At 42.6% G+C, this 72,089-nt stretch overlaps 1 pseudogene; it reads left to right on the forward strand.

Moving 5' to 3' along the window:
* Positions 13,875-45,905, forward strand: LOC102186344 (annotated as a pseudogene).

Below are 72,089 nucleotides of genomic sequence, written 5' to 3' on the forward strand. Positions count from 1 at the left end.
AGGCAACAGACTGATAAAACATTTCCAAATCACGTATCTATCAACAGATTAGTAGCTAGAAGATATAAGCTCACCAGCCAAAAGAAAATCCAATTAGAGAATTGGCAAACTATATAAGCAGACATGGCAGTGAAGCCTCACCAGCCATCAGAGAGATGCCAATTAAAACCACAATGAAATATCACTATAGAACCACAAAATATCTAAAATTTAAAAATGTGATACCACAAAACACCATTGAGAATGCAGAGAAAATGCTTCACTCATACTTGGCTGGTGGGAATATAAATGGTACAGCCACTTTGAAACACCGCTTAGCAGTTTCTCAGAATACTAGACGTGCAATTTACATATGACCCAGAAATTGAGCTTTTATCTCAGAAAAATGGAAATTAGTGTTCACACAAAAACCTGTCCTCTAATAATTAGAGCAGCTTTATTTACAGCAGCTAAAAACTGGAATCAGCTCAGATGCCCTTCATCAGGTTAAATAAACTGTGGCTGATATAAGTATACCAGGGAATACTACTTGCTAATAAAGAGGAATTGACTATTAGCACATGCAACAATTTGGAAACTCTAGGAAATTATGCTGAATATATAAAAAAAATCCCCATAGGTTATGTACTGTATGGTTACATTTATATAACTTTTAAAACGTGATACATTTTAGAAATGAAGGACCTGTTAGTTGTCGCCAGAATTTAGAGATGAAAGTAGGGTGTGAGGAAATAAGTGGGTTTTAAAAGATCAACAGAAGGCATCTTCGTTGTTTTGTAATTTCTTAGTGTGTTGATGAAGGCAGTGGATAAAGAACATACAGGGGTGATAAAATTCCCCTGAATTTAACACACACTCATACAAATGAGAATAAGTAAGATGGGAAATCTAAATAATGTCAGTGGTTTGCATGAAGGTGAATATCCTAGTCGTGATACTATACTATAATTTTGCAAAATGTTACCATGTTGGAAACTCCTGCAAACATATGAGGGATATCTCTTTATTATTTATTACTACTGCATGTGAATCTATGTTTATCTCAATGAAAACTTCAATAAAAATGATCTAATAAACCTGTCACATTTTTCCCAAAGTGGCTGTATCATTTTTGCATTTTCACCCACAGTGTGTATAAGTTTCAGTTGCTCTCCATCCTTGTCAGCACAAAGTATAGCCATCTTTTTGTCTGTGTGATTTTATAGTCATCCCTCGGTATCCACAGGGGTTTGATTCCAGGACCTCCAAAGATACCACCATCCCTGCGTGCTCTAATCCCTTACAGTTGGTGCTTGATTCTTCATGGGCAGATTCAACCAACCACAGAATGCAAAGCATTTTCCATCTGCTGTATTTTCCATCTTCTTGAATTCTCAGATAGGGAGGGTTGGTTGTGATTTCAATTTCACTAGTGGATAAAGATAGTAAACATCACATCTGTTTATATGTTTACTTGCCACCCTCACATCTTCTTTAGTGAAATATCTCTTCAGAACTTTTGTCAACTAATATTGTTTGTTTTCTTATTGTTGGGTTTTGATAGTTCTTTCTATTCTGAATGCAAGTCTGTTGTCAGAGATGTGATTAGTGAATATTTTTCTCCTACTCTGTGCTTTTATTTTCACTATCTGAGCAGCTTTATTTAATAGAAATATGTGAGTTAAGATATATCTTTTTTGCATATGGACATAAAATTTTTATAAAACCCATGTGTAAGATGTCTATCTTTTCTACATTGAATTGCCCTTTATATTTTTAAGAATCAGGTGACTGTATTTGTCTGGCTTTATTTCTGATATCTTTGTCTACTGTATTTCATATCTTTATCCTATTTATCTATATGTCCATCCTTTTACCAATATCCACTATTTTGAATATTGTAATTTTATAGTAATCCTTGAAATATAGTAGTATGAGTAGTCTATGTTCTCCCCCCTCCAATTGAATTAACTAGTTTCTTTGCCTTCTGTATAAACTTTAGAATAAGCTTGTTAATATCCTTCCCAAAAACTTACTTTAATTTTTGTTTGTAATGTCATTGAATATATGCTTCAAATTTGGAAAATTGACATCTTAAACAATATCATGTTTCCCAACCCATGAATATGGTATGTCTTTCCATTTGTTTAGGTCTTCATTGATTGCTTTCATCAACATTTTGTAGTTTTCAAATGCAGATCTTGCACATATTTTGTTAGATTCATATTAAAATATTCTATTATTGGTGTATTGATTTTTAAATTTCAAATGTCAATCATTCATTGCTCTTATATAGAAACACAACTGACTTTTTAAGGTTGACTTTTTGTACTGTGCACTTGGGAAGCTAATTTATTAGTTTCAGGTGACTTTTCTTGATTCTTTGGGATTTTTCTATGCATATATCCCTATGAAAAGGAATAGCTTTGTTCCTCTCCTCCATCCTTATCCCTTTTTGTTGCTTTATTATATTTGCTAAAACTTTTCATGTTGACTATGTGTGTTCAGTGGTGTCCGATTCTTTGTGACCCCATGATCTACCCAACAGGCTCCTCTGTCCATGAGATTCTCCAGGCAAAAATACTAGAGTGGGTTGCCATTTCCTTCTCCATTCATGTTGACTAGGAATGGTGAAAGAGGCCATCTAAGCATTGTACCCAGTCTAAGGGAAAGGACATTTTTTTCTTTCACTTTTAAATATGATGCTCGCTGTTTTGTTGTTGTTTGTTTGTTTGTCGATGGTGATCTTTATCTGGTTAAAGAAGTATCCTTTTTTTTTATTTTTTAAAATAGATATTTAAGTTTATTGTATATACATATTAGATCCTTTTTATTCTTAGTTAGCTGAGCGTTTTTATGGATGTCATTGTGGATACACTATAGAAAGGAGATAGATCCCAACCAAAATTTGGTTCAGATGATACAAGACATATGTCAAAAGAGTAAGAAAAATTTATTAATTGCATAATGAAGGCTTTCTGGGTAGAGCAGAGCAGGCTTCCAAGCAGGTCTTTAAGTGGCTTGGAATTTTTATTGTGCTTAGGGCATGGGGCTATGGTGGGAATTCACACTTAACTAGCCAGTGCTTGCATTGTTTGGACTTTTTACTGACACCAATGGGAGGAACATACAGGCTTTTATATCAGCTTTCGAAGATGTGAATCAGAAGGAAAAGAGGAAACGATGGAGTCAAAAAGAGTAAATATCAAACACTGTAAATGGAGTCAGACAGTATTACAGATGTTTAATTTGTCAAATGCTGTTACTAAATCTATTGAAAAGATCAAATACTGTTCTTATTTAGTCTGTTAATAAAGTGAAATATTTTCATAGATATTTTTAAATGGTGATGATCTTGCATATTGGGATAAAATCCACTTGGCTGTGAGGTATTATTTTTATATATTGCTAGTCTTTTGGAGAAGGCAATGGCAACCCATTCCAGTACTCTTGCCTGGAAAATCCATGGACGGAGGAGCCTGGTAGGCTGCAGTCCATGGGGTCCCTAGGAGTCGGACACGACTGAGCGACTTCACTTTCACTTTCATGCATTGGAGAAGGAAATGGCAACCCACTCCAGTGTTCTTGCCTGGAGAATCCCAGAGATGGAGGAGCCTGGTGGGCTGCACAGAGCCCACAGAGCCCCCACAGAGCCTGGGGTCGCACAGCGTCAGACATGACTGAAGCGACTTAGCAGCAGCAGCAGCAGTCTTTATTTGCTAGCATTTTCTTGAGGATTTCACATCTATGTTCATTAGGGAAATTGATCAGTTCAGTTCAGTTGCTCAGTCGTGTCCGACTCTTTGCGACCCCATGTATCGCAGCACGCCAGGCCTCCCTGTCCATCACCATCTCCCGGAGTTCACTCAGACTCACATCCATCGAGTCCGTGATGCCATCCAGCCATCTCATCCTCTGTCATCCCCTTCTCCTCCTGCCCCCAATCCCTCCCAGCATCAGAGTCTTTTCCAATGAGTCAACTCTTCGCATGAGGTGGCCAAAGTACTGGAGCTTCAGCTTTAGCATCATTCCTTCCAAAGAAATCCTAGGGCTGATCTCCTTCAGAATGGACTGGTTGGATCAGCAGTGCTTTTTTCTTGTAATGTCTTTGTCTGGTTTTGTTATTAGGATAATGCTGGCATCATTCAGTGTTTGGAAGTAATAATAGTTTTATTCTTGAGAAAATTCTATACAACTCATATCAATTTTTCTTTAAATATTTGGTAAAATTCATCCAAGAGAAATCATCTGGGCCTAGTGTTTCTCTTTGGGAAGATTTTAAACTATGAATTTTATTTTTAAATTAAGCATAGAACTACTTGGGTTGTATAGAACTATGGGAGTTGGTGATGGACAGGGAGGCCTGGCGTGCTGCAGTCCATGGGGTTGCAAAGAGTCAGACACGACTGAGTGACTGTACTAAATTGAACTGATTTGGGTTTCATATTACTGATAATCATTCATTTTATGAAATCTGCTTTTCTTGAAATTAATATAACTACGCTGGCTTTCATTGATTTAGTGTTTTCTCTGGGCAGTGCTGCTTGTATATCTTTCTCCATTCTTTTCGTTTTTATCTATCTATGTAGCTATTTTTAAGGTATGTTTCTAGGAAAACAACATGTACTTAGGTCTTTATTTTATATCTATTCTGACAATCACTATATTATTAATTAGTGGTTTTAGACTTTTCACATTTAGTATCATTCTTTGTGTTTGGGAATTATAATCTATCTTGTTTGCTATTTTCTACTTGATCCATCTGTTCTTTGTTTTTGTTTTTCTCTTTTTCTATCGTCTGTCTTGTTAATTCAGAGCATTATATGATTTCAATTTACCATCTCTATTAATTTATTATTTGCACCTCTTTAAAATCTCAGCATTGCCTTAGGCTGTATGTTTTAGTTAATCAGTCTACCTTAAAGTAACATTATATTGCTCCACAAATAGTATAAGAACCTTACAGCAGTATATCACCAATTCCTTCATGCTATTCATTGCAATATTGTCTTACTTTTTAGTTTGGCATATGTTATAAACTCATCCTGCACTGTTATTCTTTACTTAGACCAGGGGTTGACACACTACAGGCTAAAGGATCGCATTGTGGGTAAAGCTGTATTGTAACATAACCATGCCCACTCATTTATGTATTTTTTATGGATGTAGTATAGCAGCAGAGCTAAGTTTAGCTGAGCCTTGAACAACATGAGGCTCAGGGACACTGACCGTCTATGCAGTTGAAAATCCATCCATTTATAGTCATTCCTCTGTATATGCAGTTCCTCTGCATCCACAGATTCAATCATACATTCAACATATGGATGATGTAAATACTTTAGCATTACTATTTTTTTAAAATCTGCGTATAAGGAAATGCTCACACTTCAAACCTTTGTTGTTCAAGGGTCAAATACAGTTTCAATACACACCGTAGAACTCACAAGCCATCAAAAATGTGACCCTTTATAAAAAGTTTCCCAACCCTGCTTTAGCCACTTATCTCTTATTCAATTAAACTTTTTAAAATATACATATTTTAAATTTACCTTCAATCATTCCATTTACAGAAGTCCTCATTTCTGCATAGATTCCATGTTTAAATATGTGGTCATATTCTTTTGCTTGATCACTTTTTTTCTTTTGTAGTGCAAATATGTTGGTAGTAAATTCTCTCAGCTTTACTTTGAGCATATCTTTATTTTTTCTTCAGTTTTGAAAGGTATTTTCACTTTGTATAGAACTTTGGGTTGACAGTATTTTTCCCAGCTCTTTGAAGATGTCACTCTCTAGCCTCCTAACTTGCTTTGTTGCTGATGAGTCCACTGTTGTTCTTGACTTTGTTCCACTTCTTTATTTTGTTCCTTACGCTTGGTGCTTCTTTTCTGCAGCTCCCTTTTATAATTTATTTTTATTTTGTTCTCAGTAGTTTTGGTGTAATATGAACAGAGACATGTTTGTGTGTGCATGTGCACTGATATTTATCCTTCTTGAGCTTCTCTGAGCTTCTTGTATCTATGTTTTGGTGTCTGTAATTAATTTTGGAAAATTCTTGGTTACTATTAATTAAAACATTTTTTATTTCTCCATTTTCTCTCCCTTCTTCTGGGATTCCAATAGCATGTAGTTTAGAAAGTTCGATTGTCCCAACTTTTTCACTCCCTCCCTTCAGTTTGGAAAATTTCTATTGACCTATCTACAAGTTCTTTAATTCTTTTCTCAGCATGGATGGTTCATTAAAGGCATTCTTTATCCTGTTACTGTTTTCTGTTTTTTTCTACTACTTCCATTAATTTTTTTTAGCTTCAATCTTTCGGCTCCAATAACTCGTCTTATCTTGTATAGTGTCCACCTTCAATATATTAATCATAATTATACTAAATTACTTTTCAGATAGTCTCAACATCTGTGCCATACTCGTCAGGCTCTGGTGATTTTTGTATGTCTTCAAGTATTATTTTTTTGCCTTTTCATTACCTCAACAAATTTTACCAAAAGATGAACATCTTATGTTCAATAGTTTTCATGCCTGGATACAAGTAAATATTTTTTTATTTGATATACTTTTGTGTGGGGATTTGAGTTAGTCTAGATTTGGCTTGGTTTAAGATTTGGGGTTGTTGTGGTTACTCTCAGTGAAACCCAAGCTTCAAATTCCAGTAAAGATTCCTTTTGTATAAGGGAAATCATTTTTTTTTTTTTCCCAGAACAGTGTCTGATTCAGAGTTCAAGTTCTTCCTCTTGAACTTTGATTCACGAAGTGTCTTAACACACATTCTCCTGGAGCGTTTTGCTATCACTTCTCATTTAAACATTGTCATCATAGCAGTGGAAAGGGGATTGAAGTCTCTGTTGTTCTGATTAAGCCTCTGTCGTTGGCTTGCACTGGGACCCTGGGTCTCAGATGTGTGGCTCTCCTGGTTTTCTTGCACCACCACACTCACCCCCTGAATTAAGTGGCACCTGACTCCCTATTCCCTTCCTACCAGTGTTCTAGAAGAAGAAGCATTTGTTGCCCTTCTGCCCACAAATGAAGGATCTTTTCCAGGATGCTGATGGAGGAGGAAGATTCAGGTGGAATTTCTTGCCCCCTCACATGGTTGCTCATCCGCTGGCTCACTGCATAACAATAGGTACCTCAGATCTTCTTCTGATCTTTTCTCTGAGTGCCTGGTAGTCTTTACAGAGAAAGAGCCCACAGACAGACCCTGGGCTCCCAATTTCTGTGGCCTCTTAGATTCCGCACTGTCTCACCAGCCCCTGTTTGGTGGTAACTAATTTGTCAATGATACTAGCTGAAGTTTTCTTATCAGGGCCCAGTTGAATAGACCCCAGGGGAGTGAATACCTGCATCACATCTTCCCTTGCAGGCACTGACCCTCCTTAGATTTGGGGTAGTTAGTTGTTCCGTGACCACAGATTTCCAAAGGGTTCAAAATACGCCGTCAATTTGAAGTCATTCTGCCTGTCTTGTGCTCTGAGTGCTGTAGCAGCACTGTTTTTACCACTCACTTCAGAAGGATTTTACTTGCTTCTGCAGCATCAGCTGGGAGCAATGGGCCTTACAAATAAGAGGTGGCGATATCCTGACTCCGAGATTATCCAAGCAGCTTGACAACTAGATCTGCTATGTGTTCACATTCACACTGCAGGCCTCACAAGGGTGATGTAAAAGTTAAAGTGAAATCGATTCCTGGGAAGCATGTAGGGTGGAACCAGCCACATCCTCATATTTAAGCAAGCAGCTTAGTTGCATGGCCTTGACTCTTGGGCTGAATCTACATAGGATAATTTAACTGCTAATACTTTACTCATGCGTGCACACTTAGTCACTCAGTCATGTCCGATTCTTTGCGACCCCATGGACTGCAGCCCATCAGGCTCCTCTGTCCACAGGGATTCTCCAAGCAAGAATACTAGAGTGGGTTGCCATGCCCTCCTCCAGGGGATCTTCCTAACCTGCAGATCCAACCTAGGTCTCCCGCATTGCAGGCAGATTCTTTACCATCTGAGCCATCAGGAAGCCCAAGAATACTGAAGTGGGTAGCCTATCCCTTCTCCAGGATCTTCCAGACCCACGAATTGAACTGGGGTCTCCTGCATTATAGGTAGATTCTTTACCAGCTGAACTACCAAGGAAGCCCTATAAAAATAAATTAAAAAATTAACTCCTTAAAATTAAAACTTAATAATACCTATTCCTTCCCATGCCAGTTAAAATAATAGTTCTTGGTATTATAGAAGAAAAATGTTTCCTAAGCAAAACAAAAATGAACAAAAAAAACCATGAGTTGTTTAGTTTCGTTTTGTATTAATTCTATCTTTTTTATATTGGAGTATAGTTGATTTACAATATTGTGTTAGTTTCAAGTGTACAGGCAAAGTGATTCAGTTATACGTATACATGTATCTAATTCTTTTTCAGATTCTTTTCCCATTTAGTTTGTTACAAAGTACAGAGTTCCCTGTGCTATTGCTTGGTCCTTGTTGCTTATCTATTTTATATATAGTAGTGTGTATATATTCATCCCAAGCTCCTAATTTATCCCTCCTCACCCTTTTCCCCTTTAGTTACCATAAATTTGTTTTCTATGTTTGTGGGTCTATTTCCATTTTGTATGTAAGTTCATTTGTATCATTTTTTTTTTTAGATTCCACACACAAGTGATAGCATATGGCATGTGAATTTCTTTTTATGCCTTGCCTCACTTAGTATGATAATCTCTAGGTCCATCCATGTTGCTGCAATAGCCAAGATTTTAATCCACATTTCTGATAGTCTTCCTTTTGTCAAATAAAATTAATGCCCAAAGAACAACCAGAAACCATAGCAATTTTTTTGAATTTTAAAAAGAGAAAGATGTTGTGGGGAGGGAGGTGGGAGGGGGGTTCATGTTTGGGAACGCATGTAAGAATTAAAGATTTTAAAATTTAAAAAAATTAAAAAAAAATAAAAAATAAAAAGAGAGAAACTAAAAACTCTGTGCCAGCCAATGTCAGAGATGCTCTAGAGTGTCTATGAGCCTTGGGAGGAATACGTGGAGAAGAGAGAGTGTAAAATTTAGACAATCTGTGGGTCACGGGGAAAGGTAACATTACCAGGTCTCAGAAAATCCACCACTTCCATACAGTTCCTGAGGGGTAAAAAAAAAAAAAAAAAAAAAAACTTTGAAGGTTTATTCCAGCAGAGTGAGAGAAACATGAAAATAGAAAAAGCATGAAAACAAAGAATTAAAATGTCATAGAAGAGTTGGAAGTTGAACACTGAAACAGTTTGAACATATGGATTTGGGTATAAATAAATGTTGTAAGTATGGTAACAAAGCTGCATGCAAAATTCTTTTTTAAAAAATTAACATTTAAATACTAACATGTGAATGTTATTAAATATTAACATTTAAATATTAATCAGTCTTGCAACTTTAAAGCAGGGTTGACAGACTGAAAGTATGTCAAGGGAGCAAAATTCTTCCTTGAATATGAGGGATAAAAGTAATTTTGTTTATGATTTTGCTAGAAAAATCTGATCAGATAAATGATAGGCATAAGCATGTCCTTTCATTTCTTCAAGAAATATATTGAGGGCCTGGGATTTTGAATGAGAAGAAGTGATATCTTCTTTCTTGGACTAACTGATACGCAGGGCAGATAAACTAACAAGCAAAGTAGGAAATTGCCAACTGTGTAGCAGTCAGGGCTTTAAGAGCAAAGAATGCTGTGAGACCAACTGCTGTGTGTCTGTGTGCTTGGTCAGCAAGGCCTTTTCTGAAAGGGTGGCGTGTACACTGCACTGTGAAATCTGAGAAAACCCAGATGCACGAAAAGGGTAACGTGTGTTTCAGGCAGGCCCTGAATTTTGAAGAGAACTGAGGTCAGTGGAGAACTGAGCAGCTGGTACAGGGGAAGCCCATCCCATAGCAGAGTGGAAGAAGAGGGGGAAATCTGATGATGCCTGTGCTGGGGGGTATGGGTCTCCACTGGATGCCAGGAGAGTCACTGCAGGAAGTGAGTGTGTGTGTGTATGTGTGTGTGTCAATAATATGTTCAAGAAGTTTCAAAAATCAAAACACTTTAATACTTAACCCAATGAAGTGTCTCACTTCAACCCTTGTTCTGGTCTACCCCACCAACCTCAACCTCAAGCAAACATAAATTCTTCTTTCTCCTTCTTTCTTATATAAAAGATGACATACTATAAAATATTATTTTTAACTTGCTTTTTTCATGCAACAGGATTTTCTGGAGATATTTTTATAGCAGCATATGGGACCTTCCTCAATCTTTTTTTCTTTTGCTGCTTCAAGGAATTCTGTTGTGGTGATAGACCACAGCTTATGTATCCAGTTTCCTCCTGGTGGGCTTTTGAGTGGTTTTCCATACTTTGCTGTTTCAATGTAGCTGAGGATAAGCTTGTATTTATTATGTATATCACTGCCCATATGTAAAAACCCATGCCGTAGACAAATTCCCAGAAGGTACTGCTGAATCAAAAGCTAAGTTAAGCATTGTATCGTTTTGATATAAATTCACAATTGCCCTGCTTTCTGTAATGTAACATTCTGCACTCCTTATGTCAACAGATAAAGCCTATGCTTCTTTAAGCAAGGAAGTGACATAATTTGGCTTGCAATTACAAGAGCCCAGTCCACCCTCTGAGAATGTTTTGAAAAGTGAATGAGATCACTTGGAAGGCTTTTATAATTGTTCAGAAAAAGAGTTATGGTGAGTGATGAGGAATCAGAGAGATATGAACAAGTGATAGGTAGACATAGAATTTACAGGATTTGTGGATGATTTGGCTGTGACAAGTAAAGAAAAAGCAAACAAGAGGAATGGCCACAAGCAGGGAGGGCCAGGAGAGCAGTGGGGATCCACTGAGTGCGTTAGGCATTTGTTAAGTTTGGGTTCCCTGTGGGACATCCAAGCTGAGCTCTCTAGTCAACTACGTAAGTCTGAACCTCAGAAGAGAGATCTCAGCTGGGGATGCGGGTGGGAAATGGAACTCCGAGCATAGAATGAAGCAGGTCACTGGGACAGATGCAGAGAGAGACAAGGAAACATCCCAGGCCTGAGGCAATCTAACCTCAGAGTGAAGCAGGAGAGGGGCACAGCCAGGGGAGCAGTGCATATGTGTGTCCTGAGAAGTGTCATATGGAGAGAGTCTTGGAAAGACAGGTGGACTGAGCGCCACAGGAGTTCCCTGGGTGGGACAGCATGGAGACCTTCAGTGAGAACCGGCAGGGGACTTCCATCAACCTAAAGGCAACCACTAGGAGCTCAAAGAGAATGTCTCCTTGAACACCACTAAGTATTAGTATTAGTAGCTCACACTAACTCTGAAGAGTTGTGCCCAACTCTTTGTGACCTCATGGATTGTAGCCCGCCAGACTCCTCTGTCTATGGAATTCTCCAGGCAAGAATACTGCAGTGGGTTGCCATTCCCTGCTCCAGCGGATCTTCTTGACCCAGGAATTGAACCCCGGTCTCCTGTATTGCAGGCAGATTCTTTACTGAGAAAAAGAGCACATGATAACATTGCACAGAAAAAAAAAAAAAATAGAGAAACCAAAAGAGACAGTAAGGAAGGCAATGACAGAAAGCATAACAAGATGCTTGTGTATGGGCAGACAGTCAGAAGCGGGACTTGGCATTCACACTTGGCTCGTGGCTGGAGGACTCAGCTCAGCAGGCCTCACCTTGAGCTGGTGCCTCTTCCTGCAGGGCTGATGGAGCAGACAGTGCCATGGGGCCGCGTAGTGATGTTAGGTAGCTGACACTTCTAGGGCAGTTCTTACAATGCAGGTAAGGGGACGGAAGTCTTGCAAGTAAAAATGATTCTGAGACAAGTGAAGAGGAGGGAGACATACCATTCAATACAGCATATGCATATATATTGTATATATGTGTAGACATATGTAAAATAAAATGTCATTGAGGGCATTGAAAAATAAGTAGTATAAAGAGTGTAGTGACCAAAAAGGCAAAGTACAGAACACTCATGGAAAAAGAAAACAAAGATGTTATTATTCATGTTACTCTGCTGAATAATAGACAAGGTTTATCTGTTAACACCTCAACTCAGAAAACCCAAAAAACCAGGCACAATGGCTGATAAAATTTCTGTGACATCTGTAGCTCAATTAATGGTATTGTGTCCATGTTCACGTTCTATTTTTGATAATTGTACCATTATCAACAATTAGGGGAAACTGGGTGAAGTGTTTATAAGAATTTTTGGCACTGCTTTTTCCACATTTCTAATTATAGGATAATTAGAATAAGTCTAATTATTCTAAAAAAAAAGTGAAAAATAACTGAGAGTATCCTTTTTCTCCCTGAACCTGTCACCTCTGCCAAGTGCCCTGTGTCACCAAGAGGTGCCATCCTTCTCCAGTGTCCAAGCTGTGGAGCTCAGCTGTGAACCAAGTCCTCCTTCTCTCAGCTCCACCCCCCAGTCCCGTCCACTCTGCACTAGACAGGTCCATGCTCCTGTCTCTCCCCTCCTCCACAGAGCCAGGCTCGGTCCCATGTCATCCACACAAAGACCCCAGCACCTTTGCAATGACAGCAGCGCTGCCCCGTCCTCCTGCTGCTGCTGCTGCTGTGAAGTCGCTTCAGTCGTGTCTGACTCTGTACACCCCCATAGACGGCAGCCCACCAGGCTCCCCCATCTCTGGGATTCTCCAGGCAAGAACACTGGAGTGGGTTGCCATTTCCTTCTCCAATGCATGAAAGTGGAAAGTGAAAAGTGAAAGTGAAGTCGCTCAGTCGTGTCCGACTCTTAGTGACCCCCATGGACTGCAGCCCACCAGGCTTTTCTGTCCATGGGATTTTCCAGGCTCTTGCCTGGAGTGGGGGGGCCATTGCCTTCTGCTGTCCAAGTCACTGTTCTGAAACAGACCACATCCTTCCTCTTCCTACCTTACACCGCACATCCTTCAAAGCACCGTGCTCTTGGAGACCCACCTGCCAGTCCACCTTTAAGTCCAGCCACCTCCACCAGGCAGGCGGCCTTCCAGGGGCAGGTGCCAAGACCCTGGTTGCCTAAACAAGCCCCAGGATTCATGGCCATCTGCCGCATCTGTCCTGGACCCCGACCTGGTCTGCCTCAAGCTTCACTCAAATTCTGCCTCACCCCTACAGCTTTCCTCCAGTTCATCCCCCTCCTGGAAGTGTCCATGGCTCTCTCTTCTGTGTTCTCACAACACCAGGGGTCTGTTTTGTTTGCACTGAGACTGGAAGATGGCCCAAGCCTAACCCAGCTTTATATCCCAAGAGCACAGCTCTGACCTGGGGCAGAATAGATTTGCAGAGGAGTGTTGTCACAGTGAACATGCGCCAAGGCTTTGTTTGCGTGCGTGCATGCTCAGTCACTCAGTTGTGTCCAACTCTTTGGGACCCCATGGGCTGTAGCCCACCAGGCTCCTCTGTCCATGGAATTCTCAGGCAAGAATACTGGATGGGTTGCCATACCCTCCTCTAGGGGCTCTTTCTGACCCAGGGATCGTACCCGAGTCTCCTGTATCTCCTGCATTGGCAGGCAGATTCTTTACCACTTGAGCCACCTGGAAAGCCCCAAGGCTTTGTTTACACCATGTTTAATCATATTTCAGAAGCCATGGAGCTTTCTATGAGCCAGAAACAAGCCATTTTCCGCCCTAGGAAGCGACTCTATTATTCACTTCCTCCAATCCCTCTACCAGCCAACAGAAAACGGCCAAGAATATAAAATTGTAATCTACTTAAATATTCTTTACTTTGGAAAAGGACTCAATTCAACATAACTTCGAGTTATCTTCTGCTTCCTTAACAAAATTGGAATCAGTTAAGTTCACGTTGGCAGGCTGGGGGATTGTGCACATTGATGGCAGCCCAATCACCCTGCTCAGCGGCCCATGCAGAATTCATCCGGGAAGGAGCAGAGCAGCAGAGGAAATGCCACCGTGCAGAATGCAGAGCGGATGGCGGCCCTGTCGGGATCTGCATCCCCAGGACGTGCAGTGGCAAGAGGTGCTGTGGGTCCAGGGGGCTGGAATGTGAGTCCTGTGACTTTCTCTGGATTCTCAGTGTCCCCTCTGCTCCCCACTTCCTGGGTAAAGTCAGGAGAGTGAGCTTGGAGATCCCTCTTCTGATCCTGTTAATCCTGATGCTCATCATTCATAGTAGATAATCAGAGAAAAAAGGAAGCTTTGTCTCAATCCTGCTTCCGTTCTGTCTCTTCCTCCCTGTGCACACCACCCCTTCCCCCAGGAACCCACACACATATGCACATGTCAGCCATATAACAAGCAGCTTCGCAGTATGCTTCAGCCATTTGATTTGACACAAAATGTGTTTGGTTTACATACCTTTCCAGGGAGGAGTTGTTCTCTGGGGTGATCGACAGGGCTGGCCACACTTGATTTCCTGGGATCTGCTTTGGCCATTCTTGTCCTTTTGTTAACACATGTGGCCACTAGGAGAACAACTGTGGGGGGAAGGACTGACCGAATAGCTTCACAACTGCTGTAGAAACTGCACTGAGGCTGACCTGAGCAGGTGGAGGGCAGGCGCCCCCGACACTCACACAGACAGTGTCTTGCCTGTCTCTTGGACACATCTATCTTTTTTTTTTTTAATTTCATTTTATTTTTAATTGGAGGATGATTACTTTACAATATTGTGATGGTTTATGTTATATATCAACATGAATCAGCCATAATTATACATATATCCCCTCCCTACTGAAGCTCCCTCCCACTCCCTCCCCATCGCACCCCTCTAGGTTGTCGCAGAACACCAGTTTTGGGTTCCCTGCATCACACAGAAAATTCCCAGTGGCTATCTATTTTATGTAAGGTAATGTATATGTTTTAATGCTACTCTCCCACATCATCCCACTTTCTCCTTCTCCCATTTCTTTATGTCTGTATCTCCTTTGCTGAACTGCTAATAGGATCATCAGTACCATCTTTCTAGATTCCATACGTATGCATTAATATATATTTGTCTTTCTCTTTCTGACTTACTTCACTCTGTAATAGGCTCTAGGTGCATCTGCCTCATTAGAACTGACGCACATGCATTCCTTTCTATAGCTGAGTAATATTCCATTGTGTATATGTACCACAACTTCTTTATCTATTCATCTGTCGATGGACATCTAGTTTGCTTCTATGTCCTAGCAACTGTAAATAGTGCTGTAATGAACATTGGGGTACATGTGTCTTTTTGAGTTCTGGTTTTCTCAGAAAATGTGCCCAGTAGTGGTATTGTTGGGTCATATGATAGGTTTACTCCTAGTTTTTAAAGGAATCTCCATACTGTTCTCCACAGCAGTTGCATCAAATTTGCATTCCCACCCATAGTCCAGAAGGGTTCCCTTTTCTCCACATCTTCTCCAGGATTTATTGCTTATAGATGTTTTGATGATGGCCATTCTTACAGGTGTGAGACAGTACCTCATTGAAGTTTTGATTTAATTTCTCTAATAATGAGCAATGCTGAGCATTTTTCATGTGTTTATCAGCCATCTGCATGTCTTCTTTGGAGAAGTGTCTGTTTAGTTCTTCTGTCCACTTTTCGATTGGGTTGTTTTTCTGGCACTGAGCTTCATGAGCTGATTATATATTTTGGAAATTAATCCTTTGTTGTTTCATTTGCTATTCATTTCTCTCATTTTCAGGGTTGTCTTTTAATCTTGTTTATTGTTTCCTTTGCTGTGCAAAAGATTTTCAGTTTAACTAAATTCATTTATTTACTTCTGTTTTTATTTCCATTACTCTAGGAGGTGGGTCAAAGAGGATCTTGCTGTGATGTATGTCAGAGTGTTCTGCCTATGTTTTCCTCTAAAAGTTTTATAGTTTCTGGCCTTACAGTTCAGTCTTTAATCCATTTTGAGTTTATTTTTGTGTATGGTATTAGGAAGTGTTCTAGTTCCATTCTTTTACATGTAACTGTCCAGTTTTCCCAACATCACTTATTGAAGAGGATGTCTTTTCTTCTATTGCCTCCTTTGTCAAAGATAAGGTGCCCATAGGTGTGTGGAGTTATCTTTAGGCTTTCTATCTCATTCCATTGGTTTATATTTCTATTTTTGTGCCAGTATCATACTGTCTTGAGGACTGTAGCTTTGTAGTATAGTCTGAAGTCAGGAAGGTTGATTCTTCCAACTCCCTTTTTCTTTCTCAAGATTTCTTTGGCTATTTGGGGTCTTTTCTGTCTCCATACAAACTGTGAACTTTTTTGTTCTAGTTAGGTGAAAAAGACCATTGGTAGTTTGATAGGGATTGTGTTGCATCTGTAGATTACTTTGGGTAGTATAGTTATTTTCACAGAATTAATTCTTCCAATCCAAGAACATGGTATATCTCTCCCTATGTTTGTGGCTTGGGCACATCTTAAGAAAGAAGAGCTTCTGGTTAAAAGAAAGAAGCCTTGAACATAGAGGAAAGAGCACAGAGCATTTAGCAATAAAGCTGGAGTTAGGATCACTCCAGCCTTTACCGAGAGGCAGCCTCTGCTTTGGGGCAGAGATGTTTAGGAGGCGCCTGGCAGAAGGCCTGGGAAACACAGCATCATGCACTCTGCCCAGATTTTCTGTCATCCTGTGCTCACCTGAAGTCTCATTTGTGGCCACTGTACTGGCAAGGAAGTTTTCTGTTGGCAGATATAAGTAGAGTTCCCTAGACAGAGTGAAGGCTCCCCCTGGGGATGAAGCTAAGCAGCTAGACCAGTGCTTTGCCTGCCCTTCCTGGGCACAGGGACGGAGGCCCAAGGCAGTGTTTATGACTGATTTGCACACCCATGTTTGCAACCCTCTAAGTGAGCTGTTGCATGTTTTCTTCTGCCCACTGTGAATCTGCTGGATCTATGCACCTGGATTCTCAGCTGACCACACACGTGCAGTGGAAAAGGAAAGGTATCCAGGAAGGCTACATGTTTGGCAAGTTAGCGTCCTTCTCACGGGCTGTTTGCAGGGGCTGCTCTCAGGGCCCAATTTCATCTCTGCCACACTAGTGTGCCATCCTTCAAAGACCTTTCTGAGCAGACAGCTAGAAAAATGCCTCTTTGTGCTCTCACACTGACTTCATTCAATTTTCTGCCTTTTCTCAGCTAATCTTCAGCCTGTAATTTCCTAATGACTTTCCCAGGGCTATTCTGTTGATCGCTAAAAGGCATAGCTGGCCAAGATCCACTGTGTGTCTATAGCTGGAATTCTGTCAGCATTTCCTTCCTAATTATGAGCCAGTGTCAGGATGTCCCTGGGCATGCAGCATTCTCTAACAAAGAATAGGGCTTGGTAGGGACCCCAGGGAACAGACTACAGCGAAAACTTGGGGCTCCCAACCCTGAAGAGTCCCCAGGGCCTTTCCGCTCCCTCCACAGCACTCAGAGAAGCAGGCTTGCCTCTGGACCGTCTTTATTCCCTACTCAATCTTAACCTGCACAGAAGAGCTTGGAAGCAATTTGCCAAAGCGAGGCCCATCTAAGTCTTCACTTATATCTGCATACTTGATACCCACTGGCATGTCTTTCCCCTTGACCCTTCCTAAGCGAGACAGCCAGGTCAAAATGCTAAGTAAATGTTTCCTGATTACATTTAGCAATGTCAAGCTATGAAATGTACAAGTGGCTTCACATTGCACTTTGTCCATATGGCAATATTTCCAAGTTAATAATATTACGAGCCTTAGGCTGATATACCATGTCCTAAAGGTAGCCATTAAGGAAAGCTGTTAAAAAAAAACCTTATATTAATATTATTTTCATCTAATTGGGAAAAGGTCCTCTTGCTCCTCACACACAGGTGAAACATGTGACGAAATACATGAATCCAAGATGAACCACGGAACAGAGGAGCTAGCCACACTCTCAAGCTCTGAGTAGCTACTTGATCCTGCATGGGAGCCCAGGAGTCCCGACCCCTCTTCCACTCCCTGACCTTCCAGGAACCAGGTTTCATGGAGCCCTCACATCCCATGTGCTCTCCACCCCTGCTTCACAGCAGCCTCACCTCCCTCTAGGACTGACACATGGTAATGGCTCTACAGTCTTTCCCCACTTGGATTGCTGTGTGTAGGACAAAAAATCAAGCAAGCTACTGAAAGACTTAAACCCTTCTGTGATCTCAGGCCTTCAGGATCTGGCTCCTGTCCACCTTTTCTAATCCAACCTGTGTCATTCCCATCAGCACTAGGAATCCTACACCACCCAGTAAAATCCAGGGCTGGCCCCACCTCCATCCTCAACACATGCGTCTACCATAGCCTGGAAAGAAAACCTTCCTTCTGTGAACGAGGTCCCGTCTGTGAGTCCCCAAGCCCATTCAAGATTCAAATGGATCCCATTTCCTCTATGAACTCCCCAAGAGAAGCAAGATACTTGGCGCCCATGACCCATGAATTCCCTGCTGCCCAATAAACAGACTGGAGAATCATGGTAGGCTTCATGTGTGTCTCTGCCAAAAATCAAACAGAACCACATCAGACATGTCCTAAAATGCCTGGTTGGATACCAGAGTCACAGCCTGGCACTAGTGGGATCACAAAAACTGACGGCTATTACTCAGCTCACTCTCCTTTCTGAGAACGTGGAGAACTGTTTGGAATGAAATAAAGATTAAGAAATGGCCCAGACCGGGACATAAAAAGAGTGTCAAAGAGCAAACAGTCTGAGATGCTCAGACTCACAGGCACGCTCCACAGCCCAACCCTGCCCTCCACAATAGCCTTGGACAAAGACCCCAGCATGGAGGTCCCTGTCCTCACACAAGCTGAGTCTCAGGGCAGATAATCATGGAAGGCTGGTGGCAGTGACCTTGTCATGAACTGGCTGTCACTCTCTTCATCTCTTAGTCGAACACCCTCTATTTGACCACTTTCCGCTCGTTCTGTGTTAAAACACACAATTTCAGAGCCTGACTATATTCAGATATCAAATAACTACTTTTAAATGTAAATTTAAAAATTCAAAAGGCTGTTTTCCAAAACGTCCTTTCCAGAAGATGCAGCAAGGGGGATGGATCATAGAGTGAGTTCCCCCAAGGCAGCAGGGACTCTGGAGGACTTTGGTCATTTAAGCTGAACCAGATAAGATAGGGCATGGACATAATTAGCTGCAAAATGCAATGTGAAATTTAGTTTCTGACACATTTCAGAACAGACACGCAAGTCCCCACCCTCGCTCTCTAGGAGAGGCTCTTTCCTGGACTCCCCAGAGCCAAGGGTGGCACAGGGCTGAGGGGTGTGTGCTCCCTGGGTTCTGGGTCATGAGCATCGCTGGGGGTCCCCCTGGGAGTGTATCCCGGAACAGAGGGCACTGTCCTGGGCCTGACAGGGTGGGTGTTGGTCAGCGATGATCCTAACACACATTTTTGGATCCCATGGGGTTCTTATACCCTTAGAAAGGAGAAGAAAATAGATATATAAGAACACTGACGAGAAGAATAACATCAGCATCTCAGGAATTGCAGGGCACCTGTGAGCCAGGGCAGGACCATAGCACAGCCAGCCAGCAGGAAGGACTGTGGTCTGGATGCTGCAGGATCCAGAGAAGTGAGTTCCAGACAACAGCACCTCCGTCAGGTTTGCTTCACATCTGAACTGTCCTGGAGTTGCAGGAGGGGATGTCTCTGGTTGGCTTCCTTTCAGTCAGAGGGTCCCAGAGAATGCAGCTCCTCAGCCCCTTCCCACACAGACCCTTGTCCTAAAGGAGACAAACAGAGATGGAGCACTGGACACCTCTGCTGGCCAGCAGGGAAACAAGGGCAAGTCCTGATTTAATTTAAAACAACAAGTTAAAATTAAAGCATCTACAGCCCAAGTTAGCTGTTTTGCTCTGTAATCATGTGAAAACACACACACACACACACACGCACACACAAAAGTTTTGTAAATGCTTGTTGTATAGTTGGGTTTGCACTTTTCTGTACATTTTAAAACTCTCCCTGCTTTTTTTGAAGTATAGTTGATTTACAATGTTGTGTTAGTTTTAGGTGTATAGCAAAGGAATATATATATATATATATATGTATATATATATATATATTCAGATTCTTTTTCCTTATAGGTTAGTACAAAATACTGAGTATAGTTCCCTATACAGTAAGTGATTATTGTTTATCAAGTTTTATACATGGTACAAAATATATGCTTTATACATAGTAGTTTGTGTCTGTTAATCCCAAACTCCTAATTTATCCTTCCCCTTTCCCTATTGTTAACCATAGGTTTGTTTCCTATGTCTGTGGGGTCTATTTCTGTTTTATGGATAAGTTTATCTGTATCATTTTTTTAGATTCCACATGTAAGCAAAATCACGCATCTGTTTTTCTCTGTCTGGCTTATCTCACTGAGTATGATAATCTCCCTGTTGTTAATGATGTTCATGCCTTCTGCTTGTCTGGAGATCTAGGTCAATGAGTAACTGGTGTCTACACCTCCATCTCTATTCAGAAGGGATCCAAGATGAGACAGGCTCTTGCAACAGGCAATAGTCCCTATCCAGCAAGGCGATAGCACCGCACTCCAGTCCTCTTGCCTGGAAAATCTCATGGACGGAGAAGCCTGGTGCGCTGCAGTCCATGGGGTCGCTAAGAGTTGGACACGACTGAGCGACTTCACTTTCACTTTTCACTTTCATGCACTGGAGAAGGAAATGGCAACCCACTCCAGTGTTCTTGCCTGGAGAGTCCCAAGGACGGGGGAGCCTGGTGGGCTGCCTTCTATGGGGTCGCACAGAGTCGGACACGACGGAAGCGACTTAGCGGCAGCAGCAGCAGCAGCTGTGGAAGAGGTGACAGAGGGCCTGCTTTCCTGGACAGAGGGAGCTCTGCCACCTGGTGGCTGAATCAGGAGATGCTCTGCTCAGCCAGGAGACCTGGGCACCGAGCTCAGTCAGGCGGGAGGGGAAGCCACAGGGCAGGAGGGGACTGCTGCTACTGCTAAGTCACTTCAGTCATGTCTGACTCTGTGCGACCCCATAGACGGCAGCCCACCAGGCTCCCTGTCCCTGGGATTCTCCAGGCAAGAACACTGGAGTGGGTAAGCTGCTTGCTTTTTTTATTGATGAGATATTTTTGTTACAAATTCACATTTTAAAATAAAAGTTTCATGGATGGGAAACAGGTTGCTAGTAGGCAGATAGTGCTTCTAATCCCTCATCTTAATCATGATCCCTGTCACAGCTGGTGCTTAATAAAATTAATGGCCCTGACTTTCAGACAACTAACCTTTTTACACCGCCCCTCTCATGACTCTCAATGTAGCAACAGCTCATTTTTTTGGCCACCTGATGTGCAGAGCCGACTCCTTAGAAAAGACCCTGGCGCTAGGAAAGATTGAAGGCAGAAGGAGAAGGGAACGACAGAGAATGAGATGGTTGGATGGCATCACTGACTCTGTGGACATGAGTTTGAGCAAGTTCTGGGAGCTGGTAATGGACAGGGAAGCCTGGCGTGCTGCAGGCCATGGGGTGGCAGAGTCAGACATGACTGAGAGACTGAACAACAAAATAGTTGGGAAAAATTAAAAAGAAAAAAATATGATTGAGGTGAAGCATTCAGACTTATTGACTGCACAGGAAGCTACAGAATTTCAAGGCCCGACACCCGACGTGCTGGCACAGTCTGTCCTTAGCCTTGGTCTTGGATTTGCTGCTGTTCCGGGTGGCTGGGCCTGCGGGACTAGACCCCCAGGGAGCTGGTGAACCTACACAGGGTGGACACCCTGCACGCGGGTTTTTGGCAGGACGAACATCACCCTTGGAAACTGGAGGCCCGTCCAAGCCCACATCTGTGTGGGAAGATGGGGTCAGGGAGGAGGCTGGGAGGAGAGCAGGGATCCACCCCCAAGGAGGCCCCGGGAGCTCTGTCTGGGCCCCACAGGGAAAGGGAAGCAGACGAAGGGGCAGTTTTAGTGGAGATCTGTGAGATGTGAGCTGGGAGTCGTGCTGCTTTGGGGACAACATTGAATTGGAGGAACAACTCTCCTCCACATTCAGGCTTGGATGGCAGCGCCCGACAGGGCCTGCCGCCTTCCCAGGATCTCGGCTTTGTCTGAAGCCTCCCCAGGCCCAGGAGACGAGGCCTGCTTGGGGTGCCTTACCCTGCTGGGACTCCCCACATGAAAGGGGTGTCTTTGAGGTGGGGGTTGATCCCTCAGAGAGGCTAAACTCGGGAATCTTCCAGCACAAGTGTGCTAACAGGGCCATGAGCTCATAGAGATGGAGGGGATGCAGGGACCCTTAAGGGGCCAAGACCAGGATGGGGCCTGAATCCCACTCTGCAGAGGGAGGGCACCCCCACACCGGTGCCCCCAGCAGGTGTAAGTCAAGGCTGCTGGGTGCCATGCGCACAATGCCATGTACATGTACCAGGCTGGGCACACAACACCGGGCACGTTTGCCAGTGCCCAGGCTGTGAACACACACTGGGAAACACAAGGTGTACATCACAGGGCGTGCGTCACCAGGACACAGCACTGGGCACACACACTGGGCAGGAAATACTGGCCACACACTTACAGGCCCACACTCCAGGCGCGGGAGAGTGGACATATGTGCCAAGAACACATTGCCAAACAGGCGGCACCAGCAACACAACACTGGCACACAGCTCTTGGCAAACAATTAAGGCCTGGCAAGCTGGGCACACACGCCAGGGACACACACCTGCACACACACCAGGGTCATGCCTGGCACCCCCAGCAGGAACAGAAGCTGATACACACCCCAGGGACACGAAGCGAACGCACAATGCCAGGTATACGTGGCAAGAGCATATGCTAATAACACAAACCAGACATGCCGAAACACAATGCTGTCGGGGGCACAAAACATTGACACACACACAAGTGTGTGTCAGGCACACACTTGGGGCACACAGGCCTGGCACATGCTCAGAGTATGCCAGAAAATCACATAGGGTACATATGCCATGCACACACAGTTAGCGCACTGTCTGGCACTACGCACAAGACTCCAGGGGATAGACACACACATCAGACACCCCCTGGGAGGCACCCCAGACCAGGCCCGATCTCTGGGACCACAACACTGAGCTCATAAGACGGCAGTTCATGCCAGGTGCACACATCTGATGCACACAGCAGGACCCAAATTCTGGGAACACAGAGCTGGGCATCCGATGCTGGGCACACACTCTCAGCTCAAAATGCCAGGTCCAGACTCTGGGAACACAATGCCAGACATGCAACGTCAGGCAATACCATGCTGTATATAAGGCTGGGCACACAAAACTAGACACACAGCGCCAGTCAGAGACTCTGAGAACACAACACCAGGCACACAGCTCATGGCACACAACAGTGAATACACAACCCTGGGCATACACACACACCATCAGCAAAATGCTGAGCACACATGCCAGATATACACTCTGGATATACGACATGTGTCAGATGCATAATGCTGAGCACACAGCTCAGCACACAGAACCACACACACACTGCCAGGCATATGGAGCTGGCCAAACAACAACCAGCATGCAGCGCTGTGACCACAAAGTCAGACACACAGGGCCCAGTGCCAAATGCCAGGTGCATTGTATGGGCACAGCACGTCAGCCGCACAGAATCAGGACGCGCGGTGGGCTCAGCAGGAACACACTGGCCTCAGATGCAGGAGACACAACGGTGGGCGCACTACACTGGCACTCAAAGCTGGCTATGAGGAATGAGGTGTGCGGAGAAGGCTCACTGTTCCCCCAGGGCTCTGGGCAAGCCTTGCTCTCCTTCCCCACTTCCCCAGGGCCCAGCCCCACTCCCGCCTGGGATCTGAGTGTCATTTGTCACCACTGCAGAGCCTGGACAACTGGTTGGAATTCTTTGTGTGGATGTATGTTATCAGGCTCCTGTGATGAGAATGTGAGTCATTCTGAGTCCTTTGCTATGACGAAAAATCACACAGTGCCTAGTATGTCTATGATGGGGATTTAGTCACTAACTCATGTCTGATTCTTGTGACTCCACGGACTGTAGCCTGCCAGGCTCCTCTATCCATGGGATTCTCTGGGCAAGAATACTGGAGTGGGTTGCCATTTCCTTCTTCATAGTATGTCTATATATTATTATCATTTTGCCAGAGAATTTTTGGCTTGGTTCCCTAGAATACCAGGGCAAAGGACAAAAGCACGTGATTCTGGGGCTTCCCTGGTGGCTCAGTGGTAGAGAATCCACCTGCCAGCGCAGGAAACACAGGTTCGATCTCTGATTCTGGAAGATTCCACATGCTGTAGAGCAGCTGAGCCCATGCGCCACAACTGTTGAGCCTGTACTCTGGAGCCCGGGAGCTGCAACTGCTGAGTCCATGTGCTGCAAATACGGAAGCCTGCCTGCCCTAGAGCCCTGCTCAGCAATAGGAGAGGCCACCACAGTGAGAAGCTCACACATGGCAACTAGAGAGTAGCCCCTGCTTGCCACGGCTAGAGAAAAGCCCGTGCAGCAACGAAGACCCAGCGCAGCAAAAATTAAAATAAGTAAAATTATAAAAAGCACACGTGATTTTGCTCGATATTGCCGCTTATCTCCGTTGAGCTATGCCCCTTTGCATTTCCACCAGGAAAGTCAGAACATGCCCAATAAAACGGCCTACAATTGTAGTGACATTCAGAGCTTGTACTCTTCCCAGGTCCCAAATCCCAAATCCCAGAAGCTACCTATCCCTCCCACCTCTCCGCCTCCCCTTCCTCTCCCCATTTCTATCCCTCCCTACCCCTAACTCCCCTGGACCTTGAGATGAGCAGTTTGGACCTTTTGCCATTAGGTGGCGCCCCAAAGTAACTGTTTAAGCAATGTGATGCCTTTGACCTTCCTCTCCAGAGATTTTTTTTCCTCCTGAAGATTCTGAAATTTAGCCCGAAGGAAAACTGTACCTCCAGAATCTGGCAAGTATGGCAACATCTTCAAGCAACTCTAAATGCTTTGTATACAAGTCTTTGCTTTCCCTGATGGGAAATGCAATAACATAGACTCCTCTGCAGATCAACGTTCACCCTTCAGGGCCAGGTGACCTTGTTTCCTCCCAGCACCTGTGTAAAGGAGAACTAGTGGTTGGCGAATGTTTACTAAATCCATGAGCAAAAGGGTAAAACTGTTTAAAACGTCCTTTCCTGAGCAACTCCCCCGGCACGCAGCTGCCTCTTGGCAAAGCAGCCATGGGCCTGCAGGGTTTCAGGGTGGACAGTCCAGGCTCGCTGTGCTCTGGGGCAGGCACTGGGCATCACGGCCTTATCTCTGTGCCCTCCTCAGCTCTGGCAGCACCAACAACATCCTCAGTGAGTCCCTGAGGGACCTCTCTACATGACTTCAGAGAGAGCAGGAAAGCCAGACCCCTGGCAGGCCAAAGCCGGACTGCAGAACTTGAAATTCCCTTCCTTAGGCCCAGGCTGCTCGTTGCTTGATCTGCATGACCTGCTGGAGTTTCCCAGAACAGATGACAGGGGGCAATGCTGAACACCCCCAGCCACACCCTTCTCAGATGTGAGAAGGCTGCCAGGGCCTGAGTACCAGCCCCTAACCGCTCCCCACAGGACAGGGCAGCTCTGGAATTGCTCAGGTATTGATGACAGGGGCCTAAAAAATTCTTAGTGGGGGTGTTGCAGACCTCACACTCTACGGAACTATCTGGTGGTTTTTGGTCTGGCCTTTGTCTTTCAGCCCTGCAAATTGAACAGCACGGGGAGGGAGGCAACGGCCAAGGGCACAGGCCCACTTGAGGGAGCAGGAGCCTTGAACCAGAAAACTGGGCAGCTGGACTTCAGCCCGTGGGCCTCAGCTTCCTCGTGGGTGAAAAGATAAAAGCAATTTCCCAAACAAGGAGAAAGTTCCTGGCTCAGCGCAGGTACGTAAGTAAGGTCCTGCAAGCCCAGCAGAAGGGCACAGGGCAGAGGGTGCCCCCAGAGCTGAGCCTTCCTGCTGAGCCTCTGCTCCCTCCTTCCTTCTTCCCGGTGATGTTGGCATCGTCCTCTCCTCCATCTTGTTGATTGTTCAGGTGCTTGGCCCACAGTGAGTGCAGAGGGCTGTTTCAATCAAGAAGGTGACGACCCCAGCTACACAGCACTTCTCCGTCTGGGGAAAGTGTCTTGACTCCCCACAGCCCTCTCTGCCTTCCCCAACCCCCAGATCTTTTGTAGATGATTCCAAGAAGGGCTCAGGGCACTGAGAGTCCATCATCTCACTTAATCTACTTCCATAAAGCATTTTAAGGGGACGAAATATTGTTCTTTCTGAGCTCCTGCTATGCTCTAGACCATGCAACATTTAAGTTAATTTTGATCCTTTATAATAGTTCTGCTGTGTCAATGGCACCAGCCCTTTTTAAATCTTTCTAAAAACTCTGCACAACCCACTGTGACTTATAAGAAGAAATATATATTTGGTGTCATTGTGAATTATGATAAGAAATATGTATTTGGTCTCCATCTCTGTTTTGGGCACAGAGGTCCTAAAACCTTTGGAATTTCTTAAGTGATAAGAGCTATAGAGATCTCTTGATATTCATAACAAAACCTTTCAACACACATGTGTTTATGTTAATGAAGTGATTTTAGTAAGCCCCTAAAGATGGAGGTGGGGAACCATCCCTGTGATTAGAAGGTTGGGACTTTTAGCTCCACCCACTAGGGAGGGGAGGGAGCCTGGGGGTTGAATCAGTCTCCAATAACCAGTGATTTTTCTCCATAAAAACCCAAAGGGCTGGGTTTGGGGAGCTTCCAGTGTGGTGATTGTGTGGAGATTCTAGGAGTATTGAAGGCTCAAAAAAGGCATTGGACCCTCTGTGCTTTCTCAGCACCTCACCCTGGGCCATCTGACTGTTTCTGAGTTATATCCTTTTATAACAAACTAATAATCTAGTAAGTAACTATTTCTCTGCATTTTCTAAGCCACTCTAGCAAATTAGTTGAATCCAGGGTGGGGAGCCTTCTGGACCTCTGATCTATAGCCAATGGATCAGAAGCACAGCTGATAACTTGGACTTGACTGGCATCTGAAATGTGTGTCTGAGCAGGGGGAGGGCAGACTTGTAGGACTGAGCCCTCTTCCTGTGGGACTGGATGCCTTCTCTAGGTAAAGAGTATCAGAACTGAACTGAATTGTAGGACACCCAGCTGGTACAGAATTGCTTTGTGGTGTGGGGGTAAAACCCACACATAGAAATTGGTGTCAGGATAATAAACTGAATTCATTGCTGGGATGAATAACAAGACAACAGAAGCAGGTAGATACAAAGGCAAAATACCTTTACCCAGGATCCACGGCACATTTTGCATCTGCTCCTAAACAGGTGTGGGTACAAGAGGAACATCATCCCTGGACAGTTTTATATAATCAGTCATCTCCTGTCTGCAGGAAGTTCTGCTTGGTTTTTTAATGCAGGAGGAAGACACTGTTCATCTTTACTGAAAATGTGGCTGTGGGGTCCAGATTTTTGAACCCCAGCCCAGCCCTTCTGGGAGCAGGAGTCACTTTTTGTTGTAGCTCAGTGTCACTGGGACAGAGCATTGATCACCTGTCCAATGAGGGTCCAAGAAGTGTCCAGTGCAGGGCTATTGAGGGCCAGTGGAGACAGTGGGATGGAGACGAAACGAAGAGGGTAGATGGTAAGCTCTCAAGCTCTGTGAATTTTGACGACCAGCAGGCCAATCCCCAGCCTCCCCACCTGCTACAAAAAAACACATCAGGATGTCCCCATCCTCGTTCCTCCCTGGCATCCTCATCACCTGAGGGCTGACGGGGGTGCAGGGCGGGGGGGCGGGGTTGTCTCTGCTCTGGCAGTTTATCCACACAGGTGTCACCGCTGCCAGGACACCATGTAATGTCTGGGTCTGGGATCTCCTGGGGAGTTTGGAGAGACTTTGCAGGTCATCACCAGCCCAGCAGGGCCATCACAACATCAGGCTCTGGAGCCAAACCAGCTAGGTTCCAGTTCCCACCTGGAGCCAAACTCGCTGGGTTCAAGTCTGCACCGTCACTTGGAAGCTGATTAAATGTGGGAAGCTACCTTACTTCTCCTCCCCACAGTATCCGCACCTGTAAAATCTGTGAAGGAAACAGCAGCTCCCGCCTCAGAGGCTGGTAGAAAGGATCAGGTGAGTCATAATGCCTGCCATACTGGGAAATGGACCCAACATGCAGTTCAAGTGGGCCAAGACTTGTTGCCCGGTTACTTGTAAACATTTGATGAACATTAGCTTATTCCAGCTTTTTTTTTAAATTTATTTCCTCAATCAATTTTGGGCACTTAAAATTTATTAATATTTATAAAACCAGTTTTGTATAAATTCACATTTGTTGAAATAACACCTATGTATTGTATACCTCTAATGTATTTCCTTTTATCTATAGGTATATTTCCTTTTCTCCAGTGTGGTCATTGTTGCAGTATTATTATTGTTGTTGTAGTTGTTATTAGTTTGGATCGAGGTTGCCAGGGTCTAGTTTAATTTTGGGGGGAGGGAGGAAGAATCCTTCCAAGAACCAGTTTTTGGTCTTACTGACTACTTTTTTTTTTTTTAATTTCATGTTTCTACTTTAATTTTTAAAAATTTGTATTCTATTATATTGACACAAGCCAAAGACTATATTTAACATTTATGAAGCTACAACAAATGATAATCAAACCAATACTGAACTGTGAACCAACCTGACAACTTAAGAAACAAGGCAGACGAAGTACACTTGGTTCCTCCTTGTCTCCTGCACCCTCTTTCCAAACAGAGAAAAGCACCGTCATTACCATTTTAATCCTTTGTTCCTTGAAAGAGTGCTTACCATAAAGCATGTATCTCTAGCCCATATGCCATTCAGTGTTAGTTCTTTGTTGTTGCTAAGTTGTTGCTAAGTCGCTTCAGTTGTGTCTGACTCTGTGCGACCCCATAGACGGCAGCCCACCAGGCTCCCCCATCCCTGGGATTCTCCAGGCAAGAACACTGGACTGGGTTGCCATTTCCTTCTCCAATGCATGAAAGTGAAAAGTGAAAGGGAAGTCACTCAGTCGTGTCCGACCCCCAGCAACCCCGTGGACTGCAGCCTACCAGGCTCCCCCGTCCATGGGATTTTCCAGGCAAGAGGACTGTAGTGGGGTGCCATCTCCCTCTCCAACTTCGTTGTAGCTTTGCCTAAGTACTCCTCTGTGTGTGCATGCTCAGTTTTGTCCAACTCTTTGCAACCCCATGAACTGTAAGCCCTCTAGGAATTTACATTTAAGAATCCAGGCTTCTCTGGCTGTGGGATTTCCCAGGCAAGAATACTGGAGTGGGTTACCATTTCCGCTTCCAGAGGATCTTCCTGATCCAGGGATTGAATTCCACATCTGCACTGGCAAGCGGAATCTTTACTACTTGAGCCACCTGGAAAGCCTTTAAGTATTCCTCTACTGGAAACTATCTTCTTATTTTCACTTACCATTATGTTTCTGAGATTTGTGTATATTGTTTCGTGTAATTCTAGTACATTAATTTTAACTGCTGTGTAAAATTAATGTGTTGTTGTGGATGTGTCTGGTGATGAAAGTAAAGTCCAGTGCTGTAAGAACGATATTGCATAGGAACCTGGAATGTTAGGTCCATAAATCAAGGTAAATTGGATGACAATATACAGCCTTGATGTACTCCTTTCCCAATTTCGAACCAGTCTGTTGTTCCATGTCTGGTTCTAACTGTTGCTTCTTGACCTGCATACAGATTTCTCAGGAGGCAGGTAATGTTGTCTGGTATTCCCATGTCATTAAGAATATTCCACAGTTTGTTGTGATCTACACAGTCAAAGGCTTTAGCATCGTAAGCAGAAGTAGATCTCTTCCTTTTTCTATGATCTAGTGTATGTTGGATCTGAATGCAGAGTTTCTGAGAATACCAAGGAGAGATAAGGTCTTCTGAAGCGAACAATGCAAAGAAATAGAGGAATACAATAGAATGGGAAAGGCTAGAGATCTTTTAAAGAAAATCGGCTCAACATCACTCATTATTAGAGAAATGCAAATCAAAACCACAATGAGGTACCACTTCACACCAGTCAGAATGGCTGCGATCCAAAAATTTGCAAGCAATAAATGCTGGAGAGGGTGTAGAGAAAAGGGAACCCTCCTACACTGTTGGTGGGAATGCAAACTAGTACAGCCACTATGGAGAACAATGTGGAGATTCCTTAAAAAATTGCAAATAGAACTACCGTATGACCCAGCAATCCCACTGCTGGGCATACACACTGAGGAAACCAGAATTGAAAGAGACACATGTACCCCAATGTTCATCGCAGCACTGTTTATAATAGCCAGGACATGGAAACAACCTAGATGTCCATCAGCAGATGAATGGATAAGAAAGCTGTGGTACATATACACAATGGAGTATTACTCAGCCGTTAAAAAGAATTCATTTGAATCAGTTCTGATGAGATGGATGAAACTGGAGCCGATTATACAGAGTGAAGTAAGCCAGAAAGAAAAACACCAATACAGTATACTAACACATATATATGGAATTTAGAAAGATGGCAATGACGACCCTGTATGCAAGACAGCAAAAAAGACACAGATGTGTATAACGGACTTTTGGACTCAGAGGGAGAGGGAGAGGGTGGGATGATTTGGGAGAATGGCATTCTAACATGTATACTATCATGTAAGAATTGAATCGCCAGTCTATGTCTGACGCAGGATACAGCATGCTTGGGGCTGGTGCATGGGGATGACCCACAGAGATGTTATGGGGAGGGAGGTGGGAGGGGGGTTCATGTTTGGGAACGCATGTAAGAATTAAAGATTTTAAAATTAAAAAAATAAAAAACTAAAAAAAAAATTAAGAAAATCGGACATACTAAGGGAATATTTCATGAAAAATAGTCATAGTAAAGGACAAAAACAGCAATGACCTAACAGAAGCAGAAGAAATTAAGAAAAGGTGGTAAGAACACAGGGAAGAACTGTACAAAAAAAGATCTTAATGACTCAGAGATCTTAAAGAGATGGGATCACCTTAGCTGCCTCCTGAGAAACCTGTATGCAGGTCAAGAAGCAACAGTTAGAACCAGACTTAGAACAACGGATTCATTCCAAGTCGAGAAAGGAATACATCAAGGCTGTATATTGTCATCCTGCTTATTTAACTCATATGCAGAGTACATCATGTGAAATGCCAGACTGGATAAAGCACAAGCTGGAATCAGGATTTCAGGGAGAAATATCAATAACCTCAGATATGCAGATAACACTACCCTAATGGCAGAAAGTGAAGAGGAACTAAAGAGCCTCTTGATGAAAGTGAAAGAAGAGTGTTAAATCTGGCTTAAAACTCAACATTCAAAAAACAAACGTCATGGCATCCATTCCTATCACTTCAAGACAAATAGATGGGCAAAATGAGGAAACAGTGTCAGATTTCAATTTCTATGGGTTCCAAAATCCATGTAGACTCAGACTGAAGCTACAAAATTAAAAGACACTTGCTCCTTAGAAGAATAGCTATGAGGAAACTAGGCAGTGTATTAAAAAACAGAGAAATCACTTTACCAACAAAGGTCCATATGATCAAAGGTATGGTTTTTCTAGTAGTCATGTAAGGATGTGAGAGTTGAACTATAAAGAAGGCTGAGCGTCAAAGAACTGATGCTTTTGATGGTGCCGAGAAGACTCTTGAGAATCCCTTGGACAGCAAGGAGATCAAACCAGTCAATCCTAAAGAAAATCAACCCTGAATATTCATTGGAAGGACTGATGCTGAAGCTGAAGCTCCAATATGTTGGCCACCTGATCGGAAGAACAGACCCATTGGAAAAGACCCTGATGCTGGGAAAGATTAAGGGCAAGAGGAGAAGAGGGCAACAGAGGATGAAATGTTGGATGGCATCACTGACTCAACTGACATGAATTTGAGCAAACTCTGTGAGACAGTGAAGGACAGGGAAGCCTGGCATTCTGCAGTTTATGGGGTCACAGAGTCTTGGTAACTGAACAAAAACAGCAAAATTCTATTGTGTGAAAGTTGTAATACATCTTCTGTTGCTTTGTTCATAAACATTTGGATTGTGTGCACATAATCACAACCCATGCTGCAATGCACATCTTTGTGTACACTTTCTAGAACAAAGTCTTAAAGACACGACCTAGGAGTGGCGTCTGGTGGTCGTGAGTCAGTGTGTGCAAAGCAGAGTCAACAGAGAAATAGTCTTGTTCTATAGATACTAGAACAAGAAGACCTGCATTTGGATGCTGGCTCTGCCACTTATTTGATATATCTCGGGCAAAATAGTTAATGCTTCTGTTCCTCAATGTCTTCAACTGTGAAGTAGCACTGTAAGCAGCATGTACTTCAGAGGATTGGAGGAATTAAATGAGTCAGATTCTGGAAAGCGCTTAGAACAGTGAATAGCACAAAATAGTGCTTTATTCATGTGGTTAGATCAATTTAAATATAATTTAGGCATGTAAAAGGCAATGCCAGCTATTCTCTAAATTGTTTGAACCAGTGTGAGCTGCAATAGAAGTTCTATCTACTATGTTCTTCACCATTCTTAGCATTGTCACACTTTTTAAAGATTTACATTATAAATACAATAGTACAATGTATTGAATTCACAAAAAGTCAAAATATGTGCAGCAAGAAACAGAAGTTTTTCTTCAAATTCAGTTAGATGTATAAATTACATGTCTGGCATATTTGTGTACGGTGTTAGTAACTTTGTAATTTTTTTAGTTTTCAGTATAAGTCCTGCCTGTGCTTTGTACTTCTTTTTTTTTTCAGTGACCATAACTGGTATTTGATTTTCAATTTCAGTTTCCACATGTTCATTGCTAGTATATAGAAACACAATCTTTTTGCTGTGTATTAACTTTCTTTCCTGCAAACTTGCTAAACTCTCTTATTCTAGAAGGGTCTTGGGGTATTTTTTTTTTTTTTTTGGCAAATCCCTTAGAATTTTCTACCTCATCCATCATGTCATCTGAATTATAGACACAGGTTTCTTTCTTTATGGTGTACATGCCTTTTATTTCCTCCATGTGCCTGACTATATCAGCTGGCGCTTCCAGGACTACTGGGTAACAATGGTGAGAGAAGATCTTCCTTCTCCTCAGTCTAAGGGGGAAGCATTCACTCCTCTATCCTTAAATGTGCTATTGACTGGAGGGGTTTTGTATATATTCTTTATCATGTTGAGGAACTTCCTTCTTTCCCTAGATTGCTGAGAGTTTTATCATAGAGTGTTGAACTTTTTCACTTGCTTTTTTCTGCATGATTTAATATGATCATGTAATTCTTTTTATTTTTTAGCCCGTGAAAATGGCATTAATTGATTTTTTTTAGTATTAATTGATTTTGATTATGGAACCAGCCTTGCAACTCTAATCTAGATTCCCCGTGGTTATGCTGTATAATTTGTTTTATACATTGATTCTATTTCTAATGTTTTTTAAGGACACTTGTGTTCATATTCATGATTGATATTGGTCTGTAGTTTTCTCTTTTTTTTGTACTGCCATGGTCTAGATGATATCAGGGTAATACTGATCTGGTAAAATTAGTTGGAAAATCTAATTCTTCCCAAATTTTAGATAAAATTCTCCCAGTGAAACAACCTGGACCGAAAGATTTTGGGAGGGAAAGCTTCAAATTACAAAATAAACTGCCCTAATATTTATGGGACTATTTAAATATGTTTCATTTTGGGTAGATTGTAGTAATTTGTGCTTTTCAAGGAGTTTGTCCATTTTATCTAAGGTCAAGTTTATGGATGTAGAACTGTTTATAATATTTCCTTATTATCTTTAAGACACTTCTTTGGTCCATATTGATATCCCTCATTTCATTCCTGATGTTGGTAATTCTTTTTTCAATCAAGGTGTTTTTATGATGGCTGCTTTAAAATCCTTATTAGAAAATTCTAACGTCTTTGTCATCTCTGTGTTGATGTCTACTGATCATTTTTATTCTTTCAAGTTGAGACTTTCTTAGCCCTTGGTATGATGGATGAATAAACCCGAATATTTGAAATATTATATTGTGAAATTGGATCTTATCTAAATCTTTTGTTTAGAGGTTTCTTCTGACATCACTTCTATGGATGGAGAGGGTTCAGCATCATTAGTGCCAAGTAGGGGTTGAAGTTCAGGTTCCTACCTGGCCAATCTTCACTCCTGGAAGGGAGGATTCTTCATTACTGCTGAGCAGTGGTGGGAGGCTCAGCTTCTCATGATGCCCGCTGATATCACCATGGCAGAGAGGCAAGGTGCCTTGTTATGAACACATGTGATCTCCACTGGCACCTCAAGGGGACCGGACCTAATTAGCACTGGTCAGGGACTGAAGTCCTGACCTCTCACTTGGCCTTCTCCAATACAACCCAGGTGTAGGGGAGCAGGTGTGTCATCTTGTTGCAGCTGGGCAAGCATGGAAGGCTAGGCCCAGAACCTGGCCCTTGCCTTCAAGGGTTACCTGGACCTTCAAGTCTTTCTGTAAAGTTGTGCTGAAGTAGGGTGGTTATTGTCTAGACCTTTCCGTCTTGCTAGACTGACGCTTTCCTTGTGAATACTCACTGGAAGGAATGATGCTAGCGCTGAAGCTCCAATACTTTGGCCACCTGATGCAAAGAGCTGACTCATTAGAAAAGACCCTGATGCTGGGAAAGATTGAAGGCGGGAGGAGAAGCGGATGACAGAGGATGAGATGGTTGGATGGCATCACTGACTCGATGGACATGAGTCTGAGCAAGCTCCGTGTATTGGTGAAGGACAGGAAAGCCTGGAGTGCTGCAGTCCATGGTGTCACAAAGAGTCGGACATGATTGAGCAACTGAACAACTGGATACAGAAAGCAAGTGTTTTTTAGTTGGTGTTTGTCTTTTATCTCTGATTTCCTGTTGGCAGGTTTCTGGCTTCTATAGCACTAGCTGTGGGATATAGAGGGCTTTCCTGGTGGCTCAGATGGTGAAAAATGGGCCTGCAATGCAGGAGACTTGGGTTCAATCCCTGGGTCGGGAAGATCCCCTGGAGAAGGGAATAGCTACTCACTTCAGTATTCTTGCCTGGAGAATTTCATGGAATAGGTGAGGCTGAAAGAAAAATCCAGGGAACTCATCACTGTGTCATTTCTCCAGATCCAAGATCCCTTACTGATCTGTTTTATTCTTTCCACCTTTCAGAGTCATTTTTATGTTAGTTTTATGTATAATGTTTAAGGGTTTTAGTTGAACTTAGTGGGAGGAATAAGGAAAAGTACATTTATTCTACCTTTCTAGAAGTCGCTATCCCAGAACTTAACTATATATTGTATTTTCATTCAGTTCAGTGTACTTTTTTAACTACCTTTGAGACTTCCTCTTTGAGGCACGGACTAGAAGAATGTTGTGTAGTTTCTAAAAGCATGGAGATGTTTCTGTTATTTTTCTGTTATCAGTGCCTAGTTTGAGTCCACCGTGGTCATAGAACAAATTCCAAGTGATTTCAATTACTTTATATCTGTTGAAATTCACCTAATGGCTCATGAGATGTTTGATTTTGGTAAATATTCCATGGGCGTTTGAAATGAATGTGTATTCCACTGCTGTTGGGTGGAGTGCCCTCTGAAGGTTGATTATATCCTGCGGGTTGATGCTGGGCTCTATCAGTTATAGAGAGAGGAAGGGGTATTGTAGTCTCCAACAATAATTGTGCTGATTTTGCCTTTTATCAGTTTCTCTTCACATATTTTGCAACCATGTTGATTGGTGCAGATGTATTTAGAGTTGCTCTCTGTTTTATCATTATGAAATATCCCTTTTGGTCCTTGGTAATTTCCTTTACCTTAAAGTCTGTTCTATGTGATAATATGTCCACTTCAACTTTCTTTTGATTAATGTTTAATATTGTCCCATCATTTTTCAACCTAACTATATCATTATATTTGAAGTGAGTTTCTTGTAGCTGTCATATAGTTCAGTTCAGTTCAGTTCAGTTCAGTCGCTCAGTCGTGTCCGACTCTTTGCGACCCCATGAATTGCAGCACGCCAGGCCTCCCTGTCCATCACTATCTCCCAGAGTTCACTCAGACTCACGTCCATCAAGTCCATGATGCCATCCAGCCATCTCATCCTCTGTCGTCCCCTTCTCCTCCTGCCCCCAATCCCTCCCAGCCAGTTTTGACTGGCATTATTTAGACATTTATATTTAATATAATTTCTGCTGTATTAGGAATGAAGTCTGTCTACTTATATTTTGTTTTCTATTTGTTTTCTCTGGTTCTTTTTTCTGTTTTCTTTATTTTGCCTTCTGGGTCTCTTGAACATTACTTAGGAATTTCATTTTATCTGCAATTTTAATGTATCTCTTTGTATAGATTCTTTATTGGTTGCTCCTAGGTATTACATTCCAGTGTAGATGTTTATATAACAGAGGGATTTCTGATGTGTGTGTGCATTCTACATTAGTCATTACAATGAAGAAGCTGGCATTCTAATATTCATTTATGCTACCTTTACTGTTATCTTGAATGGTGGGATTGAAATGAATGAAAATACTGAGACTAAGGTTTTCTATGTAATCAACATACTGGAGTAAATACACCTTGTAAGTCTTTGGTAAGTAGTCAACCTGGCCACTTCCCAGCCTCACTGGATTCTTTATTTCATATGTGAATGTGGTGTCTTCCCCCATGGTACCCTCTATTCAAAGTGCAAGCAGCAGAAACATGAAGTTTGACTTCCATGTTTAAATTGTCAAAATAATAGGGGCCGTATGGTTCCAGAGGAAATTGTCCCCCTTAGTTCTCATGGACCTTGAAAAAAGTGTGAGGAAGTTATAATGCCACAGCAAGCACCAAATCATATCATGAACCATATCTGAAAACCAGCAAACAAATTTTGTTGAAATACTGAGTGTACACACAGCTGTGCTTTGAAATCACCTTAATAATGAAGAGAAGAAAAAAACTTGCCAAAATATTGGTTTTCTTATCAGAGAGTAGGAAAAAAAAAATGCAGTATTTTCTGACCTCAAGCAAATTCTGGATAAATGGCAAAGAATTCAGATTTTGTGGACTCAGAAAGCTTTTTTCAGGGAGTATTGTGCTAATTTTTCTAAAACATGCAAAAGGTGATGTAGCATGATGGCAATTAAATTCAAAGAGTTCTAAAAAGAGAGATTAAACTTTAAAGAATGCCATGACTCATCCTGTTGATTTTGTTAAAAATCAAACTAAGTGTTTTTCTTGATATGTGGAAAAAAGAGTCAGCATCTGTCACTAGTAAAAAGCATCAGAAAAATAGAATGGGGAGGATTGATGGATCAATATGGTAAGCCTGAAAGTTTAGAAACACTCAGATATTATGTCTGTTCTATAAATCATGTACCACAAAACAAACCACAGGATGTTTGAGGAAAAACCAACAGCATCAAATGCAGTAAACAGATACTTCAGTAGTATTTATTGTATGTTGCAAGATTATTAGAAGTCAGGGGGAAAACAACCTGAAATCTAACGGAAATGTTTATACATAGTGGGGTGGTTTCATAATGAGTAAATTAAGATGTCTAGATATTCTGATTCCTTGCATTCTGGTTATCTATTGATTTGCAGCAAACCTCCACAAGACCAAGTGGTTTAAAACAATGAGAATTACTCATTTTGCTCATGAATGAGCAGTTTGAATGGGGCATGGCAAAAACAGCCATTCTCTGCCCTGGGCAACATCAGCTGGTCCAGCTCTTCTGAGGCTGGAAGAGGAAACACTTTGTAGACTCACTCTCACTCATAAGACTGAGGAGTTGGTTCTGGCTCTCGGTGGATGCTTAGCCAGCATATGCCTGGGATCTTCTCCATGGGGTCTCTGAATGGAGCTGTTTGGCCTTCCTCACAGCATAGTTCCCAGGTTCCAAGGGACAAAGATGAAAGCTTTAAATAACATGGCTTCTGTCTCCATCTGTTGATTAGGCAAGTAAGTCACCAAGTCCAGCCCAAAGTTAAGGAGAGGGACTTTAGATTCTACCACTCAGTGGAAGGATTAGCAAAGAATCGGTGGCATTCTTTAATCTGCCACATTGTAAAATATGTTTTTTAAAAATAAATTAATTTTATGTGCACAAACCCATGATTAAATAGGTTGACATGTAAGTAGCTGATTTAATCCCATTTGTATAAAAAATGGCATAGAGAGGACCATACATGTATATTTATTTTTGCCTATTTGACAATAAAGAAAAGTACAGAAGAATGGGTGATCACACATAGGAGTGAGACGGAAGGAGAATTATTAGCTTTTCTTTTTAAACTTCTGTGCTTTATCTTAAAAATCCAATGTAGTAAAAAACTATTGATTAGAATTTTTACCAACTCAAGATCTAGATAGTTTTTAAAATACTTAATTAAAATAGCAACAAAAGATAAATATTCCTAGTATCTATCTTAAACTCAACAACAGTGAAGCTTATTTAGAGTGCTTTGCATTTAGCAGCAGTTTTGAGGTTCTTAAATCCTGGAAATTTCTTACCACCTTGATACGAGCTTGGTTATTCCTATGGTGGGGCTGGGGGTGATGAAGAGGGCTTATAATATGTAATTCATGAAATCATTATACTTAAAAAAAGCAATATACCTAAACTATGACACAAGTCAACATATTTACAAAACAGAAACAGATGTAGAAAACAAACTTACGGTTACCAAAAGGGGAAGGGGTTGGGGAGGGATAGAAGAGTTTGGGATTAACACACACACACTACTGTATATAAAATAGATAGTCAACAAGATCCCACTGTATAGCATGGGGTACTACATTCAATATCCTGTAATAAATTGTAATGAAAATTAATAATTCAATCACTTGGTTGTACATCAGAAACTAACAAAACATTGTAAATCAACTAGAATAAAAAAAAATTTTAAGTCAATGTATTTTAGATAAGCTTTTTATTGCAGTATAACATATGTACAGAAAAGCAGGCAAATCCATTTTAGAGTTCAGAAGACTTTCACAAATTGAACATGTCCAGGTAATCGACACACATTTGAAGAAATAAAACATTATCCACACACCAGAGCTCTCTGGTATCCAATCCTTCTGCCCACCCTACAAAGGTATCCATCACTAATCTACCAGCAAAAAATTAGTCTTACCAATTTTGAACTTAATATAAATGGAGTCAAATAGTATCTATTCTCTGTGTCTGGATTCTTTCATTCAGCACTACATTTGGGAACCTCATCTTTGTAATTATATATAGCAGTTTATTACTTTTTATGGATTCAAAGTATTCTACCATATAACTTTACCAGAATGTGTTTCCTTCCTTGGATATTTGGATTTATCCCAGTGTTTAGTTTTTATGAATAATTTTGCTATTCAGTTCAGTCACTCAGTCGTGTCCAATGTGACCCCATGAATCGCAGCACGCCAGGCCTCCCTGTCCATTAACATTTGCATAAACTCCTTTTGGTGTACCCATATGGGGTATATATATACCTACACATGTGATTACTTGTTTTCAGGTCTAGCAAATGCTGCCAGAGAGTAACATTCCTAAAGGGGTGTGTGAGAGTTTCCATCAGCACCTCCTAAATACTCAGCCATTTTGGCGGTAGGGGGAATAGAGACTTTTCACCGTGGCTTTAATTTGCATTTCCCTGATGATTAATATAACTGATCACCTTTTCACATGTTTTTGAGCATCTGGATAGACTTTTTCATGAAGGGCATATTCCAGTCTATTGCCCACTTCTCTAAAATTAGGCTTTCTGTCTTTTACTAACGAACCTATAGAGGTTCTTTAGAAATTTTAGAGTGTTAGATATATATTGCAAAAATCTTACATTCTGACATTTCTACTACATATGTTTTTGCTTTTCTTTTATAGATTTTCAATTCTTGAATTTAGTATATTAAAATTGTCTTAATTTTCTTTGTGGTATCTTTTTAAAGAAATCTTTGCTTTCCTTAATTAAGGTCATGAATAAATCTTCCATGCTATTCTGAGAAGTTTTATGCTTTTGCTTTCACATTTAGATCTAACATCAATTTAGGATTGTGTGTGTGTGTGTGTATGTTTATGAGACACAAGGGTCAAGATTAATTTTTTCCATGTGTGCTGTGTATGGTTATACAATCATCCAAATTTACCGTTATGGTTCTGTTATCTTCTGATCTATTTGCATATCTGCATTCCTTTATCTGTTACAGAATTCTGGCCACCATCCTCTCTAGCCTGTTTCTCCACAATAGCCTTCTCACTGGGCATCTGACCTTCAGCCTCAGATGCTCAGCTGGCCTCGGAGGGATCTTTATAAAAACATAAATCTCATTATTTCACTCTCTTACCAATATTCAGTTGTCTGCTTCCTTTGAGTCTCATAATATAGAAAATATTTTCTGTGGTTCACATGCCATTTGTGGTTTTCCCCTCCTGACCCCCATCTCTATCTCACTGATTCCCCTGCACATTTTATACACAAACATTTCAGAAACACTTTCTGTGTTAGTTTCCTAGGGCTCTGTAACAAACTGCCACAAGTGATGGAGTTTAAGAAACACCAGAAATTTATTGCCTCAAGTCAGGAGGCAAAGTCTGAGATCAAGGGGTTAGCAGGGTTGATTCTTTCTGGAGACTCCAAGGCCGAATCTGGTTCTCCTGTGCATGGTGGTTGCTGGCAGTCCGACTTTCCTGGGCTTGTAGCTGTGCCACTCCAGTCTCTCCTCCATCTCCACATGCCTCCTCCCTGCTGTATGAGTCTGTGGGTCTCCACATCTCCTTGTCTATTTAAGAATATTAGCCATTGGGTTTGCTGGATGACCTCATTTTAACTAGTTACATCTGTAAAGACCTCTATTCAATATAGTCACCTTTTGAGTTTCTGGGTGAACGTGAATTTTGGTGAATACTATTCAAATGGCTACACCTCCTTTTCACCTCCTGGATTATGTTCACTCAACCCTCAAGTTATTCGCATTACTGGCTCCCTCTCCACTCCTGTTGACCTTCAGCTTTTCTTAATCTGCTCATCCTTGAGACTCCTCTTGTTTTACAGTGACTTTACCTGCTTGGATGGATAATCTGTGTCAACTTCACGAAGTCATGAATTATTCAGGTATCTGTCAAACAACATTCTGAGTGTGTCTGTGAGGGTGTTCCTGGGTGAGATTAACATTTGATTTGGTATTCATATACTTGTTCTCTACATGTGTCTTCTTTCTCCTTTGCAAATAATATTATCTTAAACATTTTTCTAGGTAACACATATATTATTATACAGGATATTTTCCTCTTTCTGACTTACTGCATTCTGTATGATGGCCTCTTGGTCCTACCAAGGAGGAAAGGGGCGAGGGGTTGGATGAATTCGGAGATTGGGGTTGATGTATATACACTACTATGTATAAAGCAGATAAGTAATGAGAACCTACTGCATAACACAGGGAACTCTATTTGGTGCTAAATGGGAAGGAAATCCATAAAAGAGGGTATATAGGTATATATATATGGGCTTCCCAGGTGGTGCTAGTGCCAAAACACCGGCCTGCCAATGCAGGAGACATAAGAGATGCAGCTTCGACCCCTGGGTCAGGGAGACCCCCTGGAGGAGGGAATGGCAACCCACTCCAGTATTCTTGCCTGGAGAATCCCATGGGCAGAGGAGCCTGGCAGGCTACAGTCTACGGGGTCGAAAGAGTTGGACACAACTGAAGCGACTGAGCTCACACGCACGTATGTGTATGGCTAGTTTACTTTGCTATGCAGTAGAAACTGACACCACAGTTCAAAGCAACTACACTTCAATTTTTAAAAATTACTATTTTCCCTGATTAATATATTTTCTTGCACAATATAAGTACATAGAAAGCAAATTAAATAATCAAATCATTCACAATCCTAAAAAAAAATTTTTTAATTTGACTTGGTAGATTAAGTAAAGCAGATTGCCCGCCCCAGTGTGGGTTCAGTTCAGTTCAGTTGCTCAGTCGTGTCTGACTCTTTGTGACCCCATGAATCACAGCACGCCAGGCCTCCCTGTCCATCACCAACTCCCAGAGTTCACTCAAACTCACGTCCATCAAGTCAGTGATGCCATCCAGCCATCTCATCCTCTGTCATCTCCTTCTCCTCCTGCCCCCAATCCCTCCCAGCATCAGAGTCTTTTCCAATGAGTCAACTCTTCGCATGAGATGGCCAAAGTACTGGAGTTTCAGCTTTAGCATCATTCCCTCCAAAGAAATCCCAGGGCTGATCTCCTTCAGAATGGACTGGTTGGATCTCCTTGCAGTCCAAGGGACTCTCAAGAGTCTTCTCCAACACCACAGTTCAAAAGCATCAATTCTTCGGCGCTCAGCCTTCTTCACGGTCCAACTCTCACATCCATACATGACCACTGGGAAAGCCATAGCCTTGACTAGACGGACCTTTGTTGGCAAAGTAATGTCTCTGCTTTTGAATATACTATCTAGGTTGGTCATAACTTTTCTTCCAAGGAGTAAGCATCTTTTAATTTCATGAGTAGGCCTCATCTAATCAGTGAAAACCTGAACAGAACAAAAAAGCTGACTCTTCCTCTAGTGAGAGGAAGCTTCTCCTACCTGCTGCTGCCAAGTCGCTTCAGTTGTGTCCAATTCTGTGCGACCCCATAGACGGCAGCCCACCAGGCTCCCCCGTCCCTGGGATTCTCCAGGCAAGAACACTGGAGTGGGTTGCCATTTCCTTCTGCAGTGCATGAAAATGAAAAGTGAAAGTGAAGTCGCTCAGTCGTGTCCGACTCTTAGTAACCCCATGGACTGAGGCCCACCAGGCTCCTCCGTCCATGGGATTTTCCAAGCAAGAGTACTGGAGTGGGGTGCCATTGCCTTCTCTGTTCTCCCACCTGACTGCCATGAAATGGGAAATCAGTCTTTTTCCTGCCTTCCGATTTAACAAACATCAGCTCTTAGAACCACACCATTGACCCTCCTGGGGCTCCAGCTTGTCAGTTCTGGACTTCAGACTTCTCAGCCTCCATAATTGTGTGAGCCAGTGTTTTATAATTTAGATAGATAGACTAGATAGATATTTCATTGAAGAAATCTGACTAATACACTTAAAAAAACCTCCCTTACTCTCAAGAGTTGCCTGGGTGTTGTTTCTGAGTGCAAAGCTGCTCAGGGAGAAGTTAACATCCTATACTGTCCTTCTGATTGTGGTCAGTAACCATCACCTAGACTGTAAGTCCCTAGCTGTAGTAATTTTTTCAGAGTCATATTATAATATTTTATATATAATATATATTATATTATATGCTGAATAAGGCTTCCTTTTCAAGATGACTCGCTGAATAGACACTACAGTCCCTCTCCCATCCTACATTTCTAAAAATGAAGAAAAGATAAAAAGTGTTTTATAAAAGTGTGTAAAAACAGTCATGGTTGCAAGTGCTATTGGTAATAAGGAACAAGGTAATTTTCTGACTAATACTTCTGCTGGAGAAAATTATGAAACCTGAATAAAATATTTTCCTTTAAATCTGCTTGAGACTTCTACCTCTGTGAATGTAATAGGGCAGAACAAATCTCAGTCTATAATAAACTTGTTTCTTTTACTTTAACCTTTGTATTGTATTCCATTTGCTTTAAGAATATTGGCTATAACCTGAAATATACAGGACAGTCCAAGACTCCGACCTTAAAGGGTGTGACACTTTTCCATTCATATAGAGATTAAAAAATGTTGCAGAACAGAGAATAACATTGGTCTTGTTGGAGGTTTATAGGAACATCCATGACCTGACTTATGTGGCCGGCTGCAACAATAAAAGATTCCTGCAGTAAGCAGTTGTAACAACCAACCAGCCCCTCCTCCCCTCCTTGCCTTTTAAAATGCTTTGCTGAAACCCTTCTGGGAGTTAGGGATTTTTTAAGAGTATAAACCACACAGCTACTTGCATTGCCCTATAATAAACATTTCTATGCTCCAAAATTTGATCACATGGACCACAGCCTTGTCTAACTCATTGAAACTACAAGCCATGTCGTGTACGGCCACCCAAGACAGATGAGTCATGGTGGAGAGTTCTGACAAAATGTGGTCCACTGGAAAGGGAATGGCAAACCACTTCAGTATTCTTGCCTTGAGAACCCAATGAACAATATGAAAAGGCAAAAAGATATGACACTGAAAGATGAACTCCTCAGGTCTGTAGGTGCCCAATATGCTACTGGAAAACAGCAAAGAACTAGCTCCAGAAAGAATGAAGAGGCTGAGCCAAAGCAGAAACAATGCTCAGTCATGGCTGTGTCTGGTGGTGAACGTTAAGTCCCATGCTGTAAAGAAAAATATTGCATAAGAACCTGGAATGCTAGATCCAAGAATCAAGGTAAATTGGAAGTGGTCAAACAGGAGCTAGCAAGAGTGACCATCAACATTTTAGGACTAAGTGAAGTAAAGTGGAGCAGAATGGGTGAATTTAATTCAGACGATCATTACATCTACTACTGTGGGTAGTAGAATCCCTTAGAACAAATGGAGTAGCCCCCTCAGAGTCAACAGAAGACTCGAAATGGAGTACTTGGGTGCAATCTCTAAAACAACAGAATGATCTCTGTTCCTTTCCAAGTCAAATCATTCAATATCACCGGAATCCAAGTCTATGCCCAATCACTAACGCCAAAGAAGCTGAAGCTGAACGGTTCTATAAAGATCTACAAGACTCCCAGAATTATCACCAAAAAAAAAAAAAAATGTCAGCAGCGGGCGCCTGAGGCAGGGCGGCCGAGGTGGTGGCGGCCCCGCGGTTTCGCTGGAGCGCGGGGCGGCGGGCCTGGCGGCGGAAGATGGCGAGCTCCGCAAGAAGTACTGCGTGTACTGCCTGGCGGAGGTGAGCCCGCTGCGCTTCCGCTGCGCCGAGTGCCAGGACATCGAGCTGTGCCCCTGCCCCGGGTGCTTCTCCGCCGGCGCCGAGATCCGCCACCACCACCGCCGCTACCACGGCTACCAGCTGATGGACGGCGGGCGCTTCACGCTCTGGGGGCCGGAGGCAACGGGGGCTGGACCAGCCGCGAGGAGCAGCTGCTGCTGGATGCCATGGAGCAGTTCAGCTTCGGGAACTGGGAGGACATGGCAACTCACGTCGGCGCTTCCCGGACCCCCCAGGAAGTGATGGAGCATTACACATCTCGGTGGCCGAGCAGCAGCAGCTGGACTACATGCCTCTGCCGGACGACTACGAGATCGAGTACGACCAGAACGTCAAGACGCTCCTCAGCAGGCCCTCCGTCAAGGAGGCAACGACGTGGAGATCGAGCTGAAGCGCGCGCACCTGGACCTGTCCCTGTGCAAGTTCCGTGAGCGGCAGCGGTGCAAGAACATCGCGCGCGGCTACAACCTGGTGCCCGCCTTCCTGGGCAAGGAGAAGGAGCGGGCGGCGCGGTGCAAGGTCACCAAGGTGAAGGAGCTGCGGCTGAAGCTGCGGCCTGTCTACCAGTTCATGTCCTGCAAGGAGTTCGACGACCTGTTCGAGTACATGCACAAGGAGAAGATGCTGCGGGCCAAGATCCGCAAGCTGCAGCGCTACGGGCGCAAGGCATCACCAAGATGGAGGAGTTGGCAGAGTAGAGGCAGCCCGGCACAAGCGGGAAAAGCGCAAGAACAAGGCGGCGGCGGCGGGGGCGCCAAGCGCGGCAAGGAGGACGGCCGGGACGGCGAGTTCGCGGACATAGAGCACCTGCCGGGCTTCGAGCTCCTGTCAGACCGCGAGAAGGTGCTGTGCAGCTCGCTGAACCTGAGCCCCAAGCACTTCGTGACCGTGAAGACCATCATCATCAAGGACCACCTGCCGAAGCGCCAGGGCATCCCCTCCAAGAGCCGCCTGCCCAGCTACCTGGATAAAGTCCTCAAGAAGTGGATCCTGAACTTCCTCACCGACAGCAGGTGGATATCCAGGGACGCCTTCTGAAGCCCGCCGCTTGGAACTGACGGAGGCACGGATGGCTGGAGGGTGGCCGCGAGAGCCGCACCGACAGCGAAGAGGGGGAAAAAAAAAAAAACCAAACAACTTTGTGAGCCAAAAGGAAACGGGGTGGGCGGGAGTGGGAGAGGGCACGCGTTTCCGGCTCCACCCCCACCCCGCATTGTTGCTCTTTTTTTTTTTTTAAAACAAATCGAGTTCTTTTTTTTAGGGTATCAGTTCTTTTTCTTGTCCTCAGAAGAAGCAATAGCAACAGTCGGATCAAGAAGACAAAACCCGTGTATATTTTAACTGAATCCCTAAACGTAGTACTTTAAGATGATGATTTGCCTTTAAGTGTTCAGTGTGGGGCATATGATGATGAGATTGGGCAATTTCCTTTTTGTGTTGTTGCTTCCCAGTGGTACAGGACTGTGAGATGGGTGGAGAGGAGCCCTTTCCTGCTGGCCACCAGCTCACCCCGGTGACCTGAGCTCTGCGCGGCTGCCCTCAGTGTTGGGCAGGTGGCACTTTAGGCCGAGGGTGCAGGGCCGGACAGAAGAGGCCAGGGGAGGGCGGGATGGGCATCCGTAGGGACTCGCCGGGAGGAATCTGGTGTTGAATGGTTTGGCCAAACTGAGCTTCCTCACGACGACATACAGTGGCACTTTGAGGGAGCTCACCGCGATGTCCTGGGGGGACGCAGGGCCCAGCGCAGGCTGGCAGAACGCGGAGCCACCTCCCCTGGGGCTGCTGCTTGCTGCGCTTGGAACTTGGCCATGCGTTTTACTTGGAAGAACTCATTTTAAATGAAGTTCACCGAGAGTTGAGAGTTCTGGGTTTTGGGTCAGCCCCTTGTAGGGTTCTCCCCCCAGTGGCAAGCCCCTCTGTCTCTGAGATTGGCCATGTGTCTTGTCTTGTGTGGTGTCAGGCGCTGGGCTAGACGAGAGGGACCCCTGTGGCCTGGAGGCCCGGGCACTGCTTCTCTGGGCTGCCTCCTTGAGCCAGACTCTGGTGTGGCTCTGCCCAGCCCGGTTCAGAGAGGCTATCAGGGGCGCCCCTTCGTGACGGGCACGGTGCCTTCACGTGGGAACCTAAGGATTCGTGTGTCTTCCAGCTGCCTGGGGCTCTCGTGTCCAAGGCCCAGCTGTAGGGTCACTGGAGTGGCCAGACCCCAGTGTTCCAACGGTCGTACTGGGGCACATCCTGCCTCTCATCCCTCGTAGCTACCAGACTGTTTACCTCCCAGAATGCTTGGGCTTGAAGTTACTTTAAATTGAAGGTATTTGAGAGGGAAAAAAAAACACCTCATTTCCAAGGACGGCTCAGTTATGGTGCCTTTTCCTTTCACACCCTCTGTCTGTCCCTTAGGGTGAATTTCCAGCATTAAATACACACGTCAAGTATATTGGGGGCTTCTCTGGTGACTCAGATGGTAAAGAACCCAGCTACAATGCAGGAGACCTGGGTTCAGTCCCTGGGTCGGGAAGATCTCCTGGAGAAGGGAATGGCAACCCATTCCAGTATTCTTGCCTTGGAGAACCCCCACAGACAGAGGAGCCTCGGCGGGCCACCGTTCACGGAGTCACAAAGAGTCGGACACGACTGAGTGCCTGACGCTCAAACACGTGGTCCGTGGCTTTAGTTGTAAACCGCATAGCGTGCTGGCAGAGCAGCACTCCCTGACCGCAAGCCCGGGCCGCCCTCTCTGACCATAAAGCAGCGGCGGTGGTGTCACTCCCGAGCACAGCCTCCCGCCTTCGCCTGCAGGGTAACCACCGCTGAGGAGAGCATGGGCACGGCCTTCGGTCTTCGCTGAGCAGAGGCGGAGACAGTGCTCGTCCTTCCAGGGGTTCTCAGTCAGGGTTCCTGGAGCAGCAGCGCAGCGTCCCCAGGGGAACAGGCTGGGCCTTCAGGAACTGGGCCCCCCACTAGGCCTCAGACACGCGGGGTGGGGTCTCGCAGGTCACTGGGACTCCGGCTGAAGTTTGAGAACTATGGGCTTTAGCCGCTCTGGTGTCACCGATTTTCTACATCAGATTCCTAGTTTGGTGAGGTTTTTAATTTAAGTCTTATTTTTATACAAAATGATCGCCAGACTTTCACTAAGCTTGAGAAGCAAAAGCTCCCTGTAAAATGTGCGTGGCCCTGGCCAAGAGCTCTCAAGGGAGATGTTCTGTGCTTAAGCAGGTTGTCAGTGTGTGTATATTTCTTCTCGATGGTATGAAGAATTTATTTAGGCTTGACTGTTTTTAAACACCGTAATGAATGTATTAAGTGAAGTGAAGAAGTGAAGTCGCTCAGTCATATCTGACTCTTTGCGACCCCATGGACTATAGCCTACCAGGCTCCTCTGTCCATGGGATTTTCCAGGCAAGAGTACTGGAGTGGGTTGCCATTTCCTTCTCCAGGGGATCTTCCCAACCCAGGGATCGAACCTGGGTCTCCTGCATTGCAAGCAGACGCTTTAGCATCTGAGCCACCAGGTTTGTTTATATAATGAATGTATAATTTATGTTAAAAGTGTGAACCCTTTGTTACAAGAGAAAAGAAATTTTATGATCGGTTGCCTCTTGCCCCATCAACTCCAGCTATTACTGTCGCATTAGTCCCACCCCTGCTGTTTGCTCGGAGCATTTAAATTTCTGTATTTAATTCTTAATGATTAATGAGTCACCATAATCCCATGAAATTCAGTTCAGTTCAGTTCAGTCGCTCAGTCGTGTCTGATTCTTTGCGACCCCATGAATCGCAGCACGCCAGAGCTTCCTGTCCATCACCAACTCCCGGAGTTCACTCAGACTCACGTCTATTGAGTCAGTGATGCCATCCAGCCATCTCATCCTCAGTCGTCCTCCTTTCCTCCTGCCCCCAATCCCTCCCAGCATTAGAGTCTTTTCCAATGAGTCAACTCTTAGCATGAGGTGGCCAAAGTACTGGAGTTGCAGCTTTAGCATCATTCCTTCCAAAGAAATCCCAGGGCTGATCTCCTTCAGAATGGACTGGTTGGATCTTCTTGCAGTCCATGGAGTTAGGTCTTTTCAAAACTGAAACTCTCTCCAGTCACAGAAGATAATCAGCTGTTCAGAATGATGCTTTGGATGGCCAGCATTCTGAGAATGTATTCAGACCAAAAGTCTGCTTACCGCCTTTTTCCCCCCTTTACACATTAAACAGGTTGAGAACCAAAAAAAAAAAAAAAAAAAGAGTCATTTTCATCATAGGAGAATAGAAATGCAAAAGTAGGAAGTCAAGAGATACCTGGAGTAACAGGCAAGTTTGTTCTTAGAGTACAAAGTGAAACACAGCAAAGGGTAACAGAGTTTTGCCAAGAGAACACACTGGTCATAGCAAATACCCTCTTCCAACAACACAAGAGACAACTCTACACGTGGACATCACCAGGGGGTCAATACCAAATCAGATTGATTATATTCTTTGCAGGCAAAAATGGAGAAGCTCTATACAGTTAGCAAAAACAAGATTGGGAGCTGACTGTAGCTCAGTTCATGAACTCTCTTATGGCCAAATTCAGACTTAAATTGAATAAAGCAGGGAAAATGACTAGGCCATTCAGGTCTGACCTAAATCAAATCCCTTACAGTTATACAGTGGAAGTGACAAATAGATTCAAGGAATTAGATCTGATAGACAGAGTGCCTGAAGAACTATGGACAGAGGTGTGTAACAATGGATAGGAGGCAGTGATCAAGACCGCCCCCAAGAAAAAGAAATGCAAAAAGGCAAAATGGTTATCTGAGGATGACTTACAAATAGCTGAGGAAAGAAGAGACACGAAAGGCAAAGGAGAAAAGGAAAGATGTACCCATCTGAATGCAGAGTTCCATAGAATAGCAAAGAAAGATACGAAAGCCTTCCTAAGTGATCAATACAAAGAAATAGAGGAAAGCAATAGAATTGGGAAAGACTAAAGATCTCAAGAAAATAAGAGATACCAAGGGAACATTTCATGTAAAGATGGGCTCAATAAAGGGCAGAAATGGTATGGACCTAACAGAAGCAGAAGATATTAAGAAGAGGTGGCAAGAATACACAGAAGAACTATATTAAAAGATCTTAATGACCCAGATAACCACGATGGTGTGATCACTCACCTAGAGTCAGACATCTTGGAGTGCGAAGTCAAGCGGGCCTTAGGAGGCATCACTGTGAATAAAGCTAGTGGAGGTGATGGAATCCCAGCTGAGCTATTTCAAATCCTAAAAGATGATGTTGTTAAAGTGCTGCACTCAATATGGCAGCAAATTTGGAAAACAGCAGGGGTCACAGGATTGGAAAAAGTCAGTTTTTATTCCATTCCCAAAGAAAGGCAATGCCCAAGAATGTTCAAATGGCTGTACAATTGCACTTATTTCATACACTAGCCAAATAATGCTCAAAATTTTCCAAACTAGGCTTCAAAAGTATGTGAACTGAGAACTGCCAGATGTTCAAAGGCATACGCACCAGAGATCAAATTGCCAGCATCCATTGGATCATAGAACAAGTCAGAGAATTCCAGAAAAACATCTACTACTGTTTCATTGACTACTCTAAACCCTTTATGTTGATCACAACAAACTGGAAAATTCTTAGAGATGGGAATACCAGGCTACCCACTGCCTCCTGAGAAACCTATATGCAGGTCAAGAAGCAATAGTTAGAATCCAATATGGAACAATGGGCTGGTTCAAAATTGGGAAAGGAGTATATCAAGACTGTATATTGTAACCCTGCTTATTTAACTTATCTGCAGAGTACATCATGTGAAATGCCAGACTGGATGAAGCACAAGCTGGAATCAAGGTTGCCGGGAGAAATATCAGTAACAGATATGCAGATGACACCACCCTTATGGCAGAAAGTGAAGAGGAACTAAAGAGCCTCTTGATGAAAGTGAAAGAGGAGAGTGAAAAAGCGGGCTTAAAACTCAACATTCAAAAAATGAAGATTATGACATCTGGTCCTATCACTTCATTTCAAATAGATGGAGAAACAATGGAAACAGTTACAGACTTTATTTTCTTGGGCTCGCAAATCACTGCAGATGGTGACTGAAGCCATGAAATTAAAAGATGCTTGCTCCTTGGAAGAAAAGCTATGACAAACCTAGACAACATATATATTAAAAAGCAGAGACATTACTTTGCTGACAAAGGTCCATCTAGTCAAAGCTATTATTTTCCAGTAGTCATGTATGGATGTGAGAATTGGATCATAAAGAAGCTGAGCACTGAAGAATTGATGCTTTTGAACTGTGGTGTTGGAGAAGAATCTTGAGAGTCCTGTGGACTGAAAGGAGATCAAACCAGTCATTCCTAAAGGAAATCAACCCTGAATATTTATTGGAAGTGTGGATTCTGAAGCTTAAGCTCCAATACTTCCAATACTTTGGCCACCTAATGCAAAGAGCTGACTCATTAGAAAAGACCCTGATGCTGGGAAAGACTGAAGGCAGGAGAAGAAGGGGACAATAGAGGATGAGATGATTGGATGGACATTGGATGGACATGAATTTGAGCACTGTCGGTGTTGGTGATGGACAGGGAAGACTGGCATGCTGCAGTCCATGCGGTTGCAAAGCGTCAGATCCAACTGAGCGATTAAACTTACCTCCATCTTTGCATCAACCAGTTTTAGCAAGAATCCTGCTAAGGGGCTTAATTAAACCCCTTGATCACCCTTGATGTGTGATGACTCTTAGATGTAATTGGGTTCTGCACCCTCCACTACCCACTAGGTGACATCTAATTAGCCTGGCCTGTCTTCAGCAAAGAATCTTGCCAAGTCAGTTTAGCCAGAATCCCCCTTACCCTTGATGTATCCATTTATTAATTTTGCATCTATTTACCCCCACCCTGCTTCTTGGTTTAAATTCCCACTTGTCTTTGTGTTTGGAGTTGAGCCCCATGCCTTTCCCCTACTGCACAGCCCCAGCTGCAGTGGTGCTTATACCTGTCACAATAGTGTGTACATGCTAAGTCACTTCAGTCATGTCTGACTTTGAGACCTTGCGGACTGTAGCCCACCAGGCTCTTCCATGAATGGGACTCTCCAGGCAAGGATACTGGAGTAGGTTGCCATGCCCTCCTCCAGGGGATCTTCCCAAACTAGGGATCAAATCTGTGTCTCTTATGTCTTCTGCGCTGGCAGACATGTTCTCTACCACTAACGCCACTTGGGAAGCACAACGCAGTTGGCACCTCTGCATGAAGTTTGCCTTAACATTTTAATAATTGTCATGAATTTTTATTCCTTAACAAGGGAGACTCATGAATGGAAATAGTAACTGGAAGGTATCCTTTGAGGAGACATGTGCTGGGCTTTCATGCTCCTGTACCTGGCAGTCCTGAGCTGAGGGCTATCAAGGGGAATGTCCTCTGAGTGTAAGAGTGGAATGGGTGCAGGAGCCTGGGGGACATCTTCTGAAGGCATATGAGACTCCTGCTACCAGAGGAGAGGTAGGGAGATGATCACAGGTATCCCTGAGGGATGCAACAGTGACAAGCTGACCTCATCTGTGCTATCTGGATCATGTGAGCTTTTAACCTCTGCTATGCCTGTGTTCAATACCCTCCTTTCTGATCCTATACTAAATCCCTAGGGGGTAGAATTTCTCACCTGATAGTCTCCCAATGTCCATTTATGTCAATGGACCACAGAAAGATGAAGGGGCACAGGGAGTGTCCCACTCAACAGATGTCTATCTGCAAAGCCTGGGTTCTCATCTAACACCTCTGACTGTGGCTAACAGAGCTTGCTGTGGTGTTGGTCCTTAGGGAGCCCTCCCTGTGCATCTTGCTGAATGTACCAGGGCAGAAAGGTATACAGTGGCATGAGTGAGCCAAAAGTTGTTTTATTATAGAATTCTAAGAGAAATGAAAGCCCCAAAGCAGACAGTCATCCAAACATCCCCAGGCACACATGTGCTCAGTTGCTTCAGTGGTGTCTGACTCTTTGCAACGCTATGGACTGTGGCCCACCAGGCTCCTCTGTCCATGGGATTCTCCAGGCGAGAATATTGGAAAGGATTGCCATTTTCTATCCCCAGATATTATAACATAGGATCCTTTCTTACTGCCAACTTCTATTGCTTCTCTTATAATCTGTTAAGTGCTTTCTCTGTGCCAGGACCTGGGCTGAATTCTTGACTGAATTAATACCCACAGAAGCCTGAAAAGTAGAGTATGACCCTCTCCTCTAGTGAAAAGCCGAGATCTGCCAGTTGATCAGAGGTTTACTGGCAGTGATTCAGAGGGAGTGCAGGCAGAAGGGGTTCACCATGGCTTAATCCCACACTCCACCGGCCTCCTCGCCCTTTCACCCTCTCTTGCACTGGGGTCTGAAGCTTGTATTTCTCCCTCCTCCTGGAGCCTGTCTTCAGGCTTGGCTCTGCCTTCACTGGAGAAACCTTCCTCATTTCCAGAGGTGTTTCTGCCTTCTTTGGAATGTCACTGGCACTCCCCACAGTAGTTGTAAGCGCCCCATCTCCCCTACTGGTTACCCCCAATTCAAGGGCAGAGCTCACAGTGTATTCACTTTCTATTCCCCAGGATGCACAGCACAGCCTGGGTGGGTTTTAAATCTGCAGATGCACATGCTGGATGTTACATGTTCAGTGCTTAGGTATTAAGAGGCAGGCAGTCTGATCCTCCATTTTAAAATCTTGTGTGTGGTTTAGAGCCTTGTGCTGTTGAAAATGTACTGGAGGGCTTAATAAAAACTGGAAGATGGCTTTGATATCCAAAGTTGTGTCATTATTAAAAAGCTTTAAAAATTAGCATTTCCATGGGTAGGATATTTTTCTATCCATATTTTTGTCTCGTCATCAAGCCATCTGCTTGCATAATTTCATTTCAATTCCACAGACACCCACGGGTGGCCCTACTCTGGTATCCAAATCCTGGCTAGTCTTGCCCTAATTCTTCAGAAAACATCAAATGAGAAGCCTGAAGCTCTCCCTCATTTAATCATCATGACCATCTCTAAGATTCACTGTATTGTCTAAAGTGAGATGCCCAGGGACAAGGTGTGACCTGTTGTTAGGAGCTGGCGAGAGCCAGCTGGAACCCCGACCACTGCACCACTCTCTGTGGAGCCCACTCACTCTGTTCTCCTGGCCTTGCTGGGGCCTCCAGGGCCTCAGCCTCTACCTGCGTGTAGGGTCCTAGGCTGCCTTCTTCCCTCACTGGGTTACTGTGACAGAATCTTTGAGCCTTGGAAATTCCTCCTGAAAGTTGCTATGGAAACTCACAGTGGAGGTGTTGGGTAGGATGTGGTGTGAAGCCTCCCGGCTGATGCAGGAAGCCTAGAGCAGGGCGCTGGCAGCTCTGCTTCAAGCAGCCCCAGTGCTTCTCACCCAACATGTGTGTCCCAGTGCGCGGAGGAGGCAGCCACCCTGCTCCTTTTCTGTTTAACTCCAGCGTGAACTTGGGGGAAGCGGAGAGCTCCTGGAGCCCAACCACTATGAGTAAGAACTAGTGGAACTGCAGCCCTAGAAGCCAGATGTCAGGGTGGCAGAGATTAGACCAACAGCCAAAGATGGACAGAGCGCCAACTCCCCCCCAGAGTGCCCACAGAGTGTGCTCTCTCCCTTGGCAGGATGGTGTGTAGCAGGAAGGAGCTTGCCTCCAGCCGGGTTTTGGATGGTAACCTCCAGCATCCCACATCCCTTCAGAGACCTCTGGTTCTTGACGAGCAGCTATTTGGTTCCACCTGCTCCAAACTCAGTGAAGGCTTGCTGCAGCCAATGGCAGATCACCAGCCAGCTCAGTCTACCGAACTGAACCTTGCGTGTGGAGACCAGTGGCCCGAGTTCAAAGCCCAGCTCCAGCTCATTCCAGCTGTCTACTCAGTCTTCCCTTCTGCCATGGAGTCAGAGTGATGTCCAAGGTGGCGCTGAGGACTCAGGGAGATGACATGCATGGTCGTCAGCCTCATTGTTCAAGAGAGTTTACAGCTCACCCGGCCCAGGAGCTGTGGAGAGCAGGGAAGGCAGAGGTGTCCTCATCAACCACAGCTTCCTGGCAGACTCAGAACCTGCAGTTATGACGCCAGTCTATGAGCACTGCACTGCCAAGGGGGCCCCAGGGTGGGCAGGGCCAGAAGCAGCCAGACGGGTACTCAAGGCACTTGATCCCACATGTTAACAAAGGACCAGATTTTCACAGGGTTGCCTGTGAAATTTTCTCTTTTCACACAGTTCTTAAAATAAATCTTGCTGAAGGGAGGATTTCACAGAGAAGTGACAGATATATCCTGTTCTACATAAGATGACTAATAGCCCACAAATGTTCCCAAGAAGCATAAGCCAGAGAATGTAGGAGACACAAAAGCCCTGGTGACACAGGGGCCTTATGGCCCGTGTGAGGAAGGGGTGGGCCACAGCAATCTAGCTTTGCCAACAAACAAAAACTACCCTAATCTGAGCACATAGTGAATACCCACTGTGTGTGAGTCTTCACTGGGAATAAGACAGGCTTGGAGATAGAAATAAGGGATGGTCCCTTGTTCCTTGGGCATTATAGTACAATTAGGAGGTTAAGACACAAGCTAGTGCAAAATTGGGCAGCCTGGTAAGAAATACTAAAAGAGATACAAAATATGGGCTCCTGAAGACTGAAGGATTGATTTCTCTACTTTGATGGGTGGAGAGGGATGTGGAGGTGGGGAAGAGGGAGAAGAGGATAATCTGAAAGGGCTCCAGGGAAGTTGTGGGTTCCTGAGACTGAACAATTCAGTGGTAGTTGTCCTTCAGTGCTCATGGTCCGTTGGCTCCAGGAGCCCTGAAAATACCAAACTCTGGGACTTCTTAGATTACTTATATGAAATGGCACAGGCCATGTATAGAGTTGGCCCTCCCTATCCACAGGTCTTGCATCCATGGATGCAAACTAACATTTCAACTCACGGTTGGTTGAATCCACAGATGCTGAACCTGCAGAAGTAGAGGTTCCACTATGTATTTATAAGAATCCAGGAATTATGTAAAGGAAATACAAATCAAGTTTTAAGGAAAAGAAAGCCTGTCTGAACATTATTAAAGAGTGGATAAATGTATAACTGATTCACTTTGCTGTACACCTGAGACTGATACAACATTGTAAAATCAACTATACTCCAATAAATTTTTTAAAGTAATTAATTTATTTTATTTGGAGGCTAATTACTTTAAAATATTGTGGTGGTTTTTGCCATACATTGACATGAATCAGCCATAGGTGTACATGTGTCCCCCATCCCGAAACTCCCCCCACCTCCCTCCCCATCCTATCCCTCTGGGTTGTCCCAGTGCACTGACTTTGAGTGCCCTGTTTCATGCATCGAACTTGGACTGGTCATCTACTTTTTTTTTTTAATTAAACTTTTAAAAAAAATTTTATTTTTACTTTATTTTTCTTTACAATACTGTATTACTGTATTGGTTTTGCCATACATTGACATGAATCAGCCACGGGTATACATGAGTTCCCAATCCTGAACCCCCCTCCCACCTCCCACTCCATATCATCTCTCTGGATCATCCCCATGCACCAGCCCCAAGCATCCTGTATCCTGTATCAAACATAGACTGGCGATTCGTTTCTTACATAATAGTATACATGTTTCAATGCCATTCTCCCAAATCATCCCACCCTCTCCCTCTCCCACAGAATCCAAAAGTCCATTCTATACATCTGTGTCTCTTTTGCTGTCTCGCATACAGGGTTATCATTACCATCTTTCTAAATTCCATATATATGTGTTAGTATACTGTATTGGTGTTTTTCTTTCTGGTCACCTACATTTTTAAAAAATATATTGAAAATTGAGGTTAAGAGAGAAATTTGAAAAACAATGTGTTATGGGAGATTATGTAACTATGTTTTCAAGGAATATTTACTTATATCAGATGAAATTGGAGGGGCCCCGAATAGCCTCCTATCTTTGAAAGTGATGCTTAAGGGGGAAATAAGAACTACTGGTAGAAAACAGAAGCCAAGTAGACTTGTGGTCTTTTTGAACATTCAGTGTGTTCCCCCAACTCAGACATAGATGACAATATAAATGTGCCATTTCCTTTTTCTGTCTTAACTCATTTAAACACATTTACACAAAAATAATGATAATCCTATATCTATTGTGGAATTTTAACCTATGTGTGTATAATGTCATCAGTAATAGCACAAAGGAGAGGGGTAGAAATGGAGCTTTATTGGAAGAAAATATCTATATTTTACTGGGATTACATTAATATTGATTTGAAATTAGTTTTGATAAATTAAGATACATAATCTCTAATCTCTCTTGTAATCTCTAGAGAACTACTAAGAAAATAACATCTAAAATATAGTAAAAACAGCAATGATAACAAAGGAATTAAAATGGTGAAATAGGAAGTATCTACTTAGTGCTTAAAAAAAAGTAAAGAAGCAACAGAGGAAATAAAAAGTATGAGGCATAAAAATTAATTAGCAAAATGGCATACATAAGTACAATCATATCAATAATTACATTAAATGTAAATGGATTGAACGCTCCAATCATGTCAAATATTTTCAAGTTCAATTAAAATAATAAGATCTAAGATACACAATTTTGATCCAAAGGCATACATAGGTTCAAAGCAAAAGAATAGAGAAAGATATGCCATGTAAACAGTAGCCACAAGAGTGCTGGAGTGGTTGTACTAATATCAGACAGAATGGAACTAAGGCACATCAAAAATTTAGAAACCCACCAGGTTTACCAAATGCCTATGGGGGAAAAAATGATGCTAATCTTACACCTTTTCAGAGCACGTAAGAAGTTATACGGGCAGACCTTGTTATATTGCACTTCACTTTTGTTGTACTTTGCAAATATTGTGTTTTGTTTTGAAATTGAAGGTTTATGGCACTCCTCCTCTGAGCAAGACTATCAGCACCATTTTCCCCAACAGTATATATTCACTTGGTATCTCTGTGTCACATTTTGGTAATTCTAGCGATATTTCAAACTTTTTTCATAACTATATTTGTTATGGGGCTCTGCAATCAGTGATCCTTCCTATTGCAATTGTTTGGGGCTCCATAAGCCACAGCCATGTGAGACTGTTGTTGTGTGTTGAATTTAATGTTGTGTGAGTTCTATCTGCTGCACCAACTGGCCACTCCCCATCCCTCTTTTTGTGCCTCCTTATTCCCTGAGACACAGTTTTAAAATTAGGCCAATTAATAACACTTCAATGGCCTCAAAATGTTCAAGGAAAGGAAGAGGTGCATGTTTCACTCTAAATAAAAAACTAGAATTAATTCAGCTTAGTGATGAAGGCATGTCAAAAGCCAAGATAGGCTGAGAATTTCAACTCTTGTGCCAGTTAGCAAAGTTGTGAATGCAGAGGTAACATTACTTAAAAAATGCTGCTCCAGTAAACACACAAATGATAAGAAAGCCTAACTGCCTTATCACTGATATGGAGAAAGTACTAATGGTCTGGATAGACGATCAAACCAGCCATGACATTCCCTTAAGTCACAGCTTAATCCAGAGCAAGGCCTTGCTGCTAAGTCGCTTCAGTCGTGTCTGACTCTGTGTGACCCCCTGGATGGCAGCCCACCAGGCTCCCCTGTCCCTGGGATTGTCCAGGCAAGAACACTGGAGTGGGTTGCCATTTCCTTCTCCAATGCATGAAAGGGAAAAGGGAAAGCTAAGTCACTCAGTTGTGTCCGACTCTTAGCGACCCTATGGACTGCTGCCTACCAGAGCAAGGCCTTGAGTTGAATTGAAGTCACTCAGTCGTGTCTGACTCTTGGCGACCCCATGCGCTGTAGCCTATCAGGCTCCTCCGTCTATGGGATTCTCCAGGCAAGAGTACTGGAGTAGGTTGCCATTTCCTTCTCCAGGGGATCTTCCCGACCCAGGGATCGAACCCAGGTCTCCCACATTCCAGGCAGACACTTTAACCTCTGAGCCACCAGGGAAGCCCTTAATTCTCTTCAATTCTGTGAAACGGGGGTATTGCAACTGGTAATTTGAAGTTGAAGCCATTGTTCATTTTCCATCCTGAAAATCACAGGACCCTTAAGAATTATGCTTAATCTACTCTTATGCTCTCAGTGGAATAGCAAAGCCTAGATGACAGCACATCTGTTTACAACATGGTTTACTGAATATTTTAAGTGCACTACTGAGGTGTTAGAATATAGAATGGATATATGTATATGTATACCTGAGTCATTTGATTATATACCTGAAACTAACACAACATTCCAACCAGTCAATCCTAAGGGAAATCAGTCCTGAATATTCATTGGAAGGACTGATGCTGAAGCTGAAAACTCCAATACTTTGGCCACCTGATTTGAAGAGTTGACTCATTGGAAAAGACTCTGATGCTGGCAAAGATTGAAGGCAGGAGGAGAAGGGGATGGCAGAGGATGAGATAGCTGGATGGCATCACCGACTCTATGGACATGAGTTTGAGCCAGCTCTGGGAGTTGGTGATGGACAGGGAAGCCTGGCATGCTGCTGTCCATGGAGTCGAAGAGAGTCGGACATGAATGAGCACAGAACTGAACTGATTGAGACCTGTTCCTCAAAAATTAAAAAAAGAAAGAAAGAAAGAAAGAAAAAGATTCCTTTCAAAACATTGCTGTTCATTGAGAATGTCCCCCGAAACATTGAGAGCATATCCAAGAGCTCTAATGAAGTTAATGCTGTTTTCATATCTGCTAACACAACATCCATTCTGCTGCCCATAGATGAAGGAGTAATTTTTATTTCAATCTTATTAATTAAGAAATATATATATATATATATTTTAAGACTACAACTGCCATAGAAAATGATTCCTTGTTTAGCTCTGCAAAGTTAATTGAAAAGGTTCTGGAAAAAATCCCCCCAACCTAGGTGCCATTAGAGGCTTTCCCAGTGGCTCAGTGGTAAAGAATCTGCCTGCAATGAGGGAGATGCGGGAGATGGGGGTTCAGTCCCTGGGTTGGGAAGATCCCCTGGGGAAGGCAATGGCAACCCACTCCAGTATTCTTGCCTGGAGAAGCCCATGGATGGAGGAGCCTGGAGGGCTGCAGTCCACAGAGTCACAAAGAGACAGACACGATGGAAGCAACTGAGCATGCATGCACACACAGATGCCATTAAGCACATTTTCGATTCATTAGAAAAGGTCAAAATATCAACATTAACAGAGGTTTGGAAGAAGTTGATTACCACCTTCATGGATGACTTTGAAGGGTCCAAGACTTCAGCAGAGGAAGTAAGCACGCATGTAGTGGAAAGTATAAGAGAACTAGAAGTGGAGCCTGAAGATGTAACTGAACGGCTGCAACCTCACGACGAAACTTCAACAACTGAGGAGTTGCTTCGTATGGATAATCAGAGAAAGTAGTTTCCTGAGATAGAATCTGCTCCTAGTGAAGAAGCTGTGAAGACTGATGAAATGATACAAAGGAGTTAGAGTATTGCATACCCTTAGTTGATAAAGCAGTGACTGAGTTTGAAAGGATTGAATCCAATTTTCAAAATCCTACTGTGGGTAAAATGTTATCAGATAGCATTGCATATTACAGAGAAATTATTCATGAAAAGAAGAGTCAATTAATGTGGCAAATGTCAGTGTTGTCTTAGGTAATTGGTGACAAACAATACTGTGTTAGTTTCAGGTATACAGCAAAGTGATTCAGTTATATATATACATACACCTTTAAAATTTTATATATAGAGAGAATTATATAATTTTAGTATATATATTCCTTTCAATTTTTTTCTCCTTTAAGTTATTACAGAATATTGAGTAGAGTTCCCTGTGCTGTATAGTAGGTCCTCATTGATAATCTATTTTATGAATAGTAGTATGTACATGTTAATCCCAAGTTCCTAATTTATCCCTTCTCCGCCCCTTCCCCCTTGTAACCATAAGTTTGTTCTCTAAGCCTGTGAGTATATTTCTGTTTTCGTGTGTAAGTTCATTCGTATTATTTTTTTTAGATTCTGCATATAAGCAATATCATATGATATTTGTCTTTGACTGACTGACATCACTTGGGATGATAATCTCCAGGTTTATCCATGTTCCTGCAAATGGCATTATTTCATTCTGAGTAATATTCCATTGTAAATATGTACTACTTCTGCTTTGTCTATTCATCTGTCAATGGACAGTTGTCAATTCAAATGTCAATGGACATTTAGGTTACTTCCATGCCTTGGCTATTGTAAACAATGCCCCAGTGAACACTGAGTTGTATATATTCTTTTGAACCATGTTGTTCTCTGGATATATGCCCAGGAGTGGGATTGCTGGATCATATGGTAGCTCTATTTTTATTAGGTTGGTGCAAACATAATTATGGGTTCAGACCATGAATTTTAAATCATTATAACTAGGCTCAAACATATCTTTATTAATCAAAAGAGGAACCATTACCATCAACACATTTTTGCCAATGAAAACTACGTTTGCTTATTCCTATAGCGTAAAAATTTGTGCTTTGGGATTCGACCAACTATTGAAAAGCATTTTCTGCATCCTGCTGGCTGTGGAAGAGTTTGTCTTGAAAAAAGTTGTCAAGATGCTTGAAGAAGTGGTAGTCAGCTGGTGAGAGGTCGGGTGAATATCGCGGACGAGGTAAAACTTCACAGCCCAATTTATTCAACGTTTGAAGCACTGGTTGCACAACATGTGGTTGAGCATCGTCATGGAGAAGAATTGGGTCCTTTTTGTTGACCGGTTCTGGCTGAAGGCATTGTAGTTTTTGGTGCATCTCATCAATTTGCTGAGTAAACTTCTTAGATGTAATGGATTCACCAAGACACAGAAAGCTATAGTGGATCAGACTGGCCACAGACCACCAAGCAGGGACCATGAGCTATTTTTGGTGCAAGTTTGGCTTTGGAAAGTGCTTTGGAGCTTCTTCTCAGTTCAGCAACTGAGCTATTCATCACTGGTTGTTCTGTACAATCCACTTTTCTCACACATCACGGTCCAATTGAGAAATGGTTTGTTGTTGTTATATAGAATAAGGGAAGACAACACTTCGAAATGACATTTTAAAAATTTCTGGTCAACTCATGAGGCACCCACTTATTGAGCTTTTTTCCTTTCTAATTTTTTTCAAATGCCAAACAATTGTAGAGTGGTAGACATTGAGTTCTTGGGCAACTTCTCCTGTAGTTGTAAGAGGAGAAGCTTCAATGATGACAGTCAATTATTGTTGTCAACCTCCACTGATTGGTCACTGTGCTCCTCATCTTCAGGGCTCTTGTCTCCTTTGCAAAGCTTCTTGAACCACCACTGCACCATATGTTCGTTAGCAGTTCCGGAGCCAAATGTGTTGTTGATGTGAGTTTTCTCTGCTGCTCTATGTCCAATTTTGAACTCAAGAGAATCCCCTGAATTTGCTTTTTGTCTAACATCATTTCCATAGTCTAAAATAAACATAAAAATAAACAGCAAATAATGTCATTAGCAATATATATATATACACACACATATGTGTGTCTGTGTATATATATATATAAAGTGAGAAATGCACATTAAAATGATGTATTACATAACAACATTTATTTAGAATGTATTCCAAAATCAAACAGCAAATTTCAACAATGCAAAAATCACAGTTACTTTTGCACCAACCTAACAGATCCTTAAGGAACCTCCATACTGTTCTCCACAGTGGCTGTACCAATTTACATTCTTACCCACAGTACAGGAAGGGAAGTTTCCCTTTTCTCCACACCCTCTCCAGCATTTATTGTTTGTAGATTTTTTTGATCATGGCCATTCTGGCTGGTGTAATGTGATATCTCATTGTAGTTTTGATTTGCATTTCTCTAATAATTAGTGATGTTATGCATTTTTTCATGTGCCTATTGGCCATCTGCAGGTCTCTTTGGAAAAATGTCTATTTATATCTTCTGCCACTTTTTTTTGACTGGATTGTTTGTTTCTTGATATTGAGGCACCTGAGCTGTTGGTAAAGTATGGAGAATAATCCCTCAACAATTACATCATTCACAAATATTTTCTCTCATTCTATGGGTGTCTTTCATTTTGTTTCCTTGCTGTGCAAAAGCTTTTGAGTTTAACAGAAATCAATTGCATTTCTATACATCAATAAGAAAAGATCAGAAAGAGAAATTAAAGAAACAATCCCATTTATCACACATCAAAAATAATAACATACCTAGGAATAAACCTACCTAATGAGACAAAAGACCTGTACTCTGAAAACTATAACACTCTGATGAAAACATTGAAGGTGATACAAACAAATGGAAAGATCTACCAGGTTCTTATGTTTGGAAGAATCAATATTGTCAGAATGACTATCCTACCCAAGGCAACTTACAGATTTAATGTAATACCTATCAAATTACCCATGACATTTTCACAGAACTGGAACAAAAAAATCATAAAATTTGAATGGAAATACAAAAGTCCCCAAAGAGCAAAAGAAATCTTGAGAAACAAAAATGGAGCTGAAGGAATCAGATTCCCTGACTTCAAACTATACCACAAAACTACAGTCATCAACATAGCATGGTGCTGGCACAGAAATAGAGAGCAATGGAGCAGGATAGAAAGCCCAGAAATAAACCCACACACCTATGATAAAAGAGGCAAGACAATACAATGGAAGGAAGACAGTCTCTTCAATAGTGCTGGGAAAACTGGACAGTTACATGTAAAAAAAGAAATTAGAACATTCTTTAATACCATATCCCAAAATATACTCAAAGTGGATTAAAGACCTAAATGTAAGACAATATACTATGAAACTTTTAGAAGAAAGCAGGCAGAACACTCTTCATAGCAATATCTTTTTTGAGTCATCTTCTAGAGTAATGGAAATAAAAACAAAAATAAACAAATATTTTATATGCATTGGGAAACCAATTCATGTGACTCCCTCTATTGCAATGTTCTGACACCAAATCCACAATCTCCAAGTTATGCATGTAATGAATTTCTTTAACTCATCAGAGAACTGAGGTCTCAGGCTAAGTAACCAAATTGAAATCTACATAGACATAGGCAAACTATAGAGAAATAGAGGGAAAAAATCGAAGGGAAAGACTAGCGATCTCGTTAAGGAAACTGGAGATATCAAGAGAACATTTTATGAGAAGATGCGCACCATAAACAACAGAAAAGACAAGGACCTAACAGAAGAAGAGAATAAGAAGTTGTGGCAAGAATACACAGAAGAGCTATATAAGAAGGGTCTTAATGATCTGGATAACCACAATAATGTAGTCACTCACCTAGAGCCAGACATCCTGCAGTGTGAGGTCAAGTGGGCCTCAGGAAGCATTACTATGAACAAAGCAAACGGAGGTGATGAAATTCCAGCTGAGCTATTTCAAATCCTAAAAGATGATGCTGTTAAAGTGCTGCACTCAATATGCCAGCAAATTTGGAAAATTTAGCAGTGGCCACAGGACTGAAAAAGTCAGTTTTCACTCCCATCACAAAGAAAAGCAATGCCAAAGAATGTTCAAACTACTGTACAGTTGTGCTCATTTCACATGCTAGCAAGCTAATATTCAAAATTCTTCAAGCCAGGCTTCTATAGTATGTGAACCAAGAACTTCCAGATGTACAAGCTGGGTGTATAAAGGCAGAGGAACCAAAGATCAAACTCAACATATGTAGGATCATAGAAAAAGCAAGGGAATTCCAAAAAACATCTACTTCTGTTTCATTTACTACAATAAAGCCTTGATTGCGGGGATCACAACAAACTGTTGAGATGGGAATACCAGACCACCTTACCTGTCTCTTGAGAAACCTGTATACAGGATAAGAAGCAATAATTAGAACCAGACATGGAACAATGGATTGTCATTTCAAAATTGGAAACGGAGTATGTCAGGGCTGTATGCTGTTACCCTACTTATTTAACTTATATGCAGAGTACATCATGCAAAATGCTGGGATGAATGAGTCACAAACTTGAATCAAGATTGCCAGAAGAAATATCAACAACCTCAGATATGCAGAAGATACCACTCTAATGGTAGTAAGCAAAGAGGATGTAAAGAGCCTCTTGATGAGGGTGAAAGAGGAGAGTGAAAAAGTTGGCTTGAAACTCAACATTCAAAAAACTAAGATCATGGCATTCAGATCCATCATTTCATGGCCAATAAATGGGGGGAAAATGGTTTTCTTGGTCTCCAAAATCACGGAAGACAGTGGACTTCAGCCACAAAATTAAAAGACACTTACTCCTTGGAAGTAAAGGTATGACAAACCTGGGCAGCATATTAAAAAGAAGAGACATCACTTTGCCAAAAAAGTTCTGTATGGTCAAAGCTATGGCTTTTCCAGCAGTCATGTATGGATGTGAGAGTTGGACCATAAAGAAGGCCGAGTACTGAACAAGTGATGGTTTTGAATTGTCATGCTGAAGAAAACTCTTGAGAGTTCCTTGGACAGCAAGGAGATCAAACCAGTCAATCCTAAAGGAAATAAACCCTGATATTCATTGGAAGGACTGATGCTGAAACTGAAGCTCTAATACTTTGGCCATCAAATGCAAAAAGCCAACTCACTGGAAAAGATCCTGATGCTGGGAAAGATTGAGGGCATGAGGAGAAGGAGGCAACAGAGGATGAGATGGTTGTATGGCATCACTGACTCAATGGACATAAATTTGAGCAAACTCTGGGAGATGGTGAAGGACAGGGAAGCCTGGCATGCTGCAATCCATGGGGTCACAAAGAATTGGACATGACTTAGTGGCTGAACAACAACAACAAATATAGAGAAAAGCAAGATGCAGGCATTTATTTACTGGAGCAGACAAGAGCAAACACCATAAAAGCTAGTAAAAGCTGACTGTAGGAGTGTGAAGTCTCTAAGGGTGGCAGACATAGAGCAATTGACACTCTTCTTCACGTTCCCTCTAGGAATCCTACCAGGTATTCATGGGGAAGACAGGAAGGATCTTGAGAAAGCTTTCCTTCTAGTACCTGCCAGAGGATGGAGAGCAGTCACTGAAAAAACTCCACCCAGAACATATCTCCTCCATCTCCTAGAGGATACAGAAGCCAGAATCTAAAGGGGGAAAAGGAAGCACTAGTGAAAACCTGGGCTTTCTTGGTGGCTCAGTTAGTAAAGAATCTGCCTACAATGCAGAAGATTACCTGAAATGCAGGAGACCCAGGTTTGATCCCTAGGTTGTGAAGATCCCTTGGACAAGGAAATGACAATCCATTCCAGTATTCTTGCCTGAGAAATCCCATGGACAGAGGAGCCTGGCAGCCTATAGAACATGAAGTCACAAGAATCGGACACGACCTAGCAATTAAACCAACACCACCAGTGAAAAACCACTGGAGATGACAAAACAGGAAAATGAAGCTCTACCTTGAGGGAGTAGCAGAAATTTACTAGAAATAGCCTTAAAATGGATGATCATTCCCAAGAGCCAGGTTCACAGTGCCTGTCTAAAACTGAGGATAGGGCAATAGATATTACCATAACTGGGAAAAAAAAAAAAAAAGTAAAAACCAGCCAAATGGTAAAGAATCTGCCTGCGATGTGGGAGACCTGGGTTCAATCCCTGGGTTGGGACGATCCCCTGGAGAAGGGCATGGCAACCCACTCCAGTATTCCTTCCTGGAGAATTCCATGGACAGACGAGCCTGGTGGACTACAGTCCATGGTGTCGCAAAGAGTCAGACACGACTGACCTACTAGCACTTTCACTTATATCCACAAAACTAGAACAGAGTTTAAAAGAGCTGTGGGACAATGTCAATCCACATATTATTGGAATCTCAGAAGGAGACAAAGGACAGAAAAAAGAAGGAGAAATAAACACTAGGAGTTTTCAAACATAGTGACAGACTCCAAACCAGTGGCCCAAAAAGCTTAGAAAATACCAAGGAGAATTAATATGAAGGAAAGGGAGGAAGAGAGGGAGGGAGGAAGAAGAAAAGAAAGAAAAAAGTGAAGCATACCATATTCAAAGCACTGACAACTAAAGAGAAAATCATGACGGCAGCCAAAGAGAAAATGAATGTTATCTGTAGCAGAGGTCCCCAACCCCAGGCCATGGACCATTACTGGTCCTTGCCCTGTTAGGAATGGGAATGCACAGCAGGAGATGAGCAGTGGGCCATCAAGCAAACTTCATCTGTATTTACAGTCACTCCCCATCACTCCCATTACAGCCTGAGCTCTGTGGCAGTATTCAGTTCTCAGAGGAGAGAGAACCCTACTGGGAACTGTGATGCCAGGGATTTAGGTTGCATGCTTCTTACAAAAATCCTCTGGAAACCATTCTGCCCGCCCCATCCCTGTCTGTGGAAAAACTGTCTTCCACAAAACTGGTCCCTGGTGCCAAAAACATTGGGGACCACTGATCTGTAGAGGGAAAAGTGTAAGAATTACAGCAAATTTATCATCAGAAATCACAAAAATGAAAAGATAAAGCGTTTCATCAGTAATGTGATGAAAGAAAAAGAACGGTCAGCCCCCAAATTCTTACTCAGTGGAAATATTCTTAAAAATTGAAAATGAACTAAAGACTTTCTCATAAAAACAGAGAACAAAAACACTGCTATCAGATTAGCCCTACTCTACAAGAAATGTTAAAGGAAGTTTTTCAGGCAGAAGAAATTAGATATAGTCAAAAACATGGATTTACACAAAGCAATGAAAAGATCAGGAGTGAAATAAATGACGACAAAATAGAATACTTTTTCTTAGTTCAAATGTGTTATAACTGGTTTTTAAAACAAAAATAATAATAAAAATATTGTGTGATTATAGTAAATGTAAAATTGAAATATATGACAAAGGCATCAGAGGTAGGAATTGGGAATGTGTTGTTACAAGGTTTTTTATACTATATGTGAAGCAGTATAATATTATTTAAAGGTAGACAACATTATTTTCAAATGTATGTGGTAAATCAAATTAATGTTTAAGAAATATTTAAATAATAAGTCAATAAAAAGATGAGACAGAGTCACAAGCGAAAGTTCATTTAAGCCAATAGAAGGCAGAAAAATATGAAGTAAGCAAAAATGAAACAAACAGAAAACAGCTAGCAAGACAGGACAATTTAATCTAACTCTATGAATAATCATTTTTAATATGGATGTTCTAAAGAAGTCAATAAAATGACCAAGATTGTCAGAATGGATAAAGAAGTGGGACCCACTCATCTGTCACCATGAACACCGTTTACCTGTCTCACCCTCCTCCTCTGACTACTACTATATACAGACATCGAAATATAATGCTGTGTGCATGAAACTTATACAATGTTATAACCCAATGTCTCCTCAATTAAATTTTGAAATACATAAAATTTAAAATCCACCTATAGGATGTCTACAAGAAACCTACTTTAGAAACAGAAATATATGTTAAAGTTGAAGGACAGATAATACATGCATATACATGTACTCACAAATCAAAAGAAAACCAGAGTATCTGTATTAATTTCCAAAAAAGTAAATTTCAGAACAAGAATTATTATCAAGGATAAAGAGGGCTAATGTATAATTATAAAGGGGTCAATTGTATAAGAAGTCATAAAAATCTTAAGTGTTTATGCACTATCAACAGAGTTTCAAAATGAATGGGCAAAGAATCATAGATCTGAAAGTACAACAGAGACAAATCCACAACCATATATGGAGTCTTCATCACTCAGCTTTCAATAATGTGCAGAACATGTAGGCAAAAAATACCAGTAAGAGTGCATGTACCTGAATGCCATCAACTTACTTGACCTGACATTTCTAGAACACTTCACCCAACATCAGCAGAACAGACGTTACTCTCACGTGCACATGGAAACATATACCAAGTCAGACAATTATTCTGAGCCCCAGAAAATAACCTTAACATACACAAAAGAACAGAAATCATGCATAGTTGCTCTAATACCGTAATGAAATTAAACTAAGACTCAATAGCAAAAAGACAGCTGGAAAATCTCAAAATATTTGGAAATGAAAAACACACTTCTAAGCAAAACAAGTGCCTCAAGAAGGAAATCTCGAGAGAAACGAAAACATTTTAAATTAAAGAAAAATGATCAAAATTGGCGAGATACAGCAAAGCAGGGCTTAGAGGGAATTTATAACATTAAACATTTATATATGAAAAGAAGAAAGGTCTGAGATCAGTAATGGAAGCTTCCATCTTAAGAAACAGGAGAAAGAAGAGCAAATTAAACCCAAGACAAATAGAAGAATAGAAATAATACATAAAGCAGATATGAAAAAAATTGAAGATCAATGAAAAACAAAGCTAGCTCTTTGAAAGATCAGTGAAGTTGATAATATTCTAGACAAACTGACCAAGGAATAAAAAGGAGAAGAAACAAATTACCAATATCAGGAACGAAAGACTTTAATGCTGATTCCACAGGCATTAAGAGGCTGATCTAAGAACACTGCAAATAACTCTACACCCACACATTTGACAACTTAGATAAAGTGGAGCAATTACTAAAAGACACAAACTACCAAAACTCACCCAGGCAGCAGATAAACTAAATAATCCCACATCTATTAAAGGAATTGAACTCCTAATTAATCATTGTAAAAGAATTTTTTTTTTCTCCAATGAAGAAAAGCTAATTTCCAAAGTTCCCACTGGTAAATTTTACTGAACATTTAAAGGCAGAAATATTTATTTCACACAATATCTTCCAGGAAATAGAAGAGGAAGAAACACTTGCCCACTCTTACCAAGAGACCAACGCTACCCTGATATCTCTCATGATCACAGACACAAAATCCTCAACAAAATATTTAAAAATCAAAGCTAGTAGGCAATATAAAGATATAAGACATCACCATGAAGTGAGGCTCATCCCAGGAATGTAAGCTTGGTTCAACATTCAAAAACTAATCAATATAATTTGCAATATTAATAGACAACAAAGATGAAAGCATATGACTCCAATGCAGAAACAAATTCTAAGCCCCTCCTATCCAAATGGCATTAATTCTGGGCTGACTTCCATGGGCCCAGTAGATTGAGCCTTTGTCCTCTTGAAAACCTGAGGTCTTCCCAGCAGCAACTATTCCTGACAAAGAAGAAAAAAAACATGGCTATGTAATGATCTGATTTATTTCTTACACTCACCAGACTCAAGCCATAGGCAAGGCAAGAAAACAGCATGCCAGGGGCTCCTCTGAGCCTGCATTTACCCATATCTCCAATCATCCTTTGTTTGCATCACAGCTGCCCCTCAAATTCCTTCCCAGGTTGGAGTTTCCTGGCTCTGAGTTGCTCTTCTTCTATCTGAGTTTCTCATCTGCACCTGGTCTTTCACGTTTTCCATGTGTTAAGAGCACAAGAAAGGAGCCAGGACCAGGGCAGCTGAGAGGAAAAGGCAGGACTCGGTCCCTAGTGGACCAAATGCTGCTCGGCAAAAGCTGCCACCTGGATTTCACAGGCTTCCCTGGTGGCTCAGAGGGTAAAGCGTCTGCCTGCAATGTGGGTGACCCAGGTTCAATCCCTAGGTCAGGAAGATTCCCCTAGAGAAGGAAATGGCAACCCACTCCAGTGTCCTTGCCTGGAGAATCCCAGGAACGGGGGAGCCTGGTGGGCTGCTGTCTGTGGGGTCTCACAGAGTCGGACACGACTGAAGCGACTTAGCAGCAGCAGCAGCTCCTGCTAGTGAAGTCGCTCAGTCGTGTCCGACTTTGTGCGACCCCATGGACTGTAGCTTACTGGGCTCCTCTGTCCATGGGATTTTCCAGGCAAGAGTACTGGAATGGGTTGCTATTTCCTTCACTACAGGATCTTCCCAACCCAGGGATCAAACCCGGATATCCCACATTGTAGGCAGATGCTTTACCATCTGAGCCAGCAGGGAAGTCTTTTCCTCTCCTTAATTTATTGAAATTACTCACTTCACACATTCATTCTCAATCTTTTCCAAAAGCCCTTTGTGTCAAGGAATGAATCATCCCTGATTTTTTTATTTTTTTATTATTTTTAAAATGTATTTCATTGAAGTATATTTGATTTACAATGTTGTGTTAGTTTCCGCTGTACAGCAAAGTGATTCAGTTATGCATATATATAATAGCTTGCATCTGCTAATCCCAACTCCCAGTCCATCCCTCCCCCACTGTCCCTCCCCCTAGGCAACCACAAGTCTGTTCACTCTGTCTGCGAATCTGTTTCGTAGACAAGTTCATTTGTGTCATATTTTTGATTCCACATATAAATGATATGATATTTGTCATTCTCTGACTTACTTCTCTTAGTATAATAATCTCCATGTCCATCCATATTGCTGCAAATGGCATTATTTCATTCTTTATTGTGGCTGAGTAATAAATATTCCAATGCGTGTTTGTACATATATATCATATCTTCTTTATCCATTCAAATGTCAAAAAGATCCCTGCACCCCTGTGTTCTTAGCAGCACTATTTACAAGAACCCAGATGTGGAAATAACTTAAATGTCTATCAGCAGATGAATCATCCCCTTTTGATGAATAAAGTCAAGACTGTGACCCTCCCGAGGCACCAGGAAAGGCCGAGAGGCCACATGCATGCAGAGGAGATAGTGAGTCTCTCCTTTCCGATGGTTTTGCTCTCTGAATAGGCTGACAGTTTCCTGAATTCTCCGGTCCCAGCTGCCCTTTCGGGAACTTCTCTTCCCTCAGTCTCTCTCTCCCAACTCACCCTATACTCTGAGCAGCAGGATAGAAACAGGCTGCACTCTCCACCCTTGACTTGGAGCTTTCCTCAGCCAAAGGACCAAGTTTGTCATAACGAATTCTACTTCCTCCTCTTCCACCTTCCGGTGGCATTTCTTTACTTTCTTCTGAGCGCTCAAGGGCGACATTCTCCAAGTCCAATCTGGGAGCTGAACCAGCAGTGGCCTTTAAGTCCCTGTCTCTACAAATAGTTTGTTTCTGGTGACGGGCGTTCTCCTGGGGAATGTAGGATTTTTCCACATTGCTCCTCACTTCCTCTGAGTCCTCACTGCAAGAGTCTTTCACACCTGTTATCTCTAATAACAATCTGTTCAAGCCAGTCTAGGCTTTTATCATCATGTTGGTCAAGACTCTTCCAGATTTGGGCCACTGCCTAATTCCAAAGCCACTGTCACATTTGTGGGTATTTTAAAAGCAGCATCCCACTTCCAGTTACTGATATCTGAATTTTTTCTGTTGCCACATTGTCACAGGTATACCACCAGGTGTGTGTCAGGGAAAGGTGGGGGTGGGGACCCAAAATCCTGCCTATTGCACAGTCACTCCTACTGGGACCC

This window comes from Capra hircus, chromosome 21 (assembly GCF_001704415.2).
Source record: "Capra hircus breed San Clemente chromosome 21, ASM170441v1, whole genome shotgun sequence".
Taxonomy (NCBI): Eukaryota; Metazoa; Chordata; class Mammalia; order Artiodactyla; family Bovidae; genus Capra; species Capra hircus.